The sequence below is a fragment of the Juglans regia genome, chromosome 5 (genome assembly GCF_001411555.2).
Source record: "Juglans regia cultivar Chandler chromosome 5, Walnut 2.0, whole genome shotgun sequence".
NCBI lineage: Eukaryota > Viridiplantae > Streptophyta > Magnoliopsida > Fagales > Juglandaceae > Juglans > Juglans regia.
The window spans coordinates 14,142,585-14,214,673 of record NC_049905.1 but is presented as its reverse complement, the minus strand read 5'-3'; the positions used below and the strand labels follow the sequence as shown (position 1 = coordinate 14,214,673).

At 38.3% G+C, this 72,089-nt stretch overlaps 1 protein-coding gene and 1 non-coding gene across 2 annotated transcripts in view; both read right to left on the bottom strand.

The window, feature by feature from the left end:
* Positions 1 to 2,280, bottom strand: part of LOC118348436 — a 4,422-nt gene extending 2,142 nt beyond the window's left edge. Inside the window, exons 1-2 of the mRNA XM_035690059.1 lie at positions 2,088 to 2,280; positions 1 to 1,934 (exon numbers count right to left, since the gene is read on the bottom strand). The exon at positions 1 to 1,934 is cut by the window's left edge and continues 282 nt beyond it. Coding sequence (XP_035545952.1) covers positions 1 to 1,934; positions 2,088 to 2,280 — 2,127 coding nt within the window. The remainder of the gene's footprint in view (positions 1,935 to 2,087) is intronic.
* Positions 2,281 to 43,020: 40,740 nt separating this feature from the next.
* LOC118348558 lies at positions 43,021 to 43,100 on the bottom strand. The gene has a single exon (XR_004801636.1). It is a non-coding gene; the product is annotated as a small nucleolar RNA R21 (small nucleolar RNA).
* Between the last annotated feature and the right edge of the window lie 28,989 nt (positions 43,101 to 72,089).

Sequence of the window (72,089 nt, the reverse complement as noted above, 5' to 3'; positions counted from 1 at the left end):
TTTATTTTTGTCCACCTCGACTCCTTGGTTGGTAACAATATGCCCCAAATATTCCATTTCCTGTAGCCCAAAGGCGCATTTACTTGCCTTGGCAAAGAATTGATGTTGCCTCAATATTTCTAAGGCTTGCCTGACATGCTCTAAGTGTGCACCCCAATTAGGGCTATAGATCAATATGTCATCAAAGAAAACTAAGATAAATTTTCTAAGATGAGGACGAAAAATGGAATTCATAACGGCTTGAAATGTAGATGGTGCATTACATAAGCCAAATGGCATAACCAAGTACTCGTAATGTCCATTATGCGTTCGGAAAGCAGTCTTAGGAATATCAAGAGGATTTACTCGTACCTGATGGTACCCAGCCCGTAAATCGAGCTTGGTAAAATACGTGGCACCATAGAGTTCATCTAGCATGTCTTCAACAGTGGGGATTGGGAATCGATCTTTAATTGTTGCTGCGTTGAGTGCGCGATAATCTGTACAAAAACGCCAATTGCCATCTTTTTTCTTGACCAATAATACCGGCGATGAAAATGGGCTAGTACTTGGTTGAACAAGTCCTGAGTTTAGCATTTCTTGGACCTGTTTTTCAATCTCATCTTTTTGATAATGCGCATAGCGGTATGGCCGCACATTTACTGGTTCGGTTCCCTCTCTCAATGGAATGCTGTGATCAATTTCACGGACATGAGGTAAGCTCGACGGTTCTGTGAAGACATCCGAAAATTCTTGTAGCACAGCTTGCATGCTCGGGTGTATCTGGTTTTGGGTTTCTTTATTGGTGACCTGCATGCACATAGCAAATATGGTATGGCCTGGGCAAACACCTTTGGATAATTCTTTAAGAGTTGCCGCTTGAATATCTTGGCCATCGATTCCCACCAATAGTCTGGTCTGGTTCCCCCAAGAAAATTCCATGGTCATCTTTTTCCAGTTGCACACCACTGACCCGAGTAGTTCAAGCCATTGAATTCCCAGAACTAGATCCAATCCTGTGAGTGGTAGAGCATATAGAGTTAATGAGAATTTGATGCCTTGCAAATTTACTGGTACCTGATCGAACCTCCCGTGGCATTTAAGATTCTCGCCATTAGCTACCCGCACAGTGAAGGTTTTAGTTGGTATCACTGGTAATCGAAGTAGGTTGGCCATACGCTCACTAATAAAATTGTGAGTTGACCCACTATCGACTAGCGTAATGACGTTGTGTGCACCGATTCTGGCAGCCACTCGCATGGTCTTGGGTGCTGTCCAACCTGTTAATGCATGCAACGTAATTGTTGGATCGATAGGCCCTTCGTGGATCTCCTCTCCGGTTGGTTCTTCATTTTCACCATCACAGATAACGTTTGCATCTTCATCGTCTCCTTCCAACATAAGAATCCGGGGCCCTTGACATTTATGTCCTGCAGTAAATCGTTCATTACAGTTGAAGCATAGGCCTTGAAGTCGTTTTCGCTGCATCTCTTCCCAACTTAGACGTCGAACTAGGGCCACAGGTGCTGTTGGCGCTGTTCGGTTTAGTGGCGGAAGCGCTAGGGGGCCCCGCACTGGAGGTGGAGATCTTATGAATCTCCGTTGTCTTGCCAGCTGGTCATCTCTCATGCGTGCGAAGCTGATGGCCTCTTTCAACGTTTGTGGTTTAAACATGCGAATCCCGTCTGAGATGTCAGTTCGTAAACCACCCATAAATGTTCCGATCAGCGCCTTTTGTGTCCAGCCTCTAACTCGATTGCCCAAGCGTTCGAATTCCCGCTGGTATTCACGCAAGGAACCCGACTGTTTAATCCTTGAAAGGGCTTCGTCAAAATCTTCGCACTCCGAAGGCCCAAAGCGAGCCCAGAGTTCATCTTCAAAATTTTCCCATGAGAGAGCGCGCCCTTCTTCTTGGAATGTTCTGCGGATCCATTGCCACCATTGGTTGGCCTCTCCTTCCAAATGATAAGAAGCCAAAGAAACTCTTCAAGCTTCCGGAGTATTTTGAAATTCAAAAAATTGGTTCACACGATTGAACCACTCCGTCGGATCATCTCCTGAAAATCGAGGAAATTCAAGTTTTGCAGTTTTGGAGGATACCACCATACGTCCCCCGTCGTGGCCTTCTTGATGGTGATTAGGAACTTCTTGGTTGGCAAGCAAGACATTGGAAAGGCGATTGAGAGTTTCTTCCATCTGACGAAGCCTATCGGTCATGCCGAGCTCCATCCTATGTAGCCCATCCTGCACTCCACCAAGCCCGACCTCCAACTGCTCGATACGCTCCTTATTGGTTCCCATTAAAATGAACCTGGCTCTGAGGCCAATGATAGGTCCCAAATGTATAGAACAGAAAATACTAAAGGGAAATTTGTATTCTCTTCGGGTGAGAAAGTACCACACTTTGACTCAATTAATTTTCGATGCTTTCATTCACCATTCACGTCTGCTTAAATAGCAGAGTTAGGTAGCTTACATCTCGAAATAAAAGGAACGTGCAGACTAAATAAAAGGAAACTTGCGGACTCAACTTGCGGACTAAGCAAGGAAACTTGCGGACTCAACTTGCGGAAAATATTGCTCATGAAACAGAGCATACAACAAATAAAACAGAACGTAAAATGAAAATGAAACTAACATAAACGTAAGTACTGCAGACTCGTTCTTCCGTTTCAGGCTTTCGTGCGTGCGTCCTGCGCGCTGACCCAGTCGGTTTCGTGCGTTCGGTGCGAAGCTTCATGCGTAAATTCCTGCTGACCCAGTCGCGCCCCATGCATTCCGGTTCCTCACGTACCAGATCATCCCAAATATTTGGGATTTGGTTTATGGACTCTTGATGAACGACGTGGCTTATCAACGTCATAAAGACGGAACATACGTCAGAAAGAAGAAGCGTACGTAAGAAGGAAGGAGCAGGATATTACACTAAAGAAACCCAATTTCACTGATCCAGAACCACAAATTGCCTACGTCCACCGAGCCGCATAAATTTTATTGACTAGAGGAGATTACAATCACTCAATCTCAACTCACACTCTCTAGGGCTTTTTGCTCTCTCACACAATTTGCACTCACTAGACAATTATTCTCTCTCAAAAAATGCTTGAGGTCGTCCAACACAAGTCTAGTATGATAAATATATAATGAGTGGCGCTGGAAACCTACATTAGCAAAAACTACGTACTTCACTCGAGCGGAGTGTCGAGCGGTACTCGAGCGAATAGCCAAATGAACATTGACTTGAGCGGATTGTCGAGCGAGTGTCAAGCGAGCACTAGGGTTTGGGTCTCACTCGAGCAGGACTCGAGCAAACTCTCGGACTTGATCTTAGCTCGAGCGGTATGTCGAGCGACGTCGAACCAATGGTCGAGCCAACTTTCAGCAAACACTTTTTCAGCTCCAAAGCTAGTCTCCACATATACCCCAACAATCTCCCACTTGGAGACTAGATCTCCACATGCCAACCACTGTTTCTAGCCAAGCCCTATCATCTCTGTAGCTCACAACTCCTGTCTAAAAGCTAGAAGACTCATTGAAGTCAAGCCCGACTTCAGTCATCCACATACACCGCTCTTAGTCAGCACATCCACAGGGCCATTCAAGACTCCCACTGTACCGAGAGTATCCAGTCTCAAACCAATCTTGGCAACCTTAGCCAACTTTCCTAGGCTTTCATGAGGAATGGCAAAGCTGACTCCCTTTGACTTCCTCACATGTTTCGCACGATCAAGCCTGCCTTTTTGCACTCTTGCATTTCCCTGCACATCACTGGTCCTTGATGTTAAATACAAAGAGTTAGATCTCTTACCATGCGCTAGGACCAGCGCACCCTTAGTGATCTTCCAAGCTCCTCCAGAGAACGCTACTGCAAAACTGCTGTCATCAAGCTGTCCCACAGAGATCAGGTTTTTCTTCAGATCTGGAACATGTCTGACTTGCTGTAAAGTCCACACGCTCCTGTTTGGAAGTGTTATGTGCACATCACCCACTCCTACTACATCCAATGCCTCTCCATCAGCCACAAACATCTTTCCAAAATCACCAACAATATAATTCTGCATGATTTCTCGATGTGAGGTGCTATGGAATAAAGACCCTGAATCCAACACCCAATCATCAATCGGACTATGCACTGCAAGAAGTAAGGTATCATGAATTTCTTCTACCACTATATTCACAACATCATCATCAGAACTTTCTTAATTCCTGCAATCTCTTGATGTGGCCCGGTTTGCCACAACTCCAGCATGTAATCTGCTGCCCAGATCTCATCTTGCTATTTCCCGTGCTCTTGGAGCTTGACCTGCCATGTCCTCTTCCCCTATTGTCAATAATCAGGGCTGATCCAGAACCAGAGGACTCACCCAAGTCTCTTCTACGTGTTAAGAACAATCATAGTCCACTTGCCATATTAGAAGAAGAGGCAGGAGCGTCTACGTGATTACAACTCTGTTTATGGTCTACTGCATCTGCTGCATTTCCTTTTATATTTCTTTCCTTTAGCCCTTTATTCTTTCCTTGTATAGAATATACATTTAGCTCTTTATTATTTCCTTGTACAGAGTATACGATCGTTAAGTCTTCTTTCCTTGTACAGAGTATACGATCATTACAGTTGTAATCATATATATAAATGAATAGATGATCTGGTCTGGGTAACTTGACCAATACCTTTCTATACAATTCTTTCTTGATATTAGAGCTTCAATAGCTCACGCTCAATCAAGTTCCTGTTCTTTTTTTTTTCTTTTCATCAATGGCTTCCGTTAACTCTACTGCTCCCTTGATTTTTTCTCAACGGAATTTTTCTCAGTTGGTTTCGGTAAAAATGGACGGTACCAATTATCTTAATTGGATCTCACAGCTGCTACCTGTTTTATGCAGCAATGATTTGTTCGAATTTGTGGATGGTTCCGAACCCTGTCCTGATCAGTTTCTTTGTGACTCTAAGGGAAAGCTTACTAATAACATTAATCAAGAATATGTCTTGTGGAACAAGAAGGACCAGTTTGTCCTAGGATGGCTGAATGCTACTCTAACAGATAAAGTCCTTCCTTCCGTCTCTGGCTTCACTTCTGCCCAACAAGTGTGGGACTCTCTAGCCAAGCGCTATGCCTCCCACTCCCCTGCTCATGAGCAGCGCCTTAAGTGCCAATTGCAAACGCTGCAACAAGGAAACAAGACATGCACCAATTATTTAGCTACTGCCAAATCTCTTGCGGATCAGCTTGCAGTTGTTGGTAAGCCAGAAAGTGAGAATGATCTTCTCTCTTATGTGTTGAGCGGTTTAAATTCAACCTATAATCCTTTTGTCACATCGATCTCTTTCGCTTTAAGATATAGTCCAATAAGTTTTGATGACTTCCAATCTGAATTGTTGTCTTATGAGATAATGATTGACAATCAAGCTCATGTATCTTCCATGGAGCAACTGGCATTTGCCATGGTTGCTGGCAAAAATCCACGTGAGGGAGGACAATGGCATAACAAACGAAATTTCCCTCTGAAACATTCTGCTAGACAAGGTCCATCTAAACCACAATTTTCCAAGTTCCATCCACAATCTGTCAAGGCACAAGGAGGGTGTAACAGCCCGCTAGAAATTCATTGGTAGAATTTCTATTGACTTTAGGAATCTCGTAAAAACTCCATAAGTTTTTACGAATTGACCAATCGCATAGGTTTTAGTCTATCAACATAGTTAGTGTTATCACTCACTATGGTGCTAGAAATATGAGTTTTATTTATTTGAGGTGGTTAGAAGTGTCAGAATGCATTATGGTCTACGCCATTAGACTCAGTTGATTATTTAGGATTTTATGGCGTAATAGCCTATTTTCATAATTCTGTTTATTGGAAATTGTGAAATTATTTTTAGGGGCACTTCGAGGATGAATTTCGGTAAAATATTTTCACTGTAGGTTAATATGAATATTTAGGAATTTTTAGTATTAAGTTTATGATTCACTTTTTCGAACTGAATAGTAACCTCGATAAGTGCATCAATTGTAGTGTTTCAAAATCAAAGTGTGGAATGTCCAAATTAGGTTAGAGAAGTTTTATTTGGACACTTGGAAAAATCTTAGCCACACATAGTAAATGGTATTAGACACTTGGCACAAAGAAGAACCATTAGATAGATTTGTGAAGGAATCAAGGTGTGAGATCATGCCACCTAAGCAAAGCTGTGTTTCATCTGTTCAACCAAATTGTGCCAGATCAAAGAGGGTTTCAACCCTAGCAAAACCCTAAATGGTTGGAATCAAATTGAAACCCCAAAAGCTTGGTTGAAACCAAAACCCTAAATGGTTTTCCCAAACCCTAAAGTTGGCCTCCAAACCCTTTTTAATCCGATTTCTAGCATTGTGTTTAATCACTTGATTAAATCACTTCCACAAGCTATTAATTAATCAAATCCTTGTTATGATATCAATATTCAACCTTTTAACTCTTGGGAATTTGATTAGGCCAAGAAAAATTGATTTTGGGCTTGATAGCATCTCAAACCCTAACCAAACCCCCTTTAAACCCCAAATTGAAGCCCACTTGATGGGGCCCACCAAGGCCCACGAAATTGGCCACCTTGGCAAAGCTTCTTGGAGAAGTTTCCTCCCCCACATGGCAGACCATCCACTGCCATTGGCTGCACCCAATAGTGCCTTGATGTGAAGGAGAAATCCACTCCATCAACCTCCATCTTTCACTGCTGCTGCAGGCAGTCTCTGCCCCTCTCTATTCTCCACTTTATGTCACATAGCCACCTCCAATCAAGGGTCATTCAAGCCCATAACTTCCCCCTCCAGAATTCTAAAGTCGTGCAAGACACACTTCTCTCCATTTTATCACTTCTTTCCCCCGTTCTTATAGAGAAACCCAAAAGAGCTCTCTCGGGCAGATTTCTGGGTCTTTTTTCGTGGCTATTTGTGATCCCTTGTAGGTATTATCTCATGATGACTCCTTCACATAAGTTGTTCGTCTTTGAGTCTAGTTTCTGTGGATATTTTATTAGTCTCATTTCATACTCATTTGATCGGTAAAAAGTATTTTTAACCATGGAAAGGTCATTCTGGGCGTGAAACTGAAGAGTATGTCATGTTTTGGAAGTTTTGACCAAGCTAATGGACATATCTTGGTCCGAAAATTTTATGGAGTGTTGTTAACATGTGTTTATGAATTTGAATTGAGGTTTTGTTGCTTGGATAAAGATTTTGATGATAGATTTTCTTAGAGTTAGAAACTTGAAAACTGGAAGTGGAAAAACAGTTTCTGTTTGGTGAAAGTTTGAATATTTCGTGGTTTAATCTTATTCCAAAGGCTTTGATATTTTTATATGCTGATCCTAAGCATCTTATATACATGTTAGGATGTTATTTCGAAGATATTTAGTATTAGTTTTAAACATATGATTTTCTATGCAAGAGGATTTCGGTTAGGCCTAAACTTTGATGTTTTTGAGTTAGATCCATGTTTTATTAAATTTTAGCCATGTGATTTTAAGTTTGATGGTTGGATCTTCTTTAGGACACATTTTTAAACCATGTGATGTGTTAGTTTGAAGATCACATGTCTTTAAGCCATGGATCAAGAGATTGATCATAGTTAGTTGGGAAAATCAGTTTCTGTTTTGGACTAAGTTTAAAACCAAAAACTCCAAGTGTTGTTTTGTGATTTTTGGTGAGTTTTGTTTGATGATTTAAAGCATGTTTGATCTTAGGATGATGTTATGAATATGTTAGAAGTAAGATTTGATTTTTTTGGAATTCATGGAGATGTTTTTATTAAGGTCAAAACTTGTGATTTAAGGATACGTGGGGCCACAACAACTGTGGAGTACGTATTAACGTACTCACAACTGGTATAGACACCTATGTTGTGATGTGGTAATCGGCAGGGACACACTGCTCAAGGAGACCTGTGTAGCACCCATATGGTCACTTATAATTAAGTCTACTGAGAAAGATTCCAAATTCATGTATTTCACATTCAAGTCATGTTTCACGTTATGTTATGTTCAAGTTTACGTTCATGTCATGTTTCACGTTTATGTCACGTCAAGCTAAGTTTCAGTTCTAGTTCAAGTTATGTCAGCTCATGCCATGTTATGTCAAGTCACGTTATGCTTATTATACCATGCCATGTTATGTCAAGTCATGTTATGCTTATTATTTCATGCCATGTTATGTCAAGTTATGTTATGTTTACTATTGACTTTGATTGTGCATTCATGCATTTATTGTCATGCATGCATCATTAACCTGTGTGAAGTTTTTTGTTAACTTGCTGTGATTTGTAATCAAATCTCACTGTGGTAGTCCCAACTACCATTCCCCCCGAATGGTAGATTTTGTTACAGGATCAAAAGGAGAACCAGAAAACGACCAACTAGAAACGGTCGACTAAGCGACGGTGTGACTTAGATGTAGTTGCCATAGGTTACTAATTGTATTTTGTGGAGTTCAATCTCCAGCATGCTTTTGCTCACAACCATTTTGGACTAATGTTGTGATCTCAGTTGTTTAGTATGTCTTTATGTATGAAGTATGTTGTAAGTATTTGGGATATCATAAGTTTGGTGCATAGTATTGCTTTTATAAAAAAAAAAAAAAACAATTATCTGCTACAAATATTGCATAATGCTAGATGCATGTTAGGAACATTGCATCTTATATGTCATGAACGGGGGCAGGTAACCTTGTGTTGCATGTCCCGACACTTCAGATGTCCGTCCGATCCCAAGCGGAATCTGTAGGCGTCACAGAGGGTCTTCGAATCCTGTAGCCAATGGCATCAACAACTCTTATCCTTGCACTCCATGTCAGATTTGTGGAAAAACAAGCCATCAAGCCTTAGACTGCTATCATCGCATGGATTACAGTTATCAAGGACGCCACCCACCAACTCAACTTGCTGCAATGGTTGCTCAAAGCAACAATGTTCTTGAAGAGTCCAATGTGTGGTATGCTGATTCGGGGGCAAACCAACATATTACTAATGAAGTTGCCAATCCGTCTTTGCAGGAAACTTACACTGGTGAGGATTTGGTGGCTGTAGGTAACGGATCTGGTCTATCCATTTCAAATATTGGTTCCTTCTCCATCCAAACTCCTCAGAAAAATTTATCCTTTCAAAATGTGTTACATTGTCCTAACGCTATGATCAATTTGCTATCTATAAATAAATTCTGCGTGGATAACAATTGCTATTTTATTCTAACCAATACTCATTATTATGTCAAGGACAAGACAACGGGAAAAACGCTGCTGGAGGGAACAAGTGAAGGTGGCCTCTATCCTATCACGTTGAATAAAACTTCTCTCAATATCTACCGTGGACTTGTAGCTCTCTTTGGAATAAAAACCTCTCTTGATGTGTGGCATGCCCGACTTGGCCATCCTTCTTCACAAATGACCAAGCAAATCATCTCCTCATTCAAGCTTCCTGTTGCCGGCTCCCTCTCTCAAGAATCTATTTGTTCTTCTTGTCAATTAGGAAAAAGTAAACAATTACCATTTACTCAGTCCAATAGAGTGTCTGTTAGTCCTTTAGATCTTATTCATTCCGATGTTTGGGTTTCCCCTATTTCTTCTTCAAGTGGTTGTCGGTACAATGTTATTTTTATTGATGATTATTCACGTTTTACTTGGATGTATCCTATTTCCACCAAATCAGAAGTTTTTAGTTACTTTGTCAAATTTAAACTATTAGTGGAAAATCTTTTCTCTTGCAAAGTTAAACAATTTCAGGTGGATAATGGTGGAGAATACACTTCAAATCAATTCATTTCCTTTCCTTCATCGACTCACTTGTCCATATACATCACAACAAAACGGAGTTTCCGAACGAAAATATCGCCATATTATGGAAATTGGATTATCCTTATTGGCTCAATCCAATCTTCCAAAACATTTTTGGATTGATGCTTTTTCCACGGCAATATTTCTCATCAATCGTCTTCCAACTCCAGTTTTACATTCCGACTCCCCTTACAGTCTCCTCTTCAAAAGACCGCCTGATTACTCCCAACTCAAATCCTTTGGTTGTGCTTGTTATCCCCTCCTTAGACCCTATAATGCAAACAAGCTCGCCTTTCGTAGTAAACAGTGCATCTTCATAGGCTACTCATCCAATCAAAAAGGTTATCGTTGTCTTGATCCCATCTCAAAAAGGGTTTATTTATCATGACATGTAGTGTTTGACGAGAAATGTTTTCCAACCAAGGATACGTCCACTTTCACTTGTTCATTGGAAGATCGCTCACCCGTTCCAAGTCCAAGATTTCCTCCTCAAAATTCGATTCTACACAGCTCCTTTGTTTTACTTCAAAATCCGGTACCATCAACCCCTTCTTTTTCGGCAACTACTTCTCCCGTTAATCCCATTTCTTCCCCCATTATCCTTGGGCCTTCTTCATCTCTATCCACTGAATCCGCATCTTCTCAAGTTGGCGAGTTTGACCACAATCCTCCTATCAATTCACTTCCTTCTTCTCATGAGCATGAGTTAGAAGATTCTACCCACACTCATTTGGACAACTCTCTCACAGATTCTTCTCATCCTTCCACACTCATTCGGTCACCTCTCCTTAATTCTATTCCTTCATCCAACCAAATTGTGACAAGATCACAAACTGGTTCTTCACAGCCTAAACAATTTCCAGATTTTGTTACCCATCGCCATCCCATATCTGCCTTGGCCATGATTCCTTTACCAACCGCACCACAGAATTTTTCACAAGCAATAGTTTCTACAGAATGGAAAAAGGCAATGGATGAGGAATATGCTGCATTGCTTGCCAATCATACATGGACTCTTTGTCCTCCACCTCCCACTCATAATGTCATTGACACTAAGTGGGTCTATAAGACTAAACAAAATGTAGATGGTTCTCTTGATCGTTGCAATGCATGACTAGTGGCGAAGGGATTTAATCAAATTAGTGGCATTGATTGTTTTGAGACTTTTAGTCCAGTTATCAAACCTGCCACCATTCAAATTGTTTTGACCCTTGCCAAACATTTTGGATGGGATATTAAGCAATTAGACATGTCCAATGCCTTCCTCCACGGTACACTTGATGAAGAAGTTTACATTTCTCAACCCAAAGGCTATTTTAATCCACAACACCCAGATTATGTTTGTAGACTTAACAAGGCACTTTATGGATTAAAACAGGCTCCTAGAGCTTGGTTTAATCGATTCTCTCAATGTCTTTTGGAGCTTGGTTTTTTTGGGATTCTCCGCTGATCACTCTCTCTTTACTTACCACAAGTCTAATATGCATATTTTTATTTTGGTGTATGTGGATGATATTCTTGTCGTAGGATCACACAACTTGTTCATTACCTCCTTGATTCAACAACTAAAGTCTAACTTTGCCTTGAAAGATTTGGGGTCCCTCCATTATTTACTTGGAATTCAGGTCACACGTGACTGTCATAGCTTGCATCTTCGTCAATCAAAGTACATCCTGGATGTTCTACACCGTGCTCATATGGTTGGAGCCAAGCCTTATTCCGCACCATGTACTTCAGGTTCGAGGCTTGCTGCTTCTAGTGGTGATCCCTTTCCTCATGCAACTGAATATTGTCAAATTGTGGGGGCTCTCCAATATTGCACCCTTACACGCCTAGAGATTGCTTATTCTGTCAACCAACTCTGTCAGCATCTTCATGCCCCTACTACTACACATTGGACCGCTGCCAAATGGGTTCTTCGATATCTTAAAGGTACAGTTGATCATGGTCTTATTTTCACCAAAGCAAGTCTTCACTTACAAGCTTTTATTGACTCTGATTGGGCGGGTGATCTGGATGACCGTTGTTCCACCACTGGTTTTGGCACTTTCTTAGGTCCTTGTTTAATTTCATGGTGTGCTAAAAAGTAATCAGTCGTTGCTCGCTCAAGTACTGAGGCCGAATATAGGGCCTTGGCAATGACTGTTGCTGAACTCTATTGGATTCGGATGATTCTCAAAGACTTACATGTTCCTCTTCCATGAGTCCCTACTATTTGGTGCGACAATTTGGGTGCTATTGCGCTTGCCTCCAACCCCGTGTTTCATGCCCGCACTAAACATGTGGAGGATGATGTTCATTTCATTCGGGAAAGGGTTCTTAATAAGGACGTTGTTGTTAAGTTTATTTCTACATATGACCAAATTGCAAATATTTTTACAAAGGGACTTACGTCTTCTCAGTTCCTTTTTCTCAAGGACAAGCTCATGGTTCTTCTCCCTCCGATTCGCTTGCGGGGGGATGTTAAGGACAATCATAGTCCACTTGCCATATTAGAAGAAGAGGCAGGAGTGTCTACGTGATTACAGCTCTGTTTATGGTCTACTGCATCTGCTGCATTTCCTTTTATATTTCTTTTCTTTAGCCCTTTATTCTTTCCTTTTATAGAATATACATTTAGCTATTTATTATTTCCTTGTACATAGTATACGATCGTTAAGTCTTCTTTCCTTGTACAGAGTATACGATCATTACAGTTGTAATCATATATATAAATGAATAGATGATCTGGTCTGGGTAACTTGACCAATACCTTTCTATACAATTCTTTCTCTATGTACCTCTTCAACAAGCACCATGTCACGTATGTCATCGTAGTTCAGTTTTGCCTTGCCGACTGAACTATTTTGGCAGCGATGCCAACAAAATCAATGCTTTGATCTCATCATCAAACTCAATCTCTACAGAAAACAGTTAATTTGTGATTATATTGAATTCATTCAAGTGTTGGTGTACAGACATACCTTCTAACATCTTCAGATTGAACAATTTCTTCATCAAGTAAACTTTATTGTTGGCAGACGTCTTTTCATGCATATCTGACAAAGTCGCCATGAGGTCCCCCATGGTTCTCTCCTTATTGACATTGTGTGCCACTGTTTTGAACAAAGTCAGCCGAACAAGACCTAGAACTTGTCGATCTAACAGGGTCCACTCAGCATCATCCATGCTCTCCAGCTTCTTTCCTAACAATGGAAGGTGGAGCCTCTTCACATAGAGATAATCCTCAATCTGCATCTTCCAGTACCCAAAATCAGTACCGTTGAACTTCTCGATCTCGGGTGCGTTCACTTTATCTCCAGCCATCATTCTCCTTCAGATCCGACCTTGGCTCTTGATACCAGTTGTTGTAAAATGCTATGCAAAACATACACACCAACGATGACAAATAAAGTAAAAGCAACACAATCAAGAACACGACGCACAATATACGTGGTTTGGAAAATTGCCTACGTCCACAGAGTTGCAAAAATCTTATTAACCAGAGGAGATTACATTCACTCAATCTCAACTCACTCTCTAGGACTTTTTGCTCTCTCACACAATATGCGCTCACTAGACAATTGTTCTCTCTCAAAATATGCTTGAGGCCGTCCAACATAAGTCTAATATGATAAATATATAATGAGTGGCACTGGAAACCTAATCTTGCAAAAACTGCGTACTTCGCTCGAGAGGATTGTTGAGCGCGACTCGAACAAATAGCCAAATGAACATTGGCTCGAGCGGAGTGTCGAGCGAACACTAGGGTTTGTGTCGAGCGGGACTCGAGCAAACTCTTGAACTTGATCTTCGCTTGAGCGATATGTCAAGCAACATCGAGCGAACTTCGCTCGAGCCAACTTTCAGCAAATACTTTTTCAACTCCAAAACGAATCTCCACATTGATATGAACTCGCGGCAATGAAATCCCTTGAACCCACAGTCAATTTGAAAACTCCCCAAGAAAGCCAAAATCAAGTCAATGGATGGAGAACCTAGACCCAATGAGAACTCATTTCAAGAACCTAGATTATATTAAAATCTAGACCAATTAAATAACCCGTCTCAAGAACCCATATTACAAAGGAGGAACGCCACAATGGTTGTGAATTACCTTTGATAAGTTCAAAAGTTCAATTAAAAACGAGAGGAGATAAACTCAACTCACAATGAATAAATTCATCAAATTTCATAAACTAATTAAAATGAGGCTACAAAGAGTATTTAAACCAAAACCTAATTAAAATCCTAGCCAAAAGAATGTCCCATCTTCCAAAAATACCCCTGAGTGAGCAGTGTCGTGGCTACAGTACGGCGCTACAATAACTCGGCTACAGTAACTCTAACCCTAGTTCAATAAAATAATAACTTTCTCAACATGCCCTTGCATAGGCCTACTTAAGTGGTTCCCATAATAAACTCAATTATTCTAAACTAATAAAATAAGTCTTTTAAATGAATTAAATAAGTTGAAAGCCTTCAAGTGCCTATGGCCTTTAAGTCATGTTGTTGCACTTTCCATAACTTATCAAAACTGAATCTTCATCATTTAAGCCCTTGAACTTCTATTTGGCCCATCTGGAACTTGCAACATATATTTAAGACAAGACCCACATTGGTTCCCATCACACATATTATGCAACATATATGTAAATAGTAATGAAATAATTTGATCAATTTAGATGTTTTATTGGCATATTTTTGAGAAATAAGAGAGAAAAAATTGAATAAAAATGTTATAAAGTTAAATATGATTTTTAATACAATTTAATTTTAAAGTTTGTAAAAATTGTATTGATTTTTGTGCTTGAATATTAATTAATTAAAAGATTAAATATTTGCAATTGAAAAATATTTTTTATTCAAGTAGTTTTTAGAAATTAAATTATAATTTTGTGTTTTACTGTCCAAACAAGTTATTATAAAGAGTTATGCTAGGCTGCCACCAAGCAATAACCTCTGGGAGTGCCACCTAGCACAAATTTAGCTTTTTATTTTTTCATCTTGTTCTTTTTATATTTTTTTAACATATTTAAATATTATAAAAAAATAAAAAAATACATCAATACAGTAAAAGTCACTTCCTTATGTAAAAAAAAAAATTAAATACATGAACAGTCAAAATGAGAGGACAAACTCGAATGGCATACTAGCATTTTCCTATTATAAATATACATGCACAAGGAACGTACGTATGTCAGAAACATATAGTACCAATTAACAAGTTAAGCTAGCAGAAATCTGGATTCCTAAAATTAACATTTTTATAGCATTATATTCATATAATATGACTGTGAATTGTGCAACTACCGCGTAATCGCTTTGAAAAAGAGTAGGGTTCACTATTAAAATATTTTTTTTCATGTGGGTCCTATATTTTATTTACTTTTTTTAAAGCAATTACGCGATAATTGCACAATTCACAGTTGTAAATATATTTTCTGAATTAGGGATGGGGGAATTGAATAACTTATACCTCGTCACAATACATGCAATAAATAAAAATGACAATAATACTATCACAAATATGGTGATCTACATGATCTCAATTCGTAGCTGGACGAAAACTGTGAAAGGATGGTCTTTTTCTGCGACAATCTAAATATAAAAGCGAAAATAAATGCTAATTTTTTTAGTTATAAATTTGGATCGATATTGCTCACTCATGAAAGGACGGGATGAGATAAATCCTCAACTTATTTTTAAAATCTTTTTCATCTTTTGCTAATTCACCTTATGACGTTGTAGGGAGGATAAGACAGTTCAACATGTGCTATGGTCATGTCCAGCTGCAAGGAATGTGAGGGCAGAAAGACAAAGTGCTATTCAAAAGTCGAGCAATGAGGCAGTGGATTTTTTCTAGTTATGGAAAAGATTGTAGTAAAGTTTCGAGCAGAGTAAGTTAGAGGAAATTGCTATGATTTTTAAAGGCATTTGGTTTAGAAGAAACATTTTATCTATTTGAGGAAAGATTTGATAGCTCGAGAAAAGTTATACAAGGTGCCTTATCTAACCTTAAATTGTTTTAAGAATCTGAAAGGGAACTAGGAGCAACAGGCCTTAGAACTAGTCAGAGATGAAGTCAGATGGTTACCACCAACAAGGCTATACAAAGATCAACTTTGATGCTGCTATGAGTAAGGAAAATCAGAAAATGGGCATTGGAATAATAGCAAGAGACCACAGATCGAGAAGAGATTCTAATTGTTTTTTGATAACCAAACATTCATTCATTCATAAAACCTCAAAACATATTGTTTTGATCAATCTAGAGAGAATGATCAACAAAATTAGGAACATGCTCCCACCACATAATAATATTATCAACATTCCAACCATAACGAGCTAATCTATGAGCTACCTCATTCCCCATGCGATGCACATGTTAGATTTCAACCTCTTGAAAATGTTGTAGCAAGCTCTTTGCTTCTTTTTTACAAAAACTTGTATGAGACTTGTCTATTTAGAGCTTGTACAAATCATTTCTCATGCAGATGTCAAGCAGCACATGATCAGTTCTTTTGTCTTCATCAATGAATTGCCATGATAATGATTATTATTTAGGAGGAAATTATAGCAGTTGATTTAAAGTTTTTTTTTAATAGGAAGAAACAACTTCATTCACCAAGAACCAAAACTTATACAAGAGAATCAATCCAAAGGATATTAGAAATTACATCAGGGAATGAACCCCACCATAAACTAATATCCTTAACACTTAAACCAAACTTGGCAAGAGAGTGAGCTGCTGCATTGCAACTTCTATTGGCATATTGAACTACAAAGAATTAAAGAGCCTCATCAGTTCCTTAGCTTCCTTAATAGTGTTCCCAAAAGTTGCCTTTGAAAATCCTTGTCCAGTAAACTCATTAACAACTAACAAGGAATCACTTTCAATCACTGGATTATGAATACCAAGGTGAATACTAAACTGAAGACTCCGCAGGATAGCCAATCCCTCAATCTCCACTGCATTCAACTCACCTTGCTCCTTCTTTGCTGCAGACATCATAACTTCCCCCTTTGAATCCTGTAGAATTGCTCCAACTCCAGCAAATGAACCATTTGAAGATAAAGCTCCATCTACATTAAGTTTAAAATAACAAGGAGGTTGATTTTAAGTTTTAATTACTCTTGCTTTGTTTAATTCTTTGAAACTTTAATTATGTTTCCTTGATTTTAAGTTTTAATTACTCTTGCTTTGTTTAATAACATAATAGGTTTTTCCTTTAAACCTTTTTAAAGGAAAACTTTAATTAATTATTAATTTGATCTAATTTGTTTCCTCAAATACAATTTCCAAAGTACCAATTAATTAAAGGCTGAAAAACATGTAGAAACGTGTTAGAAGGGCAAAACCTATTGTGTTGTATGATCATGTGATGTATGTTTTGGATAAATTAGTATGGAAAATGAAATTAGGAATTTGAGATCGAGTTGCGTCCAAAAATGTTCGTAACTAAATATGTGGGAAATTTGAGAGTTGCGTGCAAAAGACTTTGTAATCCCAAAAGAGACGACGAAAGAAATACATGATGATTCAGTCATATATCATGTGCATGCAGTGCATTATTATAAGGTTCACAAACATGTATCAAATTTTGATGAGTTATTCTATTCTCAAGTCAATGTGCAGAGCACGTCATCCACATCACTTAAACGATCTAAATTTTAGAATTTATGATATTTTAAATCAAATTATGCCATGTAAACACTTTACTATAAATATTATATATCCACAGAAATTTCCTAAACTGGTTGGATACGCAACGCCGTGTAATTTCAATACATGCATGGACACTATACAAGAAAAAAACAAATCTAAATTTCTAAGCCAATCTAAGGATTTCAAATGTGAAAGACTGAGATCCTATAAGATTAACTTCATGCGTCACTCTTTCGTCAATCTCTAGCCATTTGAAACTCTCAAATTTGAGCAAGAACTTAAAGAGCATCTTATTGATGCAGTATTGACCATGATAATACTTGTCTTCTAAGGCATTGATTCAATCACTTGGACAAGGATATTGACGATGTCATACATACATACAAATATACTAGCAATAGAGTGACGTCCAAGGGACGTTTGCCTAATTTAGTTAATTAAGAATATTATCATATTTAAATTATGTTAAAACTCTAATTATTTATATGTTTTAATTTCTTAAAAATATTTAGTAAAATTTCATCATTTATTTAATGATGGAAGATTAGTATTTTATAAATTAAATTTGATAGTTTATGTATGATATGCTATTTATTTAGTTAATTAAGAATATTATCATACTTAAATTATGTTAAAACTCTAATTATTTATATATTTTTAATTTCTTAAAAATATTTAATAAAATTTCATCATTTATTTAATGATGAAAGATTAGTATTTTATAAATTAAATTTGATAGTATATGTATGATATGCTATTTATATTTTAATTATTTAAATTTTAAATTAGTTTAAATCAATGTTTAAATTTCTATTGTTAGATCAAATCTAAGGACTTAAAATGAAGGGTTGAGATTTAAATCCCCAGAACTTTCCCATTTCCGCTCACTTTCCCTTTCTCCCTCTCTTTCCTTCCTCTTCAGAGCCTCGTCTTCGCACTCTCTCACTCGATCTCCTCCCTCAAGCGGCCCAGCGCCACCGTGCGTCACTGACCACTTCACCGGCTTCCCCTCACGCCGGCGACTAAACTCCACCGTCGAAGTCCCTTCGTAGCTCCTCCCTTAGCTGCACGCGAGCAACTCGAAATGGGTCTCAACGCACGGGGTCTCCACCCTTGCGCCATCGCGGCTCAGTCCCAGCTCCACCAAGCACCACCTCCAAGTTCTCCTCACATTGTGGACCACTTCCATGGAACCCACCACCTATAGCTTCTCCGTAGCCCACCCACGCAGCACCTCTACATGCACGAGTTTCTCCCTGTAGCACTGCCGTTAGCCAACCCACTACAGCACCACGACAACCTAGATCTGCCACCTACAGCCCACAACGCCACCACCAGCCGAGCCGCTACCTCTCCCATTTTGTGATTTTGTGAATTTGTACATTTTGTGATTTGTAGAAATAGAATGATTTACGGTGAGTTTGTGATCATCCTACGGTGATTTGGAGATGATTTACAGTGAGTTTGGACTGTGGTTACTGTGACTGCCTTGAGGTTGTGAGCTTGAGATCAAGGGACATAAGTGAAAGACGGAGTCTACACTGTTTACATATTACTGTTCATTATTGTTGACGTTTATAGCGAATTTTAAGTATAAGGGGGATATATATATAAATATATATATATATATATATATAGGCACACACTAGGGAATGGTCCCAAGTGCGTTAATCTCGGGGTGCACTTGAAATAATGATTTAAAAAAAAATAAAAAAGTCAGTAGCTTATTTATCTGGGAAAATAAATTACAAGGTTAAAGAAAGACAAAAAATCAATTCAATTATTGTAATTTTGTATTTTGTAATGTAATGTAATGTATAAATACCAAATAATGTAATATGTAGCGAATTGCATTGTGTTGCATGCATTTTAAATATTATTTTTCATTTTCTTAGATGCATTTAGGTAATTAGTTATTTCTATCTTTAGTAATTTTTTACATAAAATTTAGCTTTCCATTTTCATATATTTTTATTATTGTGGACTATATTAATGTCATACTTATTGAAAACATTTATTTTATAAAATTAAACAAATAGAATTTGAATGCTATATCGACCTTTATTTTATGAAAAAAGTTCAAAACAAGTAGGACTTTATGTTAAAAAAAAAATTGGGTTTAACTCAGAACCTAGAATCCGGATTTGTAAAAACTAAAATTCATCCGGATTTCGGCCCGGGTTTGAAACCCGGCTTCCAGTCCAGGTATACCCGAGTTCTCGGGCCAGAACCCGGATGAACAGTCCTACGACAAAAAATTTCATTGGAGAACCTGACTTAGCAGAAGCTTATATAATATGGAGGGCCACCAAGTTAAGCAGTGAGCTAAATATTAAGAACGTCATCTTTAAAGATGATGTGTAGAAACTAATAAAGGAGATAAAGAGCAAGGAGGTTACATATGCATGGATGAGATAATTGAAGGAAGATATAAGACACAATTTGGCCCAAAGACTAGAATGGGAAGTGAGATTTACCTATAAAGAAGGGAATAGTGTAGTCATGAAATGTCTTGTTACTGATTTTCGTACAATGAATGAAATGAGAAGAAGTATTTTGATGTTTCAAAAAACAAAAATCTGCTAAACCCAAAATACACTATAACCTCAACGTGTACAAATTATGACAAAACTCCCATTCCATCTGTCTATTCCCTCACTAACCTCTGTTGTTTCTCAATTAAAGTAAAAAATTAAAAGACTCTTTAATTAGAACATTAGCAATATTGGTTTAGCTAAATTTTAGGTAAAGTTTGTCGCACTTTTTAATATTTTTAATATTTATCTCTACTTTCTAAATGCCTATTTTTTTATTTGTTTTATTAAATATATTTTTATCTTCATTTTCATAATTTTCAACAACCTATACATCAAAAGATATAAAAGCCGTTGAGCAACCTAAATTAACTCCATTCTCAAACACAAAGCATCAAAATATGTACGAAATTAGGTCATACTTATATCCAACTAAGTTCTAGAAATTAAAATATATAAAAACCCAAGAATTATGAGATCAAGAGTTGTAGTGATGAAAATGTACTACTTATCCCGCAAGGGAGTGAGAAAATAACAACTAAGATTTAGATGACTAAGTTATTACCATTTTCTTACATATATGAACAATTATTATATTGTAGTTGGAGACAGCTTGAAAGCTCCAAATAAGCTCCAAGAAACTGAGAGGTGAGTTAAGCGAGAGTTTGGAATTCCTCGGGTTCTCTTTACGTAGGGGGGCCATGGCGGCCAAGAACGTCAAGGCAGGTCGACGTTCTTATGTTGATCTGGTTTCGATAGTTCTACAACCTCTACCTGAAATGTCTGTGCCCCATCGTGGGCCAAAGTACGTTGACGGGGAAATTTGTTTTCAGTTTTCTAAGGAGGAAATTGCGCCATCTGCCAAACCTTTTTGCTTTTCCATTGTGTTGAAGTTCCTAAGGCAGAGGCCCTCGTTGGACGCAATTCAGTCGTTTATTCATCTTCGCTAGGGATTATCATGCATGCCGGTGGTTTCAGCTATGAAAAGACCAAGAAACATTTTCATCCGAATGTCAAATGAACATGATTTCTTGAAAGCGCTCTCTCGTGAAACTTGTGAGGTTAATGGGGTTCAATATCGAGCTTTTCATTGAAAATCGGATTTCAATGAAGATGAAGAACCATCACTGATCACACACTTAGGTGATGGTTGCTGTCAGTGCCTTGTCAAAAGTGTCGGCTAGCTGCCGTAAAGCACAAGGAGAATTTTAATTTCAATTATATTCTTGTCCTTTAATTATTCTCAAGTGCATGGGTTCAATGATTCTTTCGGTGCTATGTTAATTTGTAACAGTAATTTCAATAACGTTTTGAAGGAAATTACTATAGCTGTCTAAACCTTCCACCTTCCTAATTTATATATTACTATAATGCCACTTATCCCATCGTGAAGGTTTTTTTTTTCAAAGGGCATCCAAAAGTCTTCTTAGAACTTTTAGTTTAGATTGAGAAACATTTTCAATCCATTTCATCTCATCTTATTATTACAATTTTCACAAATTCTTACATAGAATATAATAAATAATTCAATATTTTCAAATCCTAAAACAATAATAATATTTTATGTTATGGTTCCCTTACCGATAATAATATATTATAGAAACCAAGTAGATTAAATGTTGGAAAGAAATATGCTCATAAAATTCAAATATCTCTAAGTGTACAAAGGGCATTCGAGGCACCCATAACCTCCATGAAAGAACAAAGAAAACCTTCATAAATATCTGGAATGATTCTCATTGTACCTCACTTCCCCCTTTTACAATTCCCTCAGCACACCCAATGTAACAATCCAAACAGAAAGTGCAAAATGATAAAATGACTGTAGACAACGCATAAAAAAAAAAAAAACAAACTATTGTAAACTCAAAGGCCTGCATAAAATGCATAACATTGACCCTAAATGAACAGCTCCAAACGCAACGTTTGATTTATTCTTCCAAACGGCATCGTCTCTCTTCTAGCTCCAAACGGCACCGTACTGAGTGATGTCTTCCTCTTCACTTCAAGTCTTTACACTGACTTCTCGTCAACAGATTCACTTCCATGGATGGTCATAACACTCTCCTCTGTCGAGCTCAAGTTCCATTTCCTCCCACCCCCTAAGCTGCTAACATTTTAGCAATATTTTAGTCAATTTTTAACTTTCATCTCAACTCATTATATATCCAAATCTAACCTTAAATATTATTGCGTTGATGGTGTAAACATATCAGCGTCCTTTAAGCGTTTGCATTCGGCTTATATTCTTTGGAGGTTGTTCTAAAGGGATGATATGAAATATTTATGGGATTTAAACTATTAAGTATAATTTTTACAACTAAATTATAATAATAAATCGTAGGAGTTAAATTTAGTAACGCATAGTACATTGTATAGGCAACTAGTTATGAAATGAGGTTTCGAAAGCAGCATCGAGAGGTAAGTAGTTTGATCATAAATTATGATTAACATACGTTAGGTAATTATATATATTATTACTAAAGCTAGTTTTTTGGAAATATTTTATGAAAACCTCATGTTAAGTATGTTTACATTATAATGAGTTTCTTACTGAGTCATCGACTCATTTTAGTTTATTTCTTATATTTTTAAACCACCCCAGGTCAAAATATTTGTAAAGGTAGAGATGCTGGATGGGACTTAGTCCAGGGATGCGTGACGGTAACCTAGATCATGTATAGAGATATTTTAAATTATGATTTTTATGACATAGATTATGAGAAATTTTAATAAATGCTTCTATGCACTCTCTTATGATCTCAGAATTTTAATACATAATGATTTTATTTATAGAATTTTTGTTCATGGTGTTTATTTCAGAATAAAAGAAAATATTTTTAGGTCAAGATTCAGTAATAGCACTCTGGCTCCCGTGATTTAAAAAAAAAAAGACTTCATTTTAACTATGGAAAGCAAGATGTTATAGTTGGTATTAGAGCCTAGGTCAAATATTCTATAGACTATCATAAAATTAAGGCCAACATGTAAATAAAGCCCATGTGAATTTAAATAAGCACAGCAAAAATAACTCAAACAAGAGATGCAAACTGACTTAGGTTAGGTGAGGTTTAGACAGTGAGTTGAGATAATATGAGATGAGTTGATATAAAAATTAAAATTTGAAAGTTGAATAAAATATTGTTAAAATATTGTTATTGTTTTAGAATTTTGTTTAAAAATTTAAAAAAATTGTAATAATTAGAAAAATTGAGTTACAAACAAATCTAAACGGCAGCTTAATTAAACCCATGCTAATCTGCCCTTCTCATATTAGTTAACAGATGTACGTAGATTCATTTTCACTTGAGAGTATCACACATGAGAGAGAAATAGTGTCTGCAGCAGAGCTTACCGAAAGGGAGAGGAGGACGCGACGGAGCTGGATGAGACGAGCTGGTCAACAATGACACAAGCTACAAAGAGGCGCGAGGTGGTGGTCGCCCTAACGCGAACTGCCGTGCATGGGGATCTTTTGGTGCAGCAATGAAGTGCTCCGGCTAGTGGTGTGAGGTGCGGTCGCGGTGGCAGAAGCTTCGGAAGGACACGAGGAAATATGCGTGCAACAGATCTGAGGCTGGCTGAGCTGCAGTGGACACTCGCGCGTCGGCTTCTCTTGAACGCGGTGGTGCTCTAAGTGTGGTGGTAAACGCGGCAGTGGTTTCTGCCACGAGTTGATGGTCAAATGAGCATGGGTGGTGTTCCAACGCTGTTTGCAGCGGCACAAGGCCGTGGGCACGTATGGCTACACGACGACATACGTGGGCATGGCGCACAATGATATCAACTCGATTTCGTGGTTTCCACTTGTTGGCGTCGGCTGGTGGTTGAAAGGAGGAGTTGGGTTACGGTTGCTTGGGTCCCAGCGGGGAGGGAGGTGCTACGTGAAGGGTCTGTTGGAGGGAGGTGGATGTCCGTGATTATTGCAGTGTGGAGGAATCATGGGTGGCGTTGCTCTCTTCACAGTCGCGTGCATTGAACGCCATCTGGTCAGCACAGTTGTGCATGGTCTGGATGGTTGAAGCAGCTACGGTGGTTTCAGCGCGAACCAGTGGAGCACAATGGTGTTTTTAAGGGCGGCATGAGCTCTGTTTTCGTATTGAAAAACAGAGGCTCTTGGTTTGGACGTGGTGTTTATCGTGAAGGTGGTGATCAGCGTTATCTGTGGCCGGGGAAGGAGACGATTAGGGGTGGTTCACAGAGAGTGGTTCTCCATGGTTGCTACGGACTCATTGTACGCTAGACATCCCTTGCAGTGGCTTGATGCATGCTTGCTGGGCGGACGTCCATACCAGCTGCTAGCTATGTGGTTTGGAGGTTGTTGTTATGTGTAACAGGACGTTGAGGGGAGCCTGAGAGGGTGCTGGTAGCTTGGTTTCGATGATGGTCAAGAATACAAATCTTGGAGAAGCTTGCCTGCTGTGACGAGAGAATTGCACAAATCAATATATAAAAAAGCTAACGGTTACAGAGCACTACATAACGTGCATGCTTTGAAGGCTCGTCGAGAAAGATGGAGAACATGGGAAGTTTAAAACTATAACAACTGGACCCAAAATTGGTATAGTTGTACTATGGATTTTTTTTATTTATTTATTTGAGCTTGATATTTTAGGTTTTTTATATTATGGACTTGAGTAGTGATTTTTTTTTTATTTAAAGATCTTGGCCGTTTATTTTTTTTATTCTCCCTGCATGTTTTATTTTTTTGTTCTCTTTCCGTCTATATTGTTTTTCACACAGCTTATTTTCCATCGCCTACAGCATGCATGCGCACACACGGCTTACCCTTCCATCCGCACACACGTCTCTCATCCCTCTACGGTTTTCTCATCACATATTTATATACACTGATACACTCATCCCCCGTGCATGTTGAAGCCAAGCTGCCGCTGCCCTCCTTTCATGACCTCGGCCAGCCAGTTTTCTTAGAGCATCTACCCTTCTTGGTGAATCACTGCCATCTTCCAAACTCCTCCTCGGAACCATTCCCAGCCACTAGGCGTCATAGTCGAGCCCAGCCCGAGAAACATTTGGTAGTTGTTCCGTGCATTGTTTCCTTAAAAACCAACTCCCGTGTGACTTCACCATCAGCGGACGCAACCTAGGTTGTCCACCGTGCGTAACCAACTGTCCAGACCTCGCCACCGTGCCCACTACCTAGCCACATGAAGCTGTCGCCTAGCGTCCCGTAGCCTCTAATGCAAGCTTCGGTTTCCTCTGTTTTTGTATCCCAAAACAGAGCAACGTTCAGCCACCATAAACCACTGCAATTCCCTCCACCGAGAGCCCCGCCACGTTGTGTCCACACCTCACGAAAACCACCATGGTTAACTCTACCATGAGCCACCCCTCTCATGGGAACCCAGCCGTTTATTCCCCTGTTTTTAGCCTCCCGAAACAGAGGTCCACCCATTGGACCACTGCACTGCACCGCACCGCTCCAACCACTCCAAGCCGTCGCCACCTGCGCGCGCAGATAAGGGCGCTGAACACCCTCAGGCCATCCCAGCCGTAGCACCCCTCACGGTGAGTACCTCCCTCGGTCACTCCCTCCTTTCTCTCCGCCCTCTCTCGCTCACCTCTCCCTCTCTTTGTCTCTTCACCAGCGCTGCTCGACGAAAGCTCCGCCACCACAGTCCCTCCAGCCAACCCCGTCGCGCCTCACCCTCGACGCATGGCTCGGTTTCCCTTGGGTAACTTCCTGCCGCCGCATGTGTTAATCCCATGTGTTTTGTTTGTTTGGTTTATGCTTATAAGTTATATATACGTACATTATATATAGATTATATATATGGAAAGTTTTAACATACTTACTAGTTTTTACCTATTATGCATATATATATATATATATATATATATATCGAAGGTAGGTTTAACCTATTGTTTTCAGGTCAAAAGTTTTATTTTTGGGGTTTATGTTTAAATGAGTTTTGCTTTAAGTTTCAATAAATATTATATTGTATTTTGATAATATTGTTAGTTAAAGGAAACAAATCTATTTTTCTTAAGAGATGAGTTTTTCATGACTTATTTTAGGAAAATTTTCATAACCAATGTATTCTTTTTATTTATAAAATATTGTTGGTATTTGACATATTTCGAATATTAATTTTTATTGAGTTCTATAATTATCATAATACTTATTAGATAAATTTTCTTCTTCAGTATGAATTCGATTAAGTGGATATTGATGATCTTAGAAAATGATGGTATTTTAAGGTTATGAGGATTATTTTTTTAGGTATTGAAGGATTAAAATAGGTTATTTTAGAAGTTTAGGATTCAATATCAAATTGTGTGATTAATTGGAAATTTACGAGAATTACGTGATTATTTTATAGGTGATGATTAGTATTTGTTCAACATTTTTTAGAAAAATTCTGAAAAGCTAAGAAGTCCAAGTAAGCGGGGTTCCTATGCTAGACTTTGCATTAAATAAAATGAACTAAGGTCCGTTTTGGAAAATATGCATGTTTTGTTATGAAAAGAAATTTTAACTACCTCAGTTATTTGTTCTGCATTACTCATGAGATTTTGTTTAAGAAGAAAGTATTTTCTGTCATGACTGGTGTAGACATGAGCTTATTTTTGACATTCTGTTTCTGAACTTTGAAAAAGAGAGCGAATATGAAATTTTGTGCATAAATTATGTTGTGATATGATTTTGTTCTGTTCTGAATGGAAGTCATAATCTGCACTGGTGTAGAGGCCGATGGTGCGTTGAGAAGGGGTGGAACCTAGTCTAGGGTTGCAGGTGGTCGAAGCAAAATGAGTCTTTGCGTGAACTGCTCGTGAAGTGGAAAAACAATTATGAATAAATAGTGGTGCCATTAACCTAGCGGAAATAGCTGTGCATGCAAAGGATACAAACATGCACGTCGTGGATTCTGATACGATATCCTACGGCTTAGGTTGTTTGGCCAATTCAAAAAAAAAAATAAATAAAATTTTGTCTCCCGATGTAGTGAAATAATAAATGGGCTTTTTCACACATAATAATCCAAAACCTTTTTGAAAACTATTTTGCATTGGGCCCGGGTGTTACAAGTTCAGAAAAAGTAACATTTACGACTAAATGTATGGCAACTAATATTTAATGGCAAAGGATGATTTTTTACTGTAGCTTGCCTTTTTTTTTTTTTTTTTTCCTACGATAGATAAAATCGCAATAAATATGACTTTTTATCGCTATTTTTTGTCACCGCAAATAAATGATTGAGAATGGGTAGAAATCACAAGTTTTTCCAGCTACAATATTGTCGTCGCTACTTATTGCAGCGCTTTCTTTTATGTTTTGTAGCGACATTATCTTGCCGTTGAAACATGTTTCGTATAGATGCGTTTTGATAATTTTGATGGCTTACAAATATGAATACTTTATAAGTTTCCAACGAGTTTATAAAATAAATATCAGAAAACACCTCATTCATGCCATAATACCAGAAAAAATACTCTAATAGATTAAGAGCAATATATACAACATACTGATGATCTAAGGCCCCGTTTGTTTTTGTAGATGAGATCAGATATGTTGAGATTAAACTTAAAAAATTGAATAGAATATTGTTAGAATATATTTTTTAATATTATTTTTGTTTTGAGATTTAAAAAGTTGAATTGTTTATTTTATTTTGAATTGAAAATTGGAAAAATTAATTAGATGAAATGAAATGACATGAGTTGAGAAGTTTCCTAAAAACAAACAAGGCTAAGTAGTGCTAGTCCCACAATGACTATTTGAACCAGCGCGGAACCGGCTGACGTGGCATTGCCACATCAGTTTCAAAAATAAATAAAAATTAGAAAAAAAAAAAAGGAAAACGGTTGAAATATGCAGGAGGGAGGGAAAATGAAAACAAAAGAAGAAGCCGAAGCCCTGCTCGAGTTGAACCTAAGGTCCCATCCTCGGAACGATCCTGTCTGTGGTCGCCGCCGTGGACTGAAGAATTGATTGTTGCGATCACCGTTTGTCACACATTCCGGATTTGAGCCACCGTCGACGAGGGTCTACTCTCGATTTCTAGATCTGCTTCTTCCATTGCCATGTTGAGTATTTGTTTCTCTTCTTTCAGATTTTATTTTTTGTTGTTCTTCACACATTCTCATGTAAATGTCTTTTATTGGTGAGTAAAGATGCAATGAAGTTCTTAACACCTGAAGTTCTAGACGATGACATATACTAGCTTTGGGTATATGTTACAGTTATAATACTCTGAGCTATTCTTTTTAAGTGCTATTTGTCTCGAACTTCATGTTTAAGTTTGTGTTCTTTACAGTTGGATTCTGCCACTTTACTGTGTGAGTTTTGTCGACTTTTAAACTATTTTGAGTGATTTGCTTTAGTTTTTGACCATGTAAAAAATCCTCAAAAATAACTCTTGAGGTTTTTTGGTTTGGGGACTTTGCCTCCATGCGACTTGCTTTGGTAACCGCTGTTTTTTTGGGTAAATTTTACTGAATGAGATTGCAATGGTAGGTGTGAATCAAAAAATCTACTTGTATGAGTAGATGATCCAGGGCAAACTGGTTCTTCAGTTTTCTTATTAATGGGCAGACTGGTTCTTCAGTTGGTGAGCAAATGATGTTCCAAGTCAAAAATCTACTAATGTTGACGTTTAGTTTTGGTTGGGTGATGGCTACTTGAGACACCAATTAGTAATAGTAATACTATAAATTCCCTTTGTGACATCATAAGTTGAAACAAGTAGTACTAGTACTACTGATCATGAGTAGCATATATACTTCGATGGTACTACATCTAAAATCAACCTATAACACCCGAACCTAGTCAAGCTCAATTTTATTTATTTATTTTTTTTTCGTCGCCACGCACGATTGCACTCCCATGCACATAAACCTCTATTCTCCTCAGCTTTAGGGTTTTTATTTTTGTTCTGTTTCAGTCACTTTTTTTATTTTTTCACACATTAACTTCCCCGCACGTTCTATTTTTCTGTCTATTTTTCACCCCTAGAGTTTTCCTCACGTCCACAGCATGCATGATCTTGCACGTCTCGTGCCTATTTTTTCTCTAGGGTTTTTGCCAATCAACTCTTTATATACTTGTACTCCTCTCCTGAAAAAGTAGTACCCGCAGCAACCCACGCATAACTCCCTCTCGTTCACTGCCTCTTCGCGTTCTCGGCACAACGCTCGTCAACTTTGCCACCATCAACCTCCACCGCAAGCCACCAACGCCGAAAGATAGCCACTGCAGAACACTCCTCCGCCTTGGTCACGTAAACACACCCCAAGCCATGCAACACCCACAACCACTGGCCAAGCCGTTACGCAACACGGTTTTATTTTTCGTGATACCGCTGCCCTACCACACGAAGTCATAGTCAACAACTCCTCCTTGCAAACAGCGCACCACCCTCCAGGCCGTCCTCACCGCCACTGCACCACCACCAACGGCCGAGAACAACCACCTGCTTAGTGGATCGAAACTCCTTTATTTTGGGTCCCAAAAATAGAGCAATTGGTTGCTCCCCAAAGCACGACAATTTTTGCGCTTTGACCAACCCTTTCGGACATCTCCTCCGCGGCGTAAAGGGAACCCATAGTCCAGCATCTCAGCAACGCCTAGCCATGCCACCGTCAATAGCCACCCAGGCGGTCACCTCGCGAAACTCTCTCGATAAGGAGCCCTCTGTCTCCTTCTCTGTGCTCTCATATCTCTCTCTCTCACTCGTCACTTTTTCTCTCAGTGCTTTGCCGCTGGGACAGCCACCTTCATCTTCGCACCGCACACATTTTCTGCATTCATGGTGAGTTCCCATTATCTCTCTCTCCGTCTCTCTCTCGCTCGCACCGTGTAATGTTGTCAAGTAAAGATTTATTTTAAAATAAACAATATTGGTGTAATGTTATTTTTACACTTCAGATATGATTTAGTCTATTAAAAAAAATGTTATGGTTTATTTTAAAATATTTTGGGATAATTATATTATCTCGTATTAAACTTTATAATTTGTTTTCAATAACAAATAGGTCAGACTTTTAAATGTTTTGGTCAAAGTTATTAAATCAAAAGTTATGATTTTAGAAAGTGTTGATTCATAATTTAAGGTTATGAAATTTTAGGCTTTGAGGAATTAAATAGGTTATTTTAGAATTTTAGGATTAAATATCGAAATATGATATTAATTGGAAATTTACGAGAATTACGTGATTATTTTATAGGTGACGATTAATTGTTGTTCGACATTTTTTAGGAAAATTCTGAAAAAGCTAAGAAGTCTAGGTAAGCGGGGTTCCTATGCTAAATTTTGCATTAAAATAAAATGAGCTGAAGTTAGTTTTGGAAAATATACATAGTTGGTTATGAAAATAAATTTGAACTACCTCAATTATTTGTTCTGCATTATTAATGAGATTTTGTTTAATAAGAAAGTATTTTCTGTCATGACTGGTGTAGACATGAGCTTATTTTTTATATTATGTTTCTGAACTTTGAAAAAGAGAGCGAATATGAAATTTTGTGCATAAATTATGTTGTAATATGATTTTGTTATGTTCTGAAGATTTTATGTACTCTGATATGATCTGATGTGATTTATGAAAAACCTCTGGCATTAAATTCTATTTCTGTTTATGTTTCGTTCTGACCTACCCAAGGGTGTAAAACTGTGGCCTCTGTTCGGGTTGGTACTAACTTTTCTGTTTCTAGTGCACCCACTTTGGAAACAAAGTGATTTTCTCCGATGTCTTTCCTATGTGCACACTCGGGACATTGGGAATGAATAAGGGGAAGATTCACATTCTGTTTCTGCTCAGTTAGCTATCGGGGTTTGCACAACTCTACCACGGGGGTTAAACATGGTTTTTGTTCTGATATGATAAGATAAGATGTGATGTTACAGTTTATGCTATGCCAAAGAGATTTTGATTATGTTTATTTTCAAATTTTCGCTCTGATATTTTTGATAACACATTCTGGCGCTGCATTCTGAAAATATTATTCTGATTCTGCATTCTAAAAGAAAATATTTTGTTCTGCATTCTAAACTCTGTAAATGCTCATGTTTACATACTAGTATATGTCTTCTGCTTATTGAGTTGTTGATAACTCACCCCTTATCTCCAATTATTTTTTTGATAACTTTGATGGTTCAGCTGAAGAATAAGAGTAGGAAGTTGTAGCAAGGTGTGACGTCTGTAGTGGAATTGATAGGAACCAAGGTGGGCCTACTCTTAAAGATCCTTGCAAGTTCCAGATGGGCCAATTACAAGATCAATGGCCAAGAAGATCAAGGAACCAATGCAAGGATTGGTGCAATTCACTTGGGATGAAGCCAACAAGAGCCCAACACTCAAGATGGGTCTGAAAGAAGAAGAACCAGTTTTGATCCACTTGATTCAAGCTGTGGAAGACATGACTTAGAGATATGGCCTAATGTTATTGGAGGCTTCCAATTTGGTTAAATGATTTATTTTATTAGTTTAGAATAAATGGGCTTGAAGATGCTTAGCCCACATGTCTTATTTCTTATGAACTAAGTTTTTTGGGAAGACCTTGTATTTTGGCCAAGGGCTTATTTGGAAAGTTACTTTTTAAGAACTAGGATTTTATCAATTTATTGTAGGGGTTACTGTAGCCCCTCATATTTTAGCCGGTACTGTTCATCAAGGGTCATTTTGCGTAAAAGGGGCTTTATTTTGGATAGGGTTTTCATTAGGTTTGGGTTTAAAAACACTTTGTATCCTCATTTAAAGGGTTAGACAATATTGAATTTTATTTGTGAGTTGAGTTTCTCCTCTTGTTCTTGATTGAACTCTTGAACTTATCAAAGGTAAATCACAACCTTTGTGGAGTTCCTCCTTTGTAATATGGGTTCTTGAGACGGGTTCTTCAACGGGTCTAGATTTTAATATAATCTAGGTTCTTGAAACAAGTTCTCATCGGGTCTAAGTTCTCCATCCGTTGACTTGATTTTGGCTTTATTGGGGAGTTTTAAAATTGAATGTGGGTTCAAGGGATTTCATTCCCACGAGTTCATATCATTCTGTATTCAGAGCAAGGTTTCCAATCAGGTCTGATTCTATCTTTTATTTGTTACATATTTAATTCTAGGGCTTCATTGTTCTAGGATTGATTACACAAAAAAAAAAATAGTGGTGGCTAGCAGATTTCTTCACTATTGTTAGGGTTGCTGAAATTCATTGTTCTAAGGTTTGTGTTGGCTGAAATCTCTTGTTCTTGGGGTTGCCGTATATCACTTGCCTTAGGGTTTTTGAGTTATTGTTAGGGTTTTCTCAACTGCTTATTCTTGATTGTGATCAAATCAGTTGGTGAAAGGAAAAGAAAAAAAAAATCGTGAAAAAAAATCGTGAAAAAAAAAAATCACGAGATTTTTTTCCTTCAGCCATATCATCAAGAGGGGTAATTCTAGTTGGTATCTTGTCTTATAGTTACTGTTTCATTCATATAATTTCCTTAATTCACGTACCATTTTTTTTTCATTCCTTCCGTGTTTCTCTTGTTCTTGTTTCTTGGACCTAATTACTAGTTGGGATAAAACAATGCTGCTTTGTCTTGATTGAGTCAATTAGTTCTTAAAGAACTTGAGTGAGAAAACTCTTGAGGTAAAAGGCAAGAGAGTGTGAGACTATTATCGGAAAAAAAGCCAATTAAGAATGAAACACGAGTGGAGTGTCATTATTCGAGTGTAAACACGTAAGGGAGTGTGTGAGGTTTACTTTTTTTTGCCACTAACATTCTTTTGTGTAGCACCTGATAATGTCTCATCGGAGTAGCGCATCACCAAGGGGGAGAGCAGATAACTCATCCTTTGTGTTGCAAGCCATGCAACAACAGTTTGAGCGGTTGAACTTGGTGTTGGGTGAAGTGAGGGATAGGATGGATCATCAAGAAGCAGCGATTAGAAATCTACAAGGTGGGAGGGACAGGAGGCGACGTGAGCATAGAGTTGAAAATCAGTATGAGAATGAAGGAGATGGTGAGGATGAGGAAGACTTAGCATCTGACGTTGGGTCGGGTAGAAATAGAAGAGTTAGGCATGAAAGAGGACTTGAGGGGAATCTAAGGGGTCGGGATGGTGTAGATAGAGACTTTGGTAGCATGAAAATGAAAATACCATCTTTCCAAGGTAGAACTGACCCTGAGGTTTATCTATAGTGGGAGAAAAAAATAGAGTTGGTGTTTGATTGCCATAATTACTTTGAGGAGAAGAAAGTGAAGTTGGCGGTAATTGAGTTCACTGGTTATGCTATTATTTGGTGGGATCAATTAGTGACCAATAGGAGAAGGAATTATGAGAGACCTATAGAGACATGGGGAGAGGTGAAAGCTCTCATGAGGCGGAGATTTGTTCCTAGCCATTACTATAGAGGCCTTTACCAGAAATTACAAAATTTTACACAGGGGTCTAGGAGTGTGGAGGATTACCATAAGGAGATGGAGGTGGCGATGATTCAGGCTAATGTAGAGGAGGACCGAGAGGCCACCATGGCTAGATTTTTGAGTGGTTTGAATAGGGACATAGCCAATATAATTGAATTGCAGCATTATGTGGAGATAGAGGACATGGTGCACATGGCTATGAAGGTGGAGAGGCAATTAAAGAGAAAAGGGACAGCAAGGTACACTTCTGTTTCTAGCACTACTTGGAAATCAAAATGGGATAGGAATGGTCCAGCTTAAGCAAAGAGAAAGACCGAACCACCTAAGGGAAAAGATGAGGGAACTAGCAACAAACCCAAGGTAGAATCCCAACCTTCACGGAATAGAGATATTAAATGTTTTAAGTGTTTGGGTTCAGGGCACATTGCTTCTCAATGTCCAAATAGGAGGGTGATGATTATGCGTGACAATGGGGAGGTGATGACTGAGAGTGAGGATGATAGTGATGAGGTGCCCGAGTTGGTTGATGCTAGTGATGATGATGGAGTGGTATACCCTGTGACAAGTGAGTCTCTTGTTGCCAGGCATGCTCTCAATGCACACATTAAGGTGGATGATGCCGAGCAACAGAAAGAGAACATTTTCCATACTAGATGCCATGTCAAGAATAAGGTATGTAGTATGATCATGGATGGGGGGAGTTGTACTAATGTGGCTAGCACTACTTTGGTTGAGAAATTGAATTTACCAACCTTAAAACACTCTAAACCATACAAATTGCAGTGGTTGAATGATTGTGGAGAGGTTAGGGTGGATAAACAAGTATTAGTTACTTTTTCTATTGGGAACTATTAGGATGAGGTGCTTTGTGATGTTGTGCCTATGCATGCGGGCCATATTTTGTTGGGGAGGCCGTGGCAATATGATAGGAGAGTGACACATGATGGGTTCAAGAACATGTATAGCTTTGTAAAGGAGGGCAAAACAATTAAGCTTGCTCCTTTAACTCCAAGCCAGGTCTATGAGAACCAACTGAAATTGAAAAGTGTGGTTGCTCAATAAAGAAAGAGTGAAAATGAGAGTGATCAAAAGAGAAAGAGTGAAATTGCGAGTGATCAAAAAGAAAGAGTGAAAAAGAGATTGAGCAAAAAAGAATGAGTGAGAGTGAAAATGAGCATAAAAGAAAGAGTGAAAAAGAAAGTAGAGATGTGGCTGAGAGTAAAGAAAAAAGAGTGGAGCCATGAGAGAAAAAAGAAAGAGAGTCTGCCGAGAGAAAAGGAAGTTTCTATGCAAGAGAGAGTGAGGTTAAGAGGGCTTTCTTCGCAGATCGCCCTATGATTTTTCTTGTCTATAAAGAGTCTTATCTTACTCTTGATGAAACTAAACAGTCTCTTCCTAGTTTGAATGTTTCTTTGTTGCAGGAGTCTGAGGATGTATTCCTGGAGGAGATGCCAAATGAGTTACCACCCATTATAGGCATTGAGCACTAGATTGATTTTGTGCCCAGGGCTGCTATTCCAAACCGACCAGCCTATAGGAGTAATCCAGTGGATACAAAGGAGCTTCAGAGGCAAGTTGAGGATTTGATGAGCAAGGGATACGTGAGGGAGAGCATGAGCCCTTGTGCAGTACCAGTGCTACTAGTGCCAAAGAAGGATGGGACGTGGAGGATGTGTATTGATTGCAGGGCGGTCAACAATATCACGGTAAAGTATCGCCATCCCATTCCTAGATTGGATGAATTGCATGGCTTATGTATTTTCAGTAAAATTGATCTTAAAAGTGGGTACCATCAAAATAGAATGAAAGAGGGTGATGAATGGAAAACTGCTTTTAAGACTAAGTATGGGCTTTATGAATGGTTGGTTATGCCATTTTAACTTACAAATGCGCCTAGTACTTTCATGAGATTAATGAACCATGTCCTACGTGCATTATGGGCAAGTTTGTGGTTGTGTACTTTGATGATATCTTAGTGTACAACAAGAACCTAAATGAACATATTGAGCATTTGAGATATCTGTTTGATGTGTTTAGATGTGAAAAGTTGTATGCTAATTTCAAGAAATGTGCCTTTTGCATGGAAAAAGTTATTTTTCTTGGTTATTTTGTTAGTACAAAGGGTATTGAGGTGGATGAAGAGAAAGTCAAGGCCATCAAGGAGTGGCCAACACCAAAAAGCATCACTGAGGTAAGAAGCTTTCATGACTTAGCTAGCTTTTATCGGTGTTTTGTTAAAGACTTCAGCACCATTGCTGCACCACTCACTGAGGTAATTAAAAAGAATGTTGGGTTTCATTGGGGGGCTAATCAAGATAATGCTTTTGCCACTATTAAAGAAAGGTTGTGATATGCACCTTTGCTAGTATTACCTGATTTTAACAAAGTTAAGTGGGGCATCCCTGAATTATCCTACTTATGACAAAGAGCTTTATGCTCTTGTTTGTGCATTAGAGACTTGGCAGCACTATGTATGGCCAAGGGAATTTGTGATCCACACCGATCATGAATCATTGAAGCATCTCAAGGGTCAAGGTAAGTTGAGTAAAAGGCATGCTAGATGGATGGAATACATTGAGACCTTTCCCTATGTCATCTGTTACAAGCAAGGTAAGAAGAAAATTATTGCTGATGCTCTATCCCGGAGGTATGTACTTCTTATTTCTATGAGTGCTAAAATGCTTGGGTTTGAATATGTGAAATACATGTATGCCGATGACGCTGATTTTTCTAATGTGTATGTGGCATGTGATAAGGCGGCATTTGGTAAGTTTTACAAGCATGATAGTTATTTGTTTAAAGAAAGCAAACTTTGTCTGCCAAATTGTTCTATGCGTGAGTTATTGGTGCGTGAGGCACATGGTGGGGGATTAATGGGACACTTTGGTGTTAAGAAAACTTTAGACATTTTGCATGAACATTTCTTTTGGCCTAAGATGAAGAGAGATGTTAAACGTATTTGTGGAAGGCGCATTACATGTAGAAAGGCCAAATCTAAGGTTTTGCCACATGGGTTGTATACACCCTCACCCGTTCCTAGTGAGCCTTGGGTAGACATATTTATGGACTTTGTTTTAGGGCTGCCTAGGACCAAAAGGGGTAGAGATTCTATTTTTATGGTTGTGGATAGATTTAGTAAGATAGCACATTTCATTCCATGCCATAAAATAGATGATGCCACAAACATAGCTGACTTGTTTTTTCAGGAGATAGTGCGACTCCATGGTGTACCTAGGAGTATTATTTCTGATAGGGATGTTAAATTCCTTAGCTACTTTTGGAAGGTGTTGTGGGAAAATTGGGTACTAAGCTCTTATTTTCCACTACTTGTCATCCGGAGACTGATGGTCAGACTGAAGTAGTTAATAGGACTTTAACTCAGCTTTTACGCACTGTTGTTCATAAGAATTTAAAAACTTGGGAGGATTGTTTGCCATTTATAGAGTTTGCATATAATAGGACGATGCATACTACTACTTCATACTCTCCTTTTGAAATTGTTTATGGATTTAATGAACTTACTTCTTTGGATTTGATGCCTTTACCTGTTGATGGCAGGAGTAGTTTGGATGGACAAAAGAAGGCGGAGTCGATGAAGTCACTTCATGAGAGGGTACGACTTCAAATTGCCCAAAAGAATGAAAGGGTTGCTTCCCAAGCCAATAAAGGGCGAAGGCATGTCATCTTTCAACCAGGAGATTGAGTTTGGGTTCACATGCGCAAATAAAGATTCCCAGCCCATAGAAGGACTAAGTTGCATCCTCGAGGAGTTGGACCTTTCCAAATTCTTGAGAAAATTAATGACAATGCATATAAAGTGGATCTTCCAGGTGAGTATAAAGTTTCTGCAACTTTCAATGTTTCTGATCTTTCTCCTTTTGATGTAGGTGAAGATTCGAGGTCGAATCCATTTGAGGAAAGGGGGAATGATAGGAACCAAGGTGGGCCTACTCTTAAAGATCCTTTGCAAATTCCAGATGGGCCAATTACAAGATCAAGGGCCAAGAAGATCAAGGAAGCAGTGCAAGGATTGGTGCATTCCACTTGGGATGAAGCCAGTAAGAGCCCAACACTCAAGATGGGTCTGAGAGAAGAAGAACCCGTTTTGATCTACTTGATTCAAGCTGTGGAAGACATGACTTAGAGATATGACCTATTGTTATTGGAGGCTTCCAATTTGGTTAAATGATTTATTTTATTAGTTTAGAATAAGTGGGCTTGAAGATGCTTGGCCCACATGTCTTATTTCTTATGAACTAAGTTTTTTGGGAAGGCCTTGTATTTTGGCCAAGGGCTTATTTGGAAAGTTACTTTTTAGGAACTAGGGTTTCATCAATTTATTGTAGGGGTTACTGTAGCCGGTACTGTTCATCAAGGGTCATTTTGGGTAAAAGGGGCTTTATTTTGGCTAGGATTTTCATTAGATTTGGGTTTAAAACTCTTTGTATCCTCATTTGAAGGGTTAGACAATATTGAATTTTATTTGTAAGTTGAGTTTCTCCTCTTGTTCTTGATTGAACTCTTGAACTTATCAAAGGTTAATCACAACCTTTGTGGCGTTCCTCCTTTGTAATCTGGGTTCTTGAGACGGATTGTTCAACGGGTCTAGATTTTAATATAACCTAGGTTCTTGAAACAAGTTCTCATCAGGTCAAAGTTCTCCATCATTGACTTGATTTTGGCTTTCTAGGGGAGTTTTCAAATTGATTGTGGGTTCAAAGGATTTCATTCCCACGGGTTCATATCAGGAATAAGTGGCTGAGGGTACAAGTGCTTATTTGAGAGTCGTAGTTAGTAAACTAATTTATTTTTGGTTATTTGAATTTGATGAGTTAAGGATAATTTCGAGTTTTGGAGAGTTTTGAATTTATGTTATTGAGAATTTCTTTATTGTCCCCATGAATGAACATAAATATTTGGGTGGATTAAATGGATTGACATTTTATGGAGTTTTATGGATTTTATAGTTATGTTATTAAAGTTTATATTAAGTATTAAGAGCCAACTCTCCGAACCTATGGGATCGGGGCATTACACAACCTATGTATATATGTTTTTGCAAACCACTTTATAATATATTGTTCCTTAATTATTAATTGATTCATTCTGTCAAATTAAGGAAAAACTCATGCTGATGTCTCTACTCCCAACTACATGCAAAATATGCTCAACAAACCCTCCTAAATTCAACAGAACTCTATAATTCCAGATTGACAAGTTGTCCTCTGTTGGTATAAATAGAAACCATATGACTAATTTGTACACATTTATTTTGACCAATTACATGCAGTTCTTATGATCTACATGAGTTTTGAAGAAACAACTGTGACTCTCTTTACTGTATATATAATTTGGTCACTGATCATCTTAACCACTCAAGAAGCTAGCTAACCTTACGTATATATAGATTAATTACCAGTACTGCAAACCAGTCTATATATATTTTTATTTAAGGTGATTAACTACTCACAAATAATCTATATCCAAGCAAAGTACATAGATAATGATCTTTGCTTCACCCGCGAGTTTCAATCGAACTTGGTGTGGCTGATACATGCTTGATCAAATAAATTGTGACCTTTTTGTAAAGCTAAAACAAGCAGACATCAGGCTCACTCCATCCGTCCATCTGTTCATATTACAAGAACTGTGACTTTACTGTGCTCAATACTTGAATTTCCTTTCAAGTAAACAAGTTTAGCTTTACTTTAAAAAAGCCTTATGCTTTCTGTCGGAGTTTCAGATTTTGCTTTCTGAAGCCTGCTTCTCTGCTTCTACCTTTCTGTTCATTATATATATTTTTTATATTACTTCGCTTTACCAAACTCCCCAAGTCATCTTGGATTCCAATCAATTCTCTGGTTTTTTTTAACAAGTTTTTGGAGATGAATAGATTCTTGGGTTCCCTATGCTTTGAAGTCTTATTGCATTCAAGAAGCCTGATATCTCTTCCATTTCTAGTATCCTTTGGAACCACCTACAAGCCCCCAACAAAGGTATTGTGCCTGTAAATCCATTTCTTTTAGTTATCTTGTTTGCATACTTTGTCTATCACTTACACTGTTGGTTTGAGTTATACATCACTTTTAAATGGAAGCAAAATGTTGAAACTAGAACAAAACATAATGTGGAGTTTGTAGGCTACAGTTTGGAATAATGTTTTTACTTCAGAGCTTAATGTGCTATCCTTGCAAGTATTGGGTATTTCATAATATTGCAATTGTACTGAAGTGTGGGGAAGTTTTATGGTATCATTTTACAATGCATGGAAGGTATACTTATTCCGTTTATTTCTAGACTCATGGAAAATTATATTCTGCCTATTGGTAACTATATATATTTAATGGTGTTAGCATCTGTCTTATTTAGGAAAGGGAAATGCTCTCTAGGGAAAAGAATTTAAGAAAGAGTTTTGATATCTTTGAGGATGATGAGGTTGTTGCTTAGTTTGGTCTGCCCTTGTTTATATATCCAAGTAGTTTTGAGTACTTGATGAGCCAAAGTAGCATACAGCTCGGAGTCATGGCTGTGTATGACTTGTATTCTGATGTATCCAAGTAGTTTTGAGCACTTTTGGCTATGTATATTACTTGTATGCTGATCTATATAGAATTATGCAATCTTAGAACTGAACTATGTAGGTTCATATAGTGTGAAGAAATCGCTACAGGACGTCTGTGCATGATTACATGTGCATTTTACTTTTGGCTTTGATTTTACGTGGGGCATTACATGGAAAATTACTCCAAGACATGCACCTGTCTATTATATTTCTGGATACCATTCCCACATGTTTTTTTATTTTTTTATTTCCAGAAAGTTAAAAGCTACGTGAATAGAAAGAGATGCTGTATTTTTCAAGATTGGATTTCATATTCCAATGAAACAGGCTCCTATAAAATCCTTGGTGTCCCTCCGGGTGGCTGCTCCTCGTGTGGGTTGAGCATCACCAGTGATACAAAATACTCACTTTTTTGAATGATTTCAATTTAGACATAATTTTATCGATATCGTCCACTGTGATTTGAAAAATATAAATGAAAAAAACTACATATTTTGTTCAACCTTCTCCTTATTTGGAGGAATTTGAACACAACTGCAACCTTTTCCTCATGTAACTAGCCTGCAAATCTAGCTGAAGGGATTTCTGGGTTATTTGGATCGAGTTCATACGGTCAATTAAGCTTTTCATAATTTAAAGGCAGAAGCCACTCTTAATATTGCACCTATACATGCAAGGTATATATTACAAGAGACAATAAGTTTCTTCCTTTCAAGTGAAACTCATACTATATACTTTGCCCTTTTATTGCCATAGAACAGGCCAAAGTGTCTGATGTCAAAAATGCTAGAATGCACGGCAGAGGAGGGCACGAAATGCACGAATTAAATCCATGTATGCACCATGAAAACTCAATTTTACCCAAAATATAAAACAATCCCTCTGCACACTTAAAAAGAATCATGGATAAAACATCATTGTAAACCATTGCTACGGTGTCCTTCCAATAAAAAAAAACAGCAGTACAACACCTTTCACAAGTAAATAAATCTCATGACAACTCGCCCATTTGATAATCTCTGAATTCAAACACCTAGCAGTATGTGTTCCAACATTTTCAGTTCATAAAAGCAGTATAACACCTTTCAGTACAAAACATATAAGCAACGTCCCATTTTTACACAAGTTTCACAAATAATGTACAAAACAAGTTCTTGAACCTCTATGATTAATGATCTAGTCCAACAAAAGGACTCTTTACATGAAATTTGTCAGAACCAAGCAAGCACTATTACAAAGGCGACAACCCAATACAAAAACAATAACTTTCACTTTTCCTTTTCTAGATTCTTCGTCATCTCTCTCACTTTATCTTCCCTTTTGCAAACGGCATACTCGCGCTTTAATACATCATCCCACGTCTTCCAGGCCTTATTCTCTCTTGATAAAATGTTATCATCTAGCAACTAAAATATATCCGCCCATACAAAGAATTCACACATCTAATCCCCTTGCACATAGTAATTGAAAATTGGATGGATAGGAAAATGCAAAAAAAAAATAAAAAATAAAAAAACTAACAAGAGACTAAAAAATTATTCCTATTACCTTCTCTATAATCGAAATATAAGTTGAAACACTCTAAATAAAGTGGTATTACATTCAACAAATAGGACTACTTAATCAATTAAATCGATTGTAAAACATAATTTTTATTAAACCTATACACTGTCAACCAAAGAAAGGGTGAAGGGGAAGAGAAGGGAAAATAAACTTTAAGCAAGTCTAACTGACTAGAAAAAGCATAAAAAAAATTCAGATATTAAAAAAAAAAATTATTTGTTCGAAGACTCAACTAGCCAAAGCAGATTTGAAATCCATTACTTGTTCTTATAATCTACAAATCTAGTTAATACATCTATAGTTCATATTTAGATCGCTTCTATTGTTAATAACCAATCATAAATAAAGGATCAATCAATGGCTTATTGTCGCCACTGAAGAAACCTATTGGGTCTGCTCCTGCACATCATTGGACACAATAAATGATGTGGAAACCCATTTGGCATTCACACCTTCCTATACCCAACCCAAGGTATTAAACTAGAACTTTTATTCTTTGAGACAAGAAAATAAAATCACATGAAACCAAATGGATTCATCAATTCATCGCATGAAATCAGGCTAGTAAAAGAGAATAAGGATACCTCAAGTTGGCTATGTGATTGTATTTGATTCTTAAATCGTTCTTGAGAATCATTCACCTCTTTCAAGAGCTGCTCTTGCAGTGCCTGTTCACGCCCGTTTGCAGCACCAAGTTCTTGTTCTGAATATAGGAATCGATCTAAAATTTGACCACTCAGCTTCTGTTAGGATCATAAATGAATTAGGGGATAAAAGCTTACACCAATCCCACACACGCACACAGACACACACACATCTATGTATGAATGCATGTATTCACATATGTGTGCATGCAAGCATGGAGAAGCTTATATCAAATTCTCAATGACAATTCAAAGAATTTCAATGGTGCATACACTGATATCTATTTAGAAAAATGAAAAGGAAAACTGCAAGTCATACCATTTAACTCATAAAGCATTTACTCAAGTATCAGGTTATAGTATATAATGATAAATTAGAAAACATCATTCCAAACAAATTATTCTATTTTCTATCATCTTCCTGAGATTACTTGCCTCTCGAGCACTATGAGATTAATACTTGCAACAGAGAGAATAAAATATAGAAATAAAACCACATGGAAGTCTCAAGCACAGAGTGAAAATTTAAGTAATGTAAAAACTGAATGAATTTAATTAAGGCAATCAATTAGGTCAAATTTTTTTAGGAAATGCAAGTTTCAAAGTAAAAATGTTGAGAAATATAGTGGAAGATTTCTTCAATTCACTAACTTTGCTAAAATTCTCCTCCAAAGCCTTCGATCTAGGCAGGTAGTCGTCAACTTGCTTCTCTGCACAGCTTAAGGCACCAAAGAAATCGGATTTAACCTACAATAACAAGAGCATAATCACCACAAGAGAAAATTCCATCCTGGAAGTGATGAAACCGATTGATATCCTTTACAATAATATCTCAATCCGTTAAAGTTTTCTAAATAATTAAATAAAATGTCCATGCTGTAAGAAACTGATTTTTCTTTCATCGGTGAACTCTACAATTCCAATATGCATCCCTCAAAATCCATTGCTCATCAAATAAAAGTTCTGTCCACTACTTCTAATTTTTCTTATGATTCTTCACTGGGATTCAAAGTGAAGCTCTTAATCGGCACTCAAAAATAGAAAAGAAAATATAACAATCAGAGAACTAACATGATTTTGAAACTCGGCCAGATTGATGATTATGCCAAATTTTTTGAGGTGAGGATTAGGGTTTTAGGTTAGGATTAGGGTTAGGGTTAGGGTTTGATGCTCTGTGGGCTTCACATTTCAGATCAGGTGTTTGAAGATGACAAGGCTTCGTGGGTTCAAATCGGGTTTGTGGTTCGGTGATGTGGTAAGAGCCTGAGATAGCAAGGTTTGTGGGTCTTGGGTTCAAGGAGAAGAAGAGTAGAAGTGCCTTCCTGCTCTGTAGGCTTCGAATTTTCGGTGTGGTGGAGAAGACAAACCGGCTTTGTGGCTCTAGTGGAGAAGACGAAGTGGGTTTGTGGAACTGCTTTGGATTTCAGGAGACGAAGTGGGTTCATGGAACTGGGGGAGAAGACCAAGAAGTTTTCGGGGCTTACTCGTTTTGACGCTGACTGAACCAGAGTGGAGGAAGATGATGGGAATAGGGAGAAGGGTCTGGAGCGAGCGGGAGAACGTGAATCTGAATTGTGAAAAGGAAAAATATGCAGGAAAAGGAATTCCCATCCTCAAAATGCAAACGACGCCGTTGTGCCACGTAGGACACGATTCCGTGCCGGTTCACCAAACCGGTTTGAAGTAGATTTTTTTTTTCCTAATAGGTTTCACTTTTATGCAATGGGTCATATGGGATTTACAAATCTTAAATTAATAGGGTTGCAGATTTAGCCTGTTAACTCGGCCCGAAATTCCCAATTATTCGACCCAAAACAAAAAAGTTCTCATTTAAAACCACAATGATTCGGTTCAGGTCAGTTAATACCTGATAACCAAAATCTGATGTTCCAATATACCCACTTTGAAATGGTGCCGTTTTTTATACGTTTACTCTAATTTTCTTTATCCAATAATCGAAACTCTCCTCTCCTCGATTCCTCAAACAGCTCTGCTGGGTACAAATGGGGTCTTACATGGAATAACAAAAGAAAACAGAAAGCAGATCAATTGGTGGATGGTTCCCATGTCTCTCTCTCTGGGTGCTTTTCGATGTTCCCCCATCTCAGACAGTAGCACTCAAAGAACAAGTCCAAAAGCCTAAACCCAGAATCAAAAAAAGTTAGAGAAACTTCATAGGATCAAATCGAGAGCTCTTTCAACCATGAGTTAGCCTTCACTCCCTTAAATCCGATGCTAAGTACCAAAATGTTAGAAAGTAAAACAAAATCCAGTCTTTTAGTTACTTTATGTGCAAATGCAAACAAAGAAACATCGAAAAAGAAGAAAGGAAAATAGTAATTGAAGTTTTTTTAGAATGGTGGATGTTTGCTTATACAAAGAGGGAGAGATAAATGAAATGGAAGGACAGAGGGATAGGTCAGTTGGAGGAGAAAGGAGAGGGATCGGCCGGGTTAATTGGAGGCGAGGAGAGGGAGATGACCGAAATTTCTAAAGAGAGATAGAATGTTGTTGTTGGAATTCATGTTCTAAAGCTTCATCTAAACAAAGGTAGAACTCTTCAATGAGCTCAGTGCTCAATCTGAACATCAAGGGCACCATCATCGTCGAAATCGCCTTCCTTTAACATGGAAAGCAGATCTTCATCTCTCAAGTCGTGCAGGCCTAGCAAGGCGAAGTTCCTCTTGAGGCTATCGAAGGTGATGACCCATTTGTCGATGTCCACCATCAGATCGAAGCCGTTGCATAGCTCACCTATTAGGTCGTCCCCACCGAGCTTGTGGGCCATGTTCGATAAGAAATCTTGGAACAGGCTTTCTGGGTTTTGGGATGCCATTGCAGTTTATTGCTAGCACACAGGGGGGAGAGAGTGAGAGAGAGAGAGAGAGAGGAATTATTAATTTGGGATAAAATTATTAGGAATGTGTAAAGGGTAGGAGCAAGATGAGGAGGGGGTTGAGATTTTGAAGAAGGAGAGGCCATGGAAGACAACTAAGGTACAGATCATACGGCGAAGAGAGAAGGAAAATGAAAACACTGACGTGGCTACGCCGATTGCAAGCCGTCTACACCATGCACTTGCAAGTAGCATTTTTCTTCCTCAAATGCCCATAGGAAGGATATCTCTATCTCACAGGCTCTAGCTCGCAGCTCCCTCTCTCTCGCTTCTCCCTTACAGCTCACTTGCCTTAGGGATTTCTCTGTCTCACGGGCTCCAGCTCACAGCTCCCTACCTCTTGCCTCTCCCTCACAGCTCGCTTGTTCTCTCAGTCTCACTCTTTGACCGAAGGTATGAATGATCTGACTATTAGTGTTCCTGGGTTTGGGATGATCTTGGTTTTTAAACTATTGGGTATTATATTTTTTTGATTTTCAATGCAAAATGCTTGGTTGAAATTGCAAATCTGTGTGTTTGTTTGGATGGAGGTTTTTACTATTGACACCAATTTCGTCATTTTAAGAGTAAAAGGACATCAAAATAAAAGTATTGTTGGTCCTCATATTGTGGTTAAGAGCTGTTTTGAAATTTAAGAAAGTCACCAGAATATTGTTTGGTATTTAAGTCACCAGAATACTGTTTTGAGATTAAACATGTCTAATCAAGAATGGAATCTTCGTTACTGAGGTGCAATGGGCAGTGATGTTGTTCATGGCACTGTAATATAGGCAGAAATGTAAAATCATGTGTATTTGATTGAATATTGCAAAAACTTTTCTTAGAATACATCCAAAATTAGAGCTGCTGGGGAAAATGAACAAATGAGTCGTGCTTTTTATTTTTGAAGAGTCAGGGACACATGTTCAATAGTGTCCCCTATCCCAAATTTATTTCAAAAAACCCTCACATATGGTGGAGGAAGACCGTAGAAACAAATTTACACTTGGAGTATACAAGAATAAAAATAAAATAAAAACCCCAAACCCAAGAGTCCAAACCAAATTATTAAGACCAAACATATTAACAAAAAAATCCCAAAACTAATTCCCAGCGTCAAAAACGAGCAACTGTACTTCTTGAATAAAAAACCAACCCAACCATACTCCTTAATGACATCTTAAAGATGGAATACCACATCTATCCAGCCTGACCATCCCTCTCACAACCTGAGGAAGCCTATCCATTTGACCATATATCCTATTAACCCCAGCTTCTCCATCTCTAGCAAGCAAATCAGCTACTCTATTTCCCTCACGAAAAATATGCGAAACTTTGAAGTTTATTCATTCCAAATTCTCTAATAAAGTCTCCCAGAAATCCCATAAGTACCAAACATTGCAAGTTTTCGAAGATAAACAATGAACAACTAATGCCGAGTCACACTCAATTTCCACATTATAAAACCCAAATTCTTTGCATACAGCAACACCACGACATAAAGCCCTTAACTCGGCTTTATTATTGGTTCCAAAATCCAGAAATTCCGAGAAAGCAGCCATAACATTGCCGTCATGATCTCTAATCACACCACCCCTCCACATGTTCCTGGATTTCCCCTACAACTTCCATCTATATTTAATTTTACCCAACACTCCATAGGCTTAGCCCATGATATTGCAGATAGCTTCCAGCCATTAACTTGTTTTATAGGCAAATCCATGGCTAGAAGAATATTTATATCACTTGAAGAGATCTTACGGGGCACTTATTAATCTGGGTAGAAGTCTGGCCTAACCAAAACTTCACATCCCTCCAAATAGCTTCAACCGATTCCTCCACTGATTCCATTCTAGCCTTACATCTTCTCACCCATAATTTCCAAGAGATCAAGCCTTGAATTAAACCCACCAGAATGCCTCTCTGAGAGCATCGTTTGCACATCTAAACCATGCTGAGACTCGGCCACGCCAAGTCGAGCTCTCCATGCAACAGACACCCAATTCCACAGATGCTCGATGCCACATTGCTTTAGCAATATCTCCATTAGATAAAACGTGATCTAATGTCTCAAACTTCCCCTCTCTACAACAATTACATTTAGACGCAAGCGGTATACCAGTGGACATAACACGGGCATCAACTGGCAAACATCGGAATCAAGCTTTCCACATACAAAATCTGCTCTTTTTGGAAGATATTTATGCCAAATCCAATCCTTCCAAGGAAGATCATCTTTTTGAACTTTTATCAAGTCCCATGCTGAAGCTACTCAGAAAACACCATCCCGAGACGGCTCCCATACAACAACATTAGTCCCTGCTTTACCTGCCATAACAAATTCCATCACTTCGGTTGCCCTATTTTCTCCAATCAAACACACTAGAGCAACTTTATCCCACTCATTTCCCACCCATAAATCCCTCACTTTAAGTGTATGATTTTCTATGTTCTGAACCTGCACACTAAGTGGACCTGAAGACAACCACTTATCATGCCAAAACGTGGTATTGCCTTCCCTTACCCTTACTTTTGTATGCTCATACACCTCTGGAAAAACCTGCATAAGGGACTTTTGGAACCTTGATCCCTTGTTCTTCGAGATAGCCATGCCAAAATTCTGGTCCTTCACATACTTGGCTTGAAAATATTGTGACCAGAGATTATTATCAGATAACAACCTCCACACAAACTTCGTATGCATGGATTCTGCACTTCATACACGTCCCTAATTCCAAGCCCTCCTTCACTTGTTGGTTTACAGATATTCGACCATGGTATCCTTTGTCTCTTGGCCTTTCCATGAAACTCTCCCCAAAAGAAAGTAGAGCGGAATGAGCTTATCTTTGATAAAACTACTTTCGGCACATTCAAAATCGCCAATTGATCAGTAGCCATGGAAGATAATACATGTTTTATGAGAGTGAGATGCCCACCCTGTGATAGAGATTTTAACTTCCATCCCACCACTTTATTATGAATTTTGTTCACTAAAGGCTCCAAGTCTCTAGCTCTTAATCAACCCATGACCAAAGGAACTCCCAAGTACATGTTGGGAAACGACCCCTCTACAAAACTTGTAAGTCTGAGAAGTCCACACTTCCTAGCATAGCTCATCCTCTTGGACATAAACAAAGCCGACTTCTCCTTATTAATTAATTGGCCAGACCAACCTTCATATTTTTCCAAGGTCCTCAAAGCACCTTAATAGATCTCCTCTCACCATTTGCAAAAATAAGGAGGTCATCCGCATAAAGAAGATGTGAAAAAAGGCACCAATTCTTCTATTTTCAAAATTTTTCCGCAATATCCGAGTAAGTATTTCCTGCATGATAATAAGCAAATATGGAGAAAGGGGTTCTCCTTGCCGCAAGCCCCTTGTAGGCTTGAAAAATCCTTTATAAGTTCCATTCATCATGATCGAGAACCAAGGGGATTCCACACATGTCTGTACCAAACTACAAAACCGATTTGACAAACCAAATCTCTTCAACACCAAGCATAAGAAAGACCAGTCCACTCTATCATAAGCCTTTGCCATGTCAATTTTTAACATAATATTTCCTCCAGTAGATTTATGATTTATAGAATGGACCATCTCTTGGGCTAGCATGATATTTTCGAAAATACTTCTACCTGGAACAAAAGCTCCTTGCTCCCAAGAGATCATACGAGGCATCAAGTTAGCCATTCGGTTCACAATAATCTTTGAAAATATTTTATAAGCAACACTACACAAGCTTATAGGTCTAAACTTGTCAAAACTTTAGGGTCCTACACTTTAGCTACTAGCACTATATATGAAGCAGAATAAAATCTTGCCAACGGAATACCTTGGGAAAAATCACATGCAGCTTCAACCACGTCCTTTTTAATTGTCTCCCAACAATGGATAAAGAAAGCAGAACTAAAACCATCTGGCCTAGGACTACTATTCTTAGGAATGGACGATAAAGCATTCCAGACCTCCTTTTCAGATCGCTCTTCAGAAAGAACCAAATTTTCTTCATCTCGAACCACTGAGGATACTAAGTCCCCCAATTCTAGAATAACATTCGGTCCCTCTTCTGTAAGGAAGTTTCGAAAATAATTTAGTTCTTCCATGTGAATCATTTGTGGTAATCATAAAAAATAATAGTTCCAAGACCACCCCAGTCGGTAAAACCATTCTATTAATCGCCGAAGCTTTCCTACATTGATTCACAAAATCATGAAAGAATCTCGTATTCCCGTCACCCTCTTTAAGCCACTTCCTCTTCGCCTGCTGTGCCAACCAAATTTCTTCTCTATGTTCCCATAACTCCAATTCAGCTTTAGCACGTAAATACTCACCTTCCACATCCAGGGCATGTCCATCCTGAAGTTGGCATTTAAGAAAATCCATGCGTTCTTCTAAGACCTTGATCACATGGTCCACTCAACCAAATACTTCTTTGTTCCAAACTCTTAGAACCGATTTAAGCCTCTTAAGTTTGGCTACCAACCGAATCAAACCCGTCCCAGGAATATCCCCACTCCACACATCTTCCACACATTTATTAAAGCTTTCATGTGAGCACCACATACCTTGAAACCGGAACGGATGAGGGCCATATCTAGTCGTATCCCTAACAAAATTTATCAACATTGGACAATGATCAGAGGATTTCCATTTCAGGTACTCCATATGAACCTGTGGCAAACAGCGGATCAATGCAGTATTTGAAAGGGCTCTGTCAAGATGCACCCAACTCCGCGACGTACCCCTATGTCCATTGCACCACGACATTTTACAGCCGCTATAATTCAACTCCATAAGGCCACAATTATGGATCCATGAATTAAACTCTGTCATTGCCGATAAAGGCCTTTGATGTCCTTCCAATTGCTCACCATCCTCTCTGATAATCTCTCAACCATCATACGATCAGAGAGGATGAGATTCCGAAAGAAAGTTCTTGGCTTGGAGCATATAATCTCTCAACCATCATTTCATTGTAAGATGTTGATTGACATTAAAAGAAAAAAAGGAAACTCAATTTCAAATGCCTAACAACACCTCTCTGCCCACTGGAATACCCAGATCCATAGAGGTAAAACTGAATCCTCTTAGACAAACTAAAGTTAGGAGTGAAAATCAATGAAAACCCGATACTATTTTGCCGCATACTAGTTGTCTTTCGTGGGAATTAATCAGCTAATTCCTATAGATGATTAGGGTTAAGATAATTAACTGGACACTCAAAACATTTAAAATTTACAAGTTACTGTTCTAAATAATATTTAAGCAGAAATTTAGATGTAGTGTTAATGGGGGACCCAACAATTTTAAGGGATTCTAGTTCTAGGTAACCCTCCCCTGGCAGCTTGTATCTTACCTACTACTCCATCCTGGTGCATTCAACATCTACAACGCTCCCACCAATTCATTTTGCAGCATTTCTTCATATCATAGCATGGCAAGTAAAGTACTCTTAAAATGAACAAAAGATTGAAGTGCTTGAATGGGTTAGCATGAAGAGCAAATGCTAAGAAGCTATAATGAACTTTTCTGACATTATGCATCATTTGTCAGAGAAAAACAATGCACCTTGAGCTCCAGCAGCCATGCTCAATCATGCACCAGTCACCAAATATATCAATCATTCAATACCTCAAGTAGTGTGTTAAAGATGTTTACATTGAGCAGCAGTGCAGTTATTCTTCAAATATTGATTGTTGACAACGGCAAATAAAAAAATGACTTGTTCAAGGGAAAAAAAAAAAAGAGAATTTGTTAATACTAATTGTCCAAACATGTTTAAAGAAACATTGGCCAAGGAAAAATGATCACTACTTTAGTTATTTATTTTTACTTGCTTCCTTGACTATAAATATTTATGGGAGATTTGTGATCAGTACTCATGACTGACAACCTGGTTGAACCAACAAAATATATTCATTAGGTTGTGTAGTGGGTTGAAGCTTGGGAGTATTTGCAAAAGGATAGAAATTCTCATTGAATTGAACATCTTTGGAAACATAAGTGCGAGTTGTTGGTATATGATACTAAAGATACCCCCTGTGAAGTGGACTGAAGCCCAAAAAGGCACTTGAAACTTATCTGTATGCAAACTTTTGAGAATTATATGGAGTGGTAAGGGGCCAACACTCGCAACCAAACGTTTTAAGGGACATATAAACAGGATGTTTGTTGTAAAGAAGTAGAAAAGGGGAGGAATTACTTAAGGAAGCGGGAGGCAAAATGTTGATTAAAAAGACTGTATGATTGAAGGCATGTGACCAAAATTTAAAAGGGGCCGAGGAATGAGCCAAAAGAGCTAAGCCAGTGTCAACAATGTGACGGTGTTTCCTATCAACGATTCCATTTTGTGTATGTGTGTGTGGACAAATTATGCGATAGAGAATCCCACAAGTTTATAGATAATTAGAAAAGCGCAGAAACTCGCCTCTCCAATCAGACTAGAATTGTTTTATCTAAGTGTTGAACTGGAGTTCAACTTGAGCTTTATATTTGAGAAAGACATAAAATGCTTGAGACTTTGTTTTTAAAGGAAAAATCCAAGTAAAACTAGAATAGTTATGAACAAAAGAGATATAGTATTGATATCCATCAACCGATACATAAGGGGATGGTCCCCATAAGTCTGAAAATATAAGTTCAAAAGGAGCAACATATTTGATTTTCCTATGGAAAGCTGGTAGACGATATGACTTGGCCTTGGCACATGCATTGCAAAATGAAGATGACTGAGATGGATCATAAGGCAGACCATGTTGTTGTAAGACAAACTGAACTAGCTTGATGGACGGATGGCCAAGTCGCAAGTGCCATAAAGGGACTGAGGAAACAGTGCTAGTCAGTGCATGAGGAGAAACTCATGATGAAAAAGAGTACAAGCCATTCTTTACTGTCCCGCGAAGTAAAGGGCTCCCCCGACTTGCAATCCTTAACACAGAAGGAGTTGGAAAAGAATTCAAAAAACACGTTGTCAATGCAAAATTGTCTAAATGAAATTAAATTTTTCTAGAAGGAAGGAACACATAAGATTTTGTTTAAAAAAAAAAGTAGACGCTAGAGAGGCGAAGAAGGCTGATCCAGAGTGTGAAATGAGCACATTAGACCCATCTTCTACACGTAGTTGATTCTTGCCAAGGTAGTCAGTAGCTTGGAGATTTAATTTGGATAATTCACTAGTAATGTGGGTTGTTGCAACAATATCGGGGTACCAACTAGCATCTGAAAGACAGTTGTAGTTTGCTGTGGTAGGAGGAGAGGCTGTATAAGCTTGATTAAATCAGTAGATGCAAGTAAGGGCTGAATGACCTTGCCAATTGCACACCTGACAGATTGGCCGATTATTAGTAGAAGAGTATTGACTAGAACCAGAGTTACCTGAAAAGTTCCCACGACCATGATTGGAGTTGTTTCTTCCTCCCGACCTTGAAAAGGATTACGGCCACGGTATTGAACCCGACCATGCTGTTCAGGGGTATACTTAGCAGAAAAATTTGCATACACCTGAGGATGAAATAAACTAGCCTCCAAATAATGGAGTAGTCAAGCTACATGAGCCAACAAGTGACCAAGTAATTCCTCAAGAGTTATGGGCTCTAGTCGAGTTGTAATGGAAGAGACGAGTGCATCATACTCGGAACCTATGTTAAAAACTATTAAGCACAGAAAGTGAAAATGAGAAGAAACTGATTCTCATTGATTCTTTTGATTTTACAAGGGTCATATATATACATTACAAAAGGTTGAAAAGTAAAAAGCTACTGAAAAAATAACTTTTGATTATCTACACAATTACAAGCATCAATTCAGAACTTTTATGGACAGTATGGTAGAGGTAGCTTTATGCATCGTGTCCCTCATACTTCTTTGTGTGCAACCATGCATTTCCTTAGTTGAAGTCTTCTTTTTTGTGCCATCTCTTGTCTCATTTTCACTGCTGCTGCCATCTTTTTCTTTCCATGTACTGCAACATGCTTTATCTGCTTTATGCATCTCTTGAGTGCGGCAATGTATTTCAAGTATGCTTTGGTTGTTGTCCTCGTGTAGAACCAGATTGCATTTTACTTTGTTACATTGCAATGAGAATCAGTTTCTTCTCATTTTCACTTTATGTGCTTAACAACTTTTAACATGGTATCAGAGCAAGAGTAATTTCCTACAATACCTTCTCAATTTCTGATTATCTTTCATTAAACCTATGGCCTCCTCATCTTCCTCTTTTTCTTCTCCTACAGAAGATCCAAATAGCCCTTTTTTCTTGCATCACAGTGACAATGCAAAAACTGTCATTGTTTCACCACCCTTAACTGGCTCCAACTACATTTCTTGGAGCAGATCTTTCCTTCTCTCCATTTCAATCAAGAATAATTCAGGTTTCTTGGATGGCACCATCTCCACTCCTAACCTTGTAGATCCTTCTTATTTATCATGGTTACGATGCAACAACATCCTGCTTCCCTGGATTTTGAATTCAGTGTCCAAGGACATAGCCTCTAATGTGTTCTTCATGACTTCAGCTAAATAGGTATGGGATAAACTCAAAGAGCGTTTTGCACAGCACGATGAATCTAGGATATATCACCTTCAACACAAACTTAGTGGCATAGTTCAAGGGCATCTTTCTGTAAGTGACTACTTCAGCCAACTTAATGCCATTTGGGAAGAACTACATAGCTATAAACCACTTCCTTGTTGCTCTTGTGGTTTATGTACATGTGATGCTTTAAAGAATATTGGTGAAGTTCAGCAGAGGGACTATGTTTTCAAATTCTTAATGGGTTTAAATGATAGCTATGATGCTGTTAGAGGCCAAATTATCTTGTTGAGCCCCTTGCCTTCCCTAGATAAGACCTTCTCACTTATTTTACAAGAAGAGAGGCAAAGGCAAGCAAGAAACATAGTTGTTCCTATCACAGAACCATTTGCCTTGCTTGCTTATCAAATTTTCTTAGAGAAAAAGGAGAAAACAGATTTGGTTTGTGGACATTGTGGGAAGATGGGACACACAAAGGAGAAATGCTACAAAATGATAGGGTTTCCACCCACTTTCAAATTCACCAAATCTAAGTTTGGAAATGGTTTTGGAAAACCTGCTGCTCACTCTGCAAACCAGGTTGCTCTTGGTGGTTCCATTGTGGATCAAGCTGTTGCTGCAGGCCATGCATCTCCTGCACCAAGTACGTCTCAGTTAAACCTCTCTCAAGCACAAGCACAACACCTCATGGCTCTTGTCAATGCTCAATTCCCTCAGCTGACCTCAGGACACAATACCCCACTCATGCCACCACATGTGCATCCTTCACCAATTATCTCAGAACCTGCCCCTTCAACAACATCACACTCCAATCTAGCAGGTAATCATCAATATTTTTCCAATCCTAGCATCTCTCATGACCCCTCTCTTTTTAATGTCACAGGAGCCACTGATCACATGGTGTGCTCCACCTCATTTTTTACTAATTCTTCCTGCTACATTCAATCTTTTGTACGACTTCCAAATCATACAAAAGCTCAAGTCACACACTTAGGCACTATTAAACTTTCAGTCTCTCTCCTTCTTACTGATGTCCTATGTGTTCCCTCATTTGCTTTCAAACTCATCTTAGTCAATAAACTCACTCAAAGGCCAGACACTTGTCTTTTTTTCTTAAATAATCTTTGTTTCATTCAGGTCCTCTATTCATGGATGAAGATTGGACTTGCTAAAGTCCATGCTGGTCTCTATTACCTACTGTCTTCACCACCAGACAACACCAATATTCCATCTTCAAGCCCATCTAGGCTAACTCTAGTCAACCAAGTTGTTGTACATCAAGATTTTGACTTATGGCACTGCAGATTAGGACATTTATCCTCTCAAAGATTGAATTCAATTCATTCCAATGTACCTAATGTAAAGTCCAAAGAAAAATCTCATTGTACAGTTTGTCATTTGGCTAAAGAGAAACAACTTTCATTCCCTTCAAGTGTTTCAAGTAGTTCATTTCCTTTTGATTTAATGCATTATGATATATGGGGTCCATACTCCCATGCTTCCCTTCAAGGATTTCATTATTTTTTAACCATTGTGGATGATTATTCTAGAGTTACTTGGATTTTCCTAATGAGACCAAAATCAGACACAAGATCTCTCTTGCAATGTTTATTCCATCTCATACAAACCCAATTCAACAAAAACATTAAGCAAATTAGAACAGACAATGGACTTGAATTTGCTATGACTGATTTTTACAAAAAAATATGGCATCATTCATCAAACATCATGTGTGTATACCCCTCAACAAAATGGTGTTGTTGAGAGAAAACACCAACATCTCTTGAATGTTGCTCGAGCCCTTCTCTTTCAAGTATCATTGCAAATCCAATAAGTCCCCATATGAGATGTTTTTCTCATCACCACCTTCATATTCTCACCTTAGGGTCTTTGGCTGTCTATCCTATGCTACCACTCCCAAACAAAACAGAACCAAATTTGAACATAGAGCTAAACCTTGCATTTTCTTAGGATATCCTGCTAATGTGAAAGGTTATGAGCTATATGACATTGAATCTCACTCTACCTTCATCTCTCGAAATGTCATTTTTCATGAATCCATTTTCCCCTTCAAATATGGTTCCCCTTCAGACAATGACCTGTGTCCTCCTTCCCCAATAACCTGTCCTGCACCACCAGATGACATCTTCTCCTTTCCCCAAACTTCTCAAACCTTCACTCAGTCACACACTAGTGAAGAACCTTCTTCACCAACCAACCCTTCCTTCCCTCCTCCACAATCCACCCCCTTCAGGATTACATAACTTACAAAAGTCTCTCTCCCTCTCACCAGTCATTTTCTGTTTCACTTTCATTACTTCATGAACCTCAGTCTTATAATGAAGCTATCAGGTTTAAGCATTGGCGAGATGCCATGAATGCTGAACTCCATGCTCTAGAAGAAAACAACACATGGACTGTCACCACCTTACCCTCCAACAAAACTGCAATTGGTTGCAGATATGTTTATAAGACCAAGTTGAAATCAGATGGATCTTTTGAAAGGCACAAAGCTAGACTTGTGGCAAAAGGCTGCACTCAAAAACAAGGCTTTGACTTCCAAGAGACTTTCAGTACAGTTGCAAAGCTCACCACAGTTCGAGTTTTCCTTGACATAGCAGCCATTAAAAACTGGTCCCTCACTCAAATGGATGTTCACAATGCCTTTCTCCATGGAGACCTTGATAAGGACATCTATATGCAGTTGCCTCCAGGCTATCACATCAAGAGTTAGTAGATTGAAGGGGAGAACTTGGTATGCAAATTAAATAAGTCTCTCTGTGGACTTAAGCAAGCATCTAGGCAATAGTTCTCAAATTTTTCAAATTCACTCACTGCCATTTGATTTCATCAATCCAAATTTGACTATTTTTTGTTCACTAAGGTCAGTCCCAATGGATTTATAGCACTCTTAGTCTATGTAGATGACATCATAGTTGGAAGTGACTCTCAAGAAGAAGTTGATTCACTCAAATCTTACCTTCACAGCAAGTTCAAAATTAAGGACCTTGGACCCCTGAAGTATTTCCTAGGATTGGGAAGTACACCCTTGAGATATTAGAAGGTTCAGGTCTACTTGGCACAAAGATAGTTTCCACACCTATTGAACTGAACCATAAATTGAGCCACACTACAGAAGAAATCCTCCAAGATCCTATAGCTTATAGAAGACTCATTGGAAGGTTAATTTACTTAACCATCACCAGACTCGACATCACCTATGTTGTAAGTGTTCTAAGCCAGTTCATGGACAGACCCTCACAATCTCATATGCACTCAACCTATAGGATTCTCAAGTACCTCAAAGAATCCATAGGTCAAGGCATTTTCTTGTCATCCAAATCAACTTTACATCTAAGGGCCTATAGTGATCTGATTGGGTTGCCTGCCCTGAGAAAAGAAGATCTATCACAGGGTTCTGTATATTCATTGGAGACTCACAAATAAGCTGGAAATCTAAGAAGCAAGCAACAGTTTCTAGATCTTCAGCTAGGTCAGAAGTTGTGAGATCATGCTTCTCGGTTTGCTGAGGGAATTTAACGTTGACCATGCAATCTGCTTCCCTCTTATGTGATAACCAAGCTGCTATCCACATTACAAAGAATCCAATTTTTCATGAAAGGACTAAGCATATAGGACTAGATTGCCATTTTGTTAGAGAGAAAGTCTTGGCTGGTATTATCACACCAATGCATGTGTCCTCAAAATTTTAGTTGGCAGATATTTTCACTAAGGCCTTACCAACTTCTACATTTCAGTTCTTACTATCCAAGATGGGAAATGTTAACATCTATGCCCATCTTGAGGGGGAGTCTTACAAAATACAATGTAACAAAGTAAAATGAAATCTGGTTCTACACGAGGACAACAACCAAAGCATACCTGAGATACACTACAGCACTCAAGAGATGCATAAAGCTGATAAAGCATGCTATAGTACATGGAAAGAAAAGATGGCAACAGTAGCAAAAAGGAGACAAGAGATGGGACAAAAAAGAAGACTTTAGCTAAGGAAATGCATGCTAAGGAAATGCATAAAGCTGCCTCTACCATACTGTCCATAAAAGTTCTAAATTGATGCTTGTAATTGTGTAGATAATCAAAAGTTATTTTTCTTTAACTTTTTACTTTTTAGCCTTTTGTAATGTATATGTATATGACCCTTGTATAATCAAAGGAATCACTGAGAATCGGTTTCTTCTCATTTTCACTTTCTGTGCTTAACAGTTTTTAACAACCTAAGCCATCAAATAAATAAGGGACAAATTTTGTTGGGGGTAAGGGACGGCCAGCAGAGGCCATGGTATCTGCTAGAGTTTTGGCTTGGTGAAAATAAAGGGATATTGAATCAGCCCCTTTCTTAAGAGAAGCAAGCTGCAATTGGGTTTGTATAAGTCTTGCTTGAGAAACAGATTAACGCCTCGGTCCCGCAGGGATCAAAGAGTTACTCCCTATAACTTAAAACTCACAATTCATCAATGTATTTATAGATTCCAAAATATAAATTCATCAGAATACTACAGAATCTCTTAATAAAATCCGGCACTTCTCATAAATCTTATAAGAGTAAACCACTATGCTTAAATAATCATCTCACCGATGCTCCATAATTCTGATCCTTAGCTGGACTATTCAAAATCATCTGAAAAATATATGGAGATAAGGGGTGAGTTATCAACAACTTAGTAAGCAGAGGATATATACTAGTGTGTAAGCATGAGTATTTTCACAGAGTTCAGAATGCAGAAACAAAACATTTCAGTATCAATATGCAAATCTCAAAAAAATACATATTATTAGAAAATCAGAGCGACTTTTCAAACATCTCATATTCAGAAACCAACTTTTCATATTCAAAGACTCCATTGGCACAACATAATTGAACATCTTCGTCTTATCATATCATATCAGAGCATCATATCAGAATAGAGACCATGTTTAACCCCCGTGGTAGGGTTGTGCATTCTGCGGAAAGCCAAACAGAATATAAATCACCATGTTACCAAAGCGATTGCACTAAGAACAGAAAGCCACTATTATATCCCGTGGCGGGCCAGAGGTTACTATTGTATCCCGTGACAGGGCCAGAGGTCACTATTATATCCCGTGGCAGAGCCAGAGGTCACTATTATATCACATGATAGGGCCACATATCAGAGCAAAACAGAATCAGAATCACCATATCAGAATCTGATTCAGAGTCAGAACAGAATCAGAAAGTCATGCCAAAGGTTTTTCAAGTGCCACATCTTATCAACACAGAGTACTTTTTTTATTTTTTTTATTTAAGAGCCAGTAGCCACACGCATAGTAGCCCCGTCCCAAGTCTATTAAGAACCCCTTACTTTTGGCGAAGGAATACCGTGACTACAAACAAGATACTTAGGAGATTATCAAAACACCTCTCAAATACAGCACAAAGACCTTCAAACAAATAAATGAACTAAACCAACCTAGAAAAATACTAGAGCAGCGCTGCATACAAGCCTAACAAGCCTAAGACAAGCCTAAAGAGCAACACACCAGAGCAGCGCTACATACAACGCCACAGAAAACCACATTGGTGGATTGCATCAATCCTTACATTGCTTCCTTGATCTTCTTGGCCCTTGATCTTGTAATTGGCCCATCTGGAACATGCAAAGGATCTTTAAGTGTAGGCCCACCTTGGTTCCTATCATTCCCCCTCTCCTCAAAAGGATTCGACCTCGAATTTTCACCTACATTGAAAGTTGCAGAAACTTTATACTCACCTGGAAGATCCACTTTATATGCATTGTCATTAATTTTTTCAAGAATTTGGAAAGGTCCATCTCCTCGAGGATGCAACTTAGTCCTTCTATGGGCTGGGAATCTTTCTTTGCGCATGTGAACCCAAACCCAATCTCCGAGTTCAAAGATGACACGCCTTCGTCCTCTATTGGCTTGGGAAGCAACCCTTTCATTCTTTTGGGCAATTTGAAGCCGTACCCTCTCATGAAGTGACTTCACCAACTCCGCCTTCTTTTGTCCATCCAAACTACTCCTGCCATCAACAGGTAAAGGCATCAAATCCAAAGGAGTAAGTGGATTAAATCCATAAACAATTTCAAAAGGAAAGTATGAAGTAGTAGTATGCATTGTCCTATTATATGCAAACTCTATAAATGGCAAACAATCCTCCCAAGTTTTTAAATTCTTATGAACAACAGTGCGTAAAAGCTGAGTTAAAGTCCTATTAACTACTTCAGTCTGACCATCAGTCTGCGGATGACAAGTAGTGGAAAATAAGAGCTTAGTACCCAATTTCCCCCACAACACCTACTAAAAGTAGCTAAGGAATTTAACATCCCTATCAGAAACAATACTCCTAGGTACACCATGGACTCGCACTATCTCCCGGAAAAACAAGTCAGCTATGTTTGTGGCATCATCTGTTTTATGGCATGGAATGAAATGTGCCATTTTACTAAATCTATCCACAACCACAAAAATAGAATCTCTACCCCTTTTGGTCCTAGGCAGCCCCAAAACAAAGTCCATAGATATGTCTACCCATGCCTCACTAGGAACGGGTAAGGGTGTATACAACCCATGTGGCAAAACCTTAGATTTGGCCTTTCTACATGTAATGCACCTTCCACAAATACGGTTAACATCTCTCTTCATCTTAGGCCAAAAGAAATGTTCATGCAAAATGTCTAAAGTTTTCTTGACACCAAAGTGTCCCATTAATCCCCGACCATGTGCCTCACGCACCAATAACACACGCATAGAACAATTTGGCAGACAAAGTTTGCTTTCTTTAAACAAATAACCATCATGCTTGTACAACTTACCAAATGCCGCCTTATCACATGCCACATACACATTTGAAAAATCAGCGTCATCGGCATACATGTCTTTTACATATTCAAACCCAAGCATTTTAGCACTCATAGAAGTAAGAAATACATACCTCCGAGATAAAGCATCAACAACAATGTTCTCCTTACCTTGCTTGTAACGGATGACATAGGGAAAGGTCTCAATGTATTCCATCCATCTAGCATGCCTTTTATTTAACTTACCTTGACCCTTGAGATGCTTCAATGATTCATGATCGGTGTGGATCACAAATTCCCTTGACCATAGGAAGTGCTGCCAAGTCTCTAATGCACGAACAAGAGCATAAAGCTCTTTGTCATAAGTAGGGTACATCAGGGATGCCCCACTTAACTTTTCATTGAAGAAGGCTATGGGCCGCCTATCTTGCATCAAAACGGTTCCAATCCCTATTCCTGAGGCATCACATTCAATCTCAAAAGCTTTGTTAAAATCAGGTAATGCTAACACAGGTGCAGAGCACAATCTTTCTTTCATAGTGGCAAAAGCATTCTCTTGATTAGCCCCCCCAATGAAACCCAACATTCCTTTAATTACCTCAGTGAGTGGTGCAGCAATGGTGCTAAAGTCTTTAACAAAACGCCGATAAAAGCTAGCTAAGCCATGAAAGCTTCTTACCTCAGTGATGCTTTTTGGCGTTGGCCACTCCTTGATAGCCTTGACTTTCTCTTCATCCACCTCAATACCCTTTGTACTAACAACATAACCAAGAAAAATAACTTTTTCCATGCAAAAGGCACATTTCTTGAAATTAGCATACAACTTTTCACATCTCAACACATCAAACACATATCTCAAATGCTCAATATGTTCATTTAAGTTCTTGTTGTACACTAAGATATCATCAAAGTACACAACCACAAACTTTCCTATGAATGCACGTAGGACATGTTTCATTAATCTCATGAAAGTACTGGGCGCATTTGTAAGTCCAAATGGCATAACCAACCATTCATAAAGCCCATACTTAGTCTTAAAAGCAGTTTTCCATTTATCACCCTCTTTCATTCTAATTTGATGGTACCCACTGTTAAGATCAATTTTACTAAAAATACATGAGCCATACAATTCATCAAGCATATCATCCAATCAAGGAATGGGATGGCGATACTTTACCGTGATATTGTTGACCGCCCTGCAATCAATGCACATCCTCTACGTCCCATCCTTCTTTGGCACTAGTAGCACTGGTACTGCACAAGGGCTCATGCTCTCCCTCACGTACCCCTTGCTCATCAAATCCTAAACTTGCCTCTGAAGCTCCTTTGTCTCCTCTGGATTACTCCTATAGGCTAGTCAATTTGGAATAGCAGCCCCGAGCACAAAATCAATCTGGTGCTCAATGCCTCTAATGGGTGGCAACTCATTTGGCATCTCTTCCGGGAATACATCCTCAAACTCCTGCAACAAAATAACAACCAAACTAGGAAGAGACTGGTTAGTTTCATCAAGAGTAAGATAAGACTCTTTATAGACAAGAAAAATCATAGGGCGATCTGCGAAGAAAGCCCTCTTAACCTCACTCTCTCTTGCATAGAAATTCACTTTTGCCTTTCCTTTTCTCACGGCAGACTCTCTTTCTTTTTTCTCTCGTGGCTCCACTCTTTTTTCTTTACTCTCAGCCACCTCTCTACTTTCTTTTTTCACTCTTTCTTTTATGCTCATTTTCACTCTCACTCTTTCTTTTTTGCTCAATCTCTTTTTCACTCTTTCTTTTTCAATCACTCTCATTTTCACTCTTTCTCTTTTGATCACTCTCATTTTCACTCTTTCTTTTTTGAGCAACCTCACTTTTCAATTTTAGTTGGTCCTCATAGACCTGGCTTGGAGTTAAAGGAGCAAGCTTTATTGTTTTGCCCTCCTTTTCAAAGCTGTACATGTTCTTGAACCCATCATGTGTCATTCTCCTATCATACTGCCATGGCCTCCCCAACAAAATATGGCCCGCATGCATAGGCACAACATCACAAAGCACCTCATCCTAATACTTCTCAATAGAAAAAGTAACTAACACTTGTTTATCCACCCTAACCTCTCCACAATCATTCAACCACTGCAATTTGTATGGTCTAGAGTGTTTTAAGGTTGGTAAATTCAATTTCTCAACCAAAGTAGTGCTAGCCACATTAGTACAACTCCCCCCATCAATGATCATACTACATACCTTATTGTTGACATGGCATCTAGTATGGAAAATGTTCTCTTACTGTTGCTCTGCATCATCCACCTTAATGTGTGCATTGAGAGCATGCTTGGCAACAAGAGACTCACCTGTCACAGGATATACCACTCCATCATCATCACTAGCATCAACCAACTCGGGCACCTCATCACTATCATCCTCACTCTCAGTCATCACCTCCCCATTGTCATGCATAATCAATACCCTCCTATTTGGACATTGAGAAGCAATGTGCCCTGAACCCAAACACTTAAAACATTTAATATCGCTATTCCGTGAAGGTTGGGATTCTACCTTGGGTTTGTTGCTAGTTCCCTCATCTTTCCCCTTAGGTGGTTTGGTCCTTCTCTTTGTTTCAGCTGGATCATTCCTATCCCATTTTGATTTCCAAGTAGTGCTAGAAATCGAAGTGTACCTTGCTATCCCTTTTCTCTTTAATTGCCTCTCCACCTTCATAGCCATGTGCACCATGTCCTCTATCTCCACATAATGCTGCAATTCAATTACATTGGCTATGTCCCTATTCAAACCACTCAAAAATCTAGCCATGGTGGCCTCTCCGTCCTCCTCTACATTAGCCCGAATCATCGCCACCTCCATCTCCTTATGGTAATCCTCCACACTCCTAGACCCCTGTGTAAGATTTTGTAATTTGTAGTAAAGGTCTCTATGGTAATGGCTAGGAACAAATCTCTGCCTCATGAGAGCTTTCAACACTCCCCATGTCTCTATAGGCCTCTCATAATTCCTCATCCTATTGGTCACTAATTGATCCCACCAAATAATAGCATAATCAGTGAACTCAATTACCGCCAACTTCACTTTTTTCTCCTCAAAGTAATTATGGCAATCAAACACCAACTCTATTTTTTTCTCCCACTCTAGATAAATCTCAGGGTCAGTTCTACCTTGGAAAGATGGTATTTTCATTTTAATGCTACCAAGGTCTCTATCTACACCATCCCGAACCCTTAGATTCCCCTCAAGTCCTCTTTCATGCCTAACACTTCTATTTCTACCCGACCCAACGTCAGATGCTAAGTCTTCCTCATCCTCACCATCTCCTTCATTCTCATACTGATTTTCAACTCTATGCTCACGTCGCCTCCTGTCCCTCCCACCTTCTAGATTTCTAATCGCTGCTTCTTGATGATCCATCCTATCGCCTCACTTCACCCAACACCAAGTTCAACCGCTCAAACTGTTGTTACATGGTTTGCAACACAAAGGATGAGTTATATGCTCTCCCCCTTGGTGATGCGCTACTCCGATGAGACATTATTAGGTGCTACACAAAAGAATGTTAGTGGCAAAAAAAAGGTAAACCTCACACACTCCCTTACGTGTTTACACTCGAATAATGACACTCCACTCGTGTTTCACTCTTAATTGGCTTTTTTTCCGATAATAGTCTCACACTCTCTTGCCTTTTACCTCAAGAGTTTTCTTACTCAAGTTCTTTAAGAACTAATTGACTCAATCAAGACAAAGCAACCTTATTTTATCCCAACTAGTAATTAGGTCCAAGAAACAAGAACAAGAGAAACACAGATGGAATGAAAGAAAAAAAAATGGCACGTGAATCAAGGAAATTATAGGAATGAAATAGTAACTAGAAGACAAGATACCAACTAGAATAATGTATGCACCCCCTTTGATGATATGGCTCAAGAAAAAAAAATCTCAGATTTTGTTTTGTTTTTTTTTTTTTTTTTCCTTTTCCTTTCTTTTCTTTTCTTTTCTTTTCTTTTCACCAACTGATTTGATCACAATCAAGAATAAGCAGTTCACAAAACCCTAACAATAACTCAAAAACCCTTGGACAAGTGATATACGGCAGCCCCCAGAACAAGAGATTTCAGCCAACACAAACCCTAGAACAATGAATTTCAGCAACCCTAACAATAGTGAAGAAATATACTAGCCACCATTGTTTTTTATTTTTGTAATCAAATCCTAGAACAATGAAGCCCTAGAATTAAATATGCAAGAAATAAAAGATAGAATAAGACCTGATTGGAAACCTTGCTCTGAATACCAAATGACATGAACCCGCGGGAATGAATTCCCTTGAACCCACAATCAATTTGAAAACTCCACAAGAAAGCCAAAGTCAAGTCAACGGATGGAGAACCTAGACCCGATGAGAACTTGTTTCATGAACCTAGATTATATTAAAATCTAGACCCGTTGAAGAACCCGTCTCAAGAACCCAGATTACAAAGGAGGAACGCTACAAAGGTTGTGATTTACCTTTGATAAGTTCAAGAGTTCAATCAAGAACAAGAGGAGAAAACTCAACTCACAAATAAAATTCAATATTGTCTAATCTGTCAAATGAGGCTACAAAGAGTTTTTAAACCCAAACATAATCAAAACCCTAGCCAAAATAAAGCCCATTTTATCCAAAATTACCCTTGATCAACAGTACCGGCTACAGTACGCACAGCTACAGTAACCCCTACAATAAATTGATGAAACCCTAGTTCCTAAAAAGTAACTTTCCAAATAATCCCTTGGCCAAAATACAAGGCCTTCCCAAAAACATAGTTCATAAGAAATAAGACATGTGAGCCAAGCATCTTCAAGCCCACTTATTCTAAACTAATAAAATAAATCATTTAACCAAACTGGAAGCCTCCAATAACAATAGGCCGTATCTCTAAGTCATGTCTTCCACAGCTTGAATCAAGTGGATCAAAACTGGTTCTTCTTCTCTCAGACCCATCTTGAGTGTTGGGCTCTTGCTGGCTTCATCCCAAGTGGATTGCACCAATCATTGCATTGATTCCTTGATCTTCTTGGCCCTTGATCTTGTAATTGACCCATCTGGAACTTGCAAAGGATCTTTAAGTGTAGGCCCACCTTGGTTCCTGTCACAAAAGTATTAACTATATAATTTATTATCAACTACAATATCTCCTTATTAGTAGGTGTCGACTGGCTGTTGTTATCTTGCGTGTTAACTTGACTTTCAGGAGCGGATTCCTCAAGTGGGGAGTCCTCAATGGGTTCGGGACTTGGACTTGGCGGAGGCACATTTCTTCGTTGTCGTTTTGGCGACATTCTTGAAAATAATTAATTAGAAGAACTTATGAAAATTCAAGATATTTTATAGTCACTTATATAAATAAAATATTTAGTACTTTTATTCTTCATCTTCGGATGTATTTTCCATACTTGTTTCAGAATCGCCCTCAATAACATCTTCATCATCATCATGCATCTCTTCTTCATCCTCTTTATACACTTCATGGCTGGATTATGATTCGTCTTCATCTTCTGACTCTTCTTCTTCTTCTTCCTCATCACTTACTTGAATTGAATGATCATTTAATATGGACGGGTCGAGATGGACTGGTGGGACTTTCTACACAAAGGGAGCAACTCGAGTGCACCGAGGTCAACAAACAAGTTAATACACTCTCCATCTTCTTGGTATGCCTCTACAATCAGAGTGTCATCTTCATCTCTATTATTCTCATAATCTGCACTCGTTCATGCTTCATATATATTTCGAGGGATAAATTTTTGTACGACTCACCAAGTTATCTGTCCACTATCTTCATTAGCACTTTCCATTGGATTAATCAAGTAATAGACTTGGGTAGCTTGACATGCCAAGACGAATGGATCATCTTCGTACCAATTAGATGTAGCATTGACACTTGACAAGCCAAGATGAACGTTTTATCTTAACATTCGAACGTTTAGTTTACTATGTTCAAACGTTAATGCAGAGCAGCTTAAAATTAGCACAAAAAATGCATCAATGTAAATAATTTTTTTTCCTTTTCTATTTTTAGGATATGACTCATCCTCTACATACTAGGAAATGAGGGAGGGAAGGAGCCACTCAGAACACTGCTCGTATCAGGGCTCGTACTGTTATGGTAGAGCGGGAGGTCCTAATTAATGAGTTCGGTGAGCGCATATGGGAGCAGACAACCCTGATAGATGTTTTCATTAGAAGAGGCTAGGGAAATATCTACACATTGAGGGGGAAGGTATACCCTTAATAGTTCAGGAGTTCTATATGGGGATGTGTGACATGCCTTAAGATGCATCCTCTCATACCGTGACTATACACGGTATTTCCATTGAGATTTCACCAGATGTCATCGTCGAGCACCTTGGGATTCTTTGAGGAGTTGAGATATCTGCACACGCTACACCCCGTGAGGATGTAGGCACTTCTGCATATCTACTGACTGGCCATTTGAGCCAGCATCAGCCAAAGATGCAGACCGGTCAAAGGCCGAGGATATTGGCCTCGAGGCTCGGGATGATGACCGAGTCGAGGATTTCTACATCCTCACCAGGAGGGGTCGCATGCAGATCGAGAGGAAGAACGCCTTTAACCCACTACAAGACAAATGAGTATTTGTGACTATTTTTTTGCGGCGAAAATGTTATTTGTGACAAAAACAGATTCATTTTAGCTGGAAAATAGTCATTTCGCTGAAAATAACTGATCGCAAATAAGCAGTTTTCTTGTAGTGACTAGAGCCATCTGCTACAATTCTTCCGCATGTTGCACCTTATTGTTGCAACAAGCGTGGATCCTGTGGCACATAAAACCACATTTTTTCGGCTTCGAGCACAGTTTTTTATACAAGTGGCACGGGGAGATCTCATAGATTTGCCACTGCACATCTTTGAGAGGATCTGTATCTCCCATACGATGTCCTGATCAGCCGGCTAGTATGTACGGGGAGTACCAACCCAGCGCAGAGGAGCGGGTAAAAGATCAAATGAGCCCCATCGACATGACCACGCAACGACGTAGCATTGGACAGACGAGGGGACGTCAGCCACCCTTGTAGAGGATCTAGTTCCTCCGAAGCAGCCTGAGCCAGGTCATGTGGGGAGTAGTAGTCAGCAGCCACCGAGTACATCTGCGGGAGATGCGCGGCTTGCTTGGGTTGATGCGGTGATCTCACAGCTGGCTACGCATATCGATCGTAAGATCGATCGATCACTCGCAGCTTTAGAGACGTCTGTCTCCGAGATCGCCCATCGTGTAGGTATCCTCAACAACAAGGTTGATACCCTGACTAAGGAGGTACGGAGTTCAAATTTTGTGAACTACGCTATCATCTGAGTGTTGTTTAAGAAATTCGATCATATTTTGTATTTTACTTTTATTATATTTAAAGAAAAATATTATTTAATATTTCTATGGTTTTTTAATTTCAATTCTCAATTTTCTTTAATATTATATTTTCCATCTTTAATACTAAATCACTATACTTCAAATATATATCATATAAATATATATTTATATATTACAAATTGTGTATATATAAATATATACAAGTCAATTTTTTAGACTTGTTCAAAAATTATGCACTATAAAAACTACATAATTTTTAAAATGGAGTCGCATTTAACTTCAATTTACAATTAACGTTCGAACATTAGTAATTGATGTTCAAATGTTGGCGCAAAACATGCTTACGTTCAAACGTTAATTACTAACGTTCAATCGTTGGCGCAAAAATAATTCACATTCGCACGTAAGTAGCCACAATGTTCGAACCTATATGTGACGTTCGAACATAAATTTCCCATACGTTGGAACGTAAAAAAAAATATCATCTGGTTTTAGTGACAGTTTCCAGAAACCGTCACAAAAAAGGCTTTTAAGTGAAAGTTTGGGGACTGTCACAATTTTCCAACCGTCACTAAAAAGCAATTGTGTTGTAGTGGGAGATTGTTGAGAGCCAAGGCAGGCCTAGTCTTAAATATATGTTGCAAGTTCCAGATGAGTCAATTACAAGTTCAAGGGCTTAAAGGATGAAGATTTAGCTTTGATTCATTTGATAAGCTATGGAAAGGACAACAACATGACTTAAAGGCTTTGGGCACATGAAGGCTTTCAATTTATTTAATTCATTTAAATGACTTAATTATTAGTTTAGAATAATTGGGTTTATTACAGGAAGGACTTAAGGGGGCCTATGCAAGGGCATGTTGGAAAATTTATTATTTTATTGAACTAGGGTTTCAAGAGGTTACTGTAGCATTACTGTAGCCGCGACACTGTTCACTCAGGGGTGTTTTGGGTAAAAGGAGCATTATTTTACCTAGGGTTTTAATTAGGTTTTGGTTTAAATACTCTTTGTTGCCTCTTTTTCAGAAGTTCATGAAATTTGATGGATTTATTCATTGTGAGTTGAGTTTTACTCCTCTTGTTCTTAATTGAACTTTTGAATTTATCAAAGGTAAATCACAACATTTGTGTCGTTCCTCCTTTGTAATCTGGGTTCTTGAGACGGGTCCTTCAACGGGTTTAGATTTTAATATAATCTAGGTTCTTGAAATGAGTTCTCATCAGGTCTAGGTTCTCCATCCATTGACTTGATTTTGGCTTTCTTGGGGAGTTTTCAAATTGACTGTGGGTTCAAGGGATTTCATTCCCGCGGGTTCATATCATTTGGTATCATAGCAAGGTTTCCAATCAGGTCTGATTCTATCTTTTAATTATTGTATCTTTAATTTAATTCTAGGGCTTCATTGTTCTAGGGTTGCAAAAAAAAAATAGAAACAAAAAGTAGGCTGTTGAAATTCTTAGGGTTTTGGGTTTGGCTGAAATTTGCATCACCTAGGGTTTCAAAATTCTAGGGTTTGCTGCATCTCTAAGTTTATCAGTTGCTTTGAGTGTCATTCCATTGATTCTCTTCTACTTCATTTTCAATTCTTATGTGCTTGAATTCAATTGCTTGATTTTCACAATTGAATATTACTATTTGTGATTGAATTAGAGAAAAGAAAAGAAATGAAAAGAAAGGAAAAGAAAATTTGAAAAAAAAAAAAAGAGAAAAAGAAGAAGAAAAGAAAAGGTAGCATGTTCAAAGGTTGCTACATAGTTACAACAAACAGAAGGAAATTATTTGTTGATTGAGCTTTTATCATCATAGGAGCTGAATACATCTTTCTATTTGGTATCTTGTTTTATAATTACTCTTTCCCTCGTGTAAATTCCTTGAGTCTCGTGTCATTTTATTCATTCCTTGTTTCTTGGATCGATATAACTGGTTGGAATAATACAAGGTTGTATTGTCTTGATTTAGTTCAATTAGTTCTTAAAGAACTTGAGTGAGAAAACAATTGAGGTAAAAGGTAAGAGTGTGTGAGACTATCATCGGGAAAAAGCCAATTAAGAGTGAAACACAAGTGAAGTGCCATTATTCGAGTGTAAACGGGTAAGGGAGTGTGTGAGGTTTTCCACTAACATTCTTTTTGTGCAGCACATTATGATGTCTCATAGGAGTGACTCATCACCAAAGGGGATGGTAGATAACTCATCCTTTCTGTTGCAAGCTATGCAACAACAGTTTGAGAAGTTGAACTTGGTGTTGGGTGAAATGAGGGATAGGATGGATCATCAAGATGCAGTAATTAGAAATCTTCCTAGCATGAGAGATAGGAGGCGTCCTGAGTTTAGTGTTGAAAATGGGTATGAGAATGAAGAGTATGGTGATTCTCTTGTTACCAGGCATGCACTCAATACAAAAATTAAGATGGATGATATAGAGCAGTAGAGTGAGAACATTTTTCATACTAGATGCCACATCAACAATAAGGTATATAGTATGATCATTGATTTGAGGAGTTGTATTAATTTGGCTAGCACTACTTTAGTTGAGAAATTGAATTTATGTACCTTGAAACACCATAGACCATACATGTTGCAGTGGTTGAGTGATTGTAGGGAGGTTAGGATAAATAAGCAAGTGCTAGTTTCTTTTTCAATTGGAAAATACCAGGATATGGTCCTTTGTGATGTAGTGTCTATGCATGCTGGTCATATTTTGATGGGGAAGCCATGGCAGTATGATAGGAATGTGATCCATGATGGGATAAGGAACATGTACAGTTTTGAAAAGGGTGGAAAAAAAATCAAACTTGCTCCTTTAACTCCAACATAGGTCCATGGGGACCAATTGAAGCTGAAAAGTGAGGTTGCTCAAAAATGAAAGAGTGAAAATGAGAGTGATCAAAAAAGAAAGAGTGAGAGTGAGAGTGATCAAAAAAGAAAAAGTGAAAATGAGATTGAGCAAAAAAGCAAGAGTAAAAGTGAGATTGAGCTGAAAAGCAAGAGTGAAGGTGAGAGTGAAAGTGAGATTGAGCTGAAAAACAAGTGTGAATGTGAGATTGAGAAAAAAAGAAATAGTGAGTCCAAAATGGAGAAAGAGAGAAAAATGAGAGAGAAAAAAGAAGAGGGTGAGACAAAGACCACAAGAAAAAGAGAGAATGAGTTGAAAAATAATTGTGAGGTCAAGAGTACAAAAAAAGATGAAAAAAAATAGAGGAAAAAGAGAGTGAAAAGGAAAAAGAGTGATAGGGAAAAAGAGAGTGACAGAAAAAAAGAGAGTGAAAAGGAAAAAGAGTGATAGGGAAAAAGAGAGTGACAGAAAAAAAGAGAGTGAAAAGGAAAAAGAGTGTGATAGGGAAAAAGAGAGTGAAAAAGAAAAAGAGAGTGGAAAGCAAAGAGAGTGAAGAAAGTGAGAGAAAAACAAAGAGAAAAGTGAGCTTTAATGCTAAGGCGAGTCTTAATACTAACGAACTTGACGTATGTTTGCCTAGTATTGTTGTCTCTTTGTTGCAGGGATATAAGGTCATGATTCCTAACGGTGTGTTTAGTGGATTGCCACCTATTAGGGAGAAAGAGCACTACATTGATTTTGTGCCAGGTGCAACAATTCCTACCCGACCTTTCTTTGAAGAACTTGAGTCATTGACACACTTAAGGGGACAAGGTAAGTTGTTGACTAGAATGCATGCTAAGTGGGAGGACTGTATTGAGACTTTTCCTCATGTATTCAAATACACACAAGGTATGAAAAATTTTTTGGTTGACGCTTTAGCAATAAGGTATGTCCTTGTCTTCATTTTAGATGCAAAATTGTAGAGACTTGAATATGATAAGGAATTGCATGCTAATGATGATGACTTTGCTAGTGTGTATGGAACATGTGAGAAAACATCATTTGGTAAATTCTATAAACTAGATTGGTACTTGTTTAGAAAAAATAGATTTTGTGTGCCTACTAGTTTTATGCGTAAGTTGCTTGTGTGTGATGGACATGCTAGTTTGTTGGGTAACCTTGGTGTAAGGAAGACTTTTGTTGTGTTGCATGAACATTTTTGGAAATATCATTTGCCATTCAATGACGTGTTGCATGGACATTTGTGGAAGTATCATTTTTCATTCATTGATGTGTTGCATGAACGTTTGTGGGAGTATCATTTGCCTTTCATTGAAGTGTTACAAGAACGTTTGTGGAAGTATCAATTGTCATTCATTAACATGTTGAATGAACGTTTGTGGGAATATTGCTTGCCATTCATTGAGTTTTCATATAATTGGAGTGGTCATTTTGGTATAAAGAAGATTTTAAACAAGTTGCATGAACGTTTGTGGAAGCATCATTTGTCATACATTGACTTGTTGTATGAACGTTTGCGGGACTATCATTTGCCTTTCATTGAGTTTGTATATAATCGGAGTAGTCATTCTGGTATCAAGAAAACTTTA